Source organism: Acanthochromis polyacanthus, chromosome 10 (genome assembly GCF_021347895.1).
Source record: "Acanthochromis polyacanthus isolate Apoly-LR-REF ecotype Palm Island chromosome 10, KAUST_Apoly_ChrSc, whole genome shotgun sequence".
Taxonomy (NCBI): domain Eukaryota; kingdom Metazoa; phylum Chordata; class Actinopteri; family Pomacentridae; genus Acanthochromis; species Acanthochromis polyacanthus.
In genome coordinates, this window is record NC_067122.1 from 1,516,237 (window position 1) to 1,588,325 (window position 72,089).

The window sequence follows — 72,089 nt, forward strand, 5'->3', positions numbered from 1 at the left end:
ACTGCTGCTTTGGACTGAATGCAGTCAAATGTAGAAATTACAGCACGTTTATTTGTCTTGTATGGCTTCATGATCTAATTAAGCAAGTAAACGAGCACATCAGTGGAATTCAGAGAGCTGTAATATTTATAACATTAATAACATCCTTTTTTTCTCCTAAACCACGTTCCTACATTACTCTTCACTGATGCAGATAAATGAGCTAACAGTCATTTCAAGTAAAGAAATGAATGAAAGTACAAATATACTACCACACTGATCAAAGTTTGAGACAGGTTCTAATGTTATTTGAATGAGAAAATGTCTCAAAACTTTTTGACAGAGGGGTGTACATGTTCATAGAGATCTCAGGTCGAAAAAGGGCTGTGAAGATCAGTGTTCTAAATGAAAACAGAGACAGGTTAGTAACTTGTGCTTGGACCTGATGGTGGCAGTGTTTCCTCACTGTTCCAATAACTGAACACAGTGATACAGAAGTTTGTCTGCTGGCAACGGACAGTTTGACCTCTTCATGTTCAGCTCAGCCCTGATGCTTTAAACACACAAGTGTTTTTCCAGGACAAATCCCCAACTTGTGAAACTGAAAATCTGGGGGAAAAAATCAGTTAATCCATACAAAACGAAGGGAGTAATCACATCATCGACATGATCAGTGAATTTGAGACTTTAAATGATCTCATTCCTCCCTGTCTAGACGACTTGCTCCAGTTCCTTGTATATCCATAAGTCTTTATTATGTTTCAGTCTGGTATATTTAGTTTTGGAGTAGTCTATGAAGTGTCTGCAGTAGAATTTAAACTCTTTGTTTTGCGGGTTTGAACAGGACTTGGATGTTTGCAGCAACAGGCCCACCAGCTGCTAATTGGTAACACTGTGGACTGCTTTGTTGAAGATGTTCCTGGAACCATTGGTATCCATTCATTTCTGTAACTTCACTGTGAGCTTCTTTCCCACCGTCTTCTCTTCACTGTGAGGTTACCTGGTTTGGCATCATTGGTACAAACCAAAGCCTTATTCAACCCATAGACAACATGAACCGTTGTTAGTTAAGAGCACATAACCACAAACAGTTGATTTCATCTTTGACAGGAGTTTGAACCTTTCAGTCCTTTTAGATGATGGGTTTAAGTCTGACTCAGGGTACTTTTAGACATGTGGTGATTAAACTGTGGATGAGCCAGCAGCATACGTCGCTTAAAAACACGGTACAGTGATGAATTTAGCAGCCAGTTCAGACAGCACAATATCACAGTGAAAATAGCCTGAGGATGTAGACAGTTGATGATTTTTATTGCTTTTTACTGACAACCAGCGCTGCTTCTCTGATCCTTCATGACATCCTCACCTCTTGAACTGTCTAATTCAATTTTCTATTTAATTCATTTTTATTTACACCACTGTTCAAAAGTTTGGGGTCATCCAGACAATTCCATATTTTCCTCTTTTATCCATGTGCTAACATAACTGAACAAGGGTTTTCTAACCATCAATGAGCCTTTCAGCACCATTAGCTAACACAATGTAGCATTAGAACACAGGAAATGTTCCTCTGTACCCCTATGGAGATATTCCATTAAAAACAGCTGTTTACAGCTACAATAGTCATTTACCACATTAACTATGTCTACACTGGATTTAGCATTCATTTTATGTGATCTACACTGACTAAAATAAAGACATTTCTAAGTGATCCCAGACTTTTAAATGGTAGTGCAATAAAACAGTAAAATATAGAAAAAATATATAGCAACATATAGAAAAAATAGAGTGAAAATACAGTACAAATATGGAAAAAAGTATTGTAAAAAATGCAGTACAAATATAGTAGAAATGCAGTAAAAATATAGAAAAATATATTTTTAAAAATCTCATAAAAACAGTAAAAATTCAGTAAAAATGTGTAAAACAATGTAAAAATCTCGTAAAAATCTCGTAAAAAGTCTCAGAAAAATATAGTAAAAACACAGTAAATATAATAGTAAAATTTGGTAAAAAACACTAAAAATGTACACTATTGTTGAAAAGTTTGAGGTGACCCAACTCCCACTTTTATCCATGTGCTAACATAACTGAACAAGGGTTTTTAACCATCAATGAGCCTTTCAGCACCATTAGCTAACACAATGTAGCATTAGAACACAGGAAATGTTCCTCTGTACCCCTATGGAGATATTCCATTAAACATTTCCACATAGAATAGTCATTTATGTCTACACTGGATTTATCATCTATTTCATGTTATCTACACTGAAAAAAATGCTTTTCTTTCAAAAATAAGGACATTTCTAAGTGACCCCAAACTTTTCTCAATATGTCATCTCACATAGTGATGTAAAGATTATGAATTTTATACAGAGAACAGAGAATTGGAGAATCCAAAGGTGTTGCTGATTCCCTTCAAGCAAGCAGTCGGTGATGGCAGGATGGAATCAAAAAAAGGGAGGAAAACAAAACTCCAGCAGACCCAGGCTGAGGGAGGGCAGCCGTCTGCCTCAACCAGTTGGGGTGAGAGCGGGGTTTAGGTAGGGGGTAGTAGGGTAGCAGATGCCGTCCAGCTGTTTGTCAGCTCAAACAAAACAATGAACATCATGTGTGGAACCTGCTTCCTGATGAAAAAAGCTCTGACTGGTCTGCAATCATTTAATCTGTCATTTAGGAGAATTTATGACTCTGCAGTTGCCTGATTTAACACAGCATCCATCCAGTCAGACACAAAGCACCTTCAGTTCATGCTTTTTGAATGCAAAGAAAAAAGTCCTCCCAAATAGAGGGAGTAACGTCACACTGTTGCTGGTAAAGAAATGGAATTTAACAACAGTTCAAAAGCATCACAGGTTAAAAAATGCAGTAATTCCAAAGAATAAGAGGTATTCATTCTGTTGCTTTTTGAGAAGTCTGGAGCAGATCTTAGCCTTTAAAATGTCGAGGAACTCCACGAGAGGCGCAGTGTTCTCGCTATGCCTAATGTAGCAGCGTCTTCAGGCGGTATGAGTTAGTCTTTTATGATTCTGTTGTGGTCTTATGTGCAAATGAAATGAGAGTGATGCTACAGTGGTTTAACAGGTGGAGCCCCTGCAGCCCTCCAAATGACCCCGCTTTGTAATCCACTGCTTCACGGAGACAAAATAACTCTGAACGCCGCATGTGGGAGGAAGGAGCCCATTATTGGAATATGTCACAATCCCCTCAGATCTGCCTCCTTTCATAGTTTACGCCTCATTCTTGTCACCCGATGCGACATAAATCACTGCAAAGCCCCACGTATTACTGTGGGAATATTAAGTGAGTAATTCTGTGATATTCCTTTGGAGATTTGGAGAAAGGCAGCATCGGTACATACATTAAACTAAATCAAGTCTAATCAACACTACATTCACAGCACGACTGCACCGCACCTGGATAGCATTAAAATTAATAAGACACAGCGGTCGACAGAGTAAAAGCTATTTTTGCACATTTGTCACACTTAAATGCCCCAAATCATCAAATTCATATTTATATTTATTAAATATTAGACAGAGATAACCCACAAAACACCAAATGCAGTTTTTAGATGGTTGAAAACCTGTATCACCCCTGTGAAAAAGTATTTGCCCCCTAAACCTAATAACTGGTTGGTCTGTTGGCAGCGACAACTGCAGTTAAATGTTTGTTCCAGCTTGTGATCAGTCTTTTCCATCACCATGGAGGAATTCTGCTCCACTCTTCTCTGCAGAATAGTTTGAATTTGGTCTCATTAGATGGTCTTAGATCATGAACTGAACTTTTAAGGTCTTCTCACAGCATCTCAGTTGGATTCAAGTCCAGACTTTGACTCCAGAACCTTCATTGAGTTCTTTCTGAGCCCCTCAGAGGGGACTTCTTGTGGTCTTTGGGTCTTTGTCTTGCTGCAGAACCCATTAGTGTTGAGCTTCAGGTCCTGAACTGATGGTGGATGTTCTCCAGGAGGATTTTCTGATGGAGAGCAGAATTCATGGCTCCATCAGTGATGACAATCGTCCAGGTCCTCCAACCATCACACTACCACCACCATGTTCCACTGCTGCTATCATGCTCTTCTTGTGGAATGCAGTATTAGCTTTACACCACATGGAACGGACCCATGTCTTCCAGAAAGTTCCACCTTTGACTCATCAGTCCACAGGATGTTATCCCAAAAGTCTTGGAGCTCATCCACATATTTTTTTTTTAAATTCCAGATGAACCTTTATGTTCTTTTTGGTCAGCAGTGCTTTGATCCTTCCAACTCTCCCATGGATCCATTTCCTCCCAGAGTCTTCCTTATTGTGGAATCATGTAGACGGACCTTAACTGAGACCAGTGAGGTCTGCAGATCTTTAGATGTTCGTCTGGGTTCTTCTGTGACTCCTGGATTAGATGTTGATGTTCTTGGAGAAATGTTGGTGGTTGGTCCACTCCTGGGAAGGTTCTCCACGGTTCCATGTTCCTCCATTTGTGGATAATGTCTCTCACTGTGGTTCTCTGGAGTCCCAGAGCCTCATCAATGTCTTTGGAACCCTCCAGACTGATGGATGTCAATGACTTTGTTCCTCATCTGTTCTTGAATCTCTTCAGAACGTGGCATCATGTGCTGCTTTTTCAGACCCTTCAGCTCCTTCACAATGAAGACAGGTTCTATTTAGTGATGTTTAGATCCAACAAGCCTGGCAGTGATCATATGTGAGTGTGGACGGAGAAACTGAACCCAACTGATGAATGAGTTTGGTCATTTGGTAGATTGGTAGCTAAGGGGGCAGTTACTTTTTCACATAGAGTAAGATGGACTGGACAGAATCTTCCTTCAAAAAATAAAATCATCAACTGTAAACTGCATTTTGTGTTCTTTTGGGTTATCTTTGTCTCATATTAAAGTTAGTTTTATGATCTGAAAGTATTTAGTGTGACAAAGATGCTAAAATAGAACCTAATGTTTCTGTGTTACTGTACATCTACATTCAGCAGTGAAATCATTAATAAATTACACTTCTACTGTGGATGCCACGACCAAAGCACCTCCATGCTGCTGTCAGATTAGGTGCCAAACTCCAGCAGCTCACTTTGATATCTCTCTGGTAGATCTGTGCTGGTTTTTGAAGCTGAGCTCGCTTCTTCTCAGGCTTGGTCAATTTTTAAAAATTTTTTCATCCTGACAGACAGCTCCAACGTAATCTGAACTCTCAAAGGACGTATTTCCCACAAAGTTCCTTCTATGCTAATATAAAGCAGCTCCAATTTAAGCTGAGATTTTGCTGTTATTTTGGCGCTGTGGGTCAGATGGTTCTGATCCTGGAATAATGCTGCAGCTTCATTCAGTTTATCCTCAAACATTCATGGTGCATCTAAATGTCAGAACTCATTGATGAGGAAATGTATGCATTTGGGGATCTGCAAGTACACTGACGTGAACACGGTTTTCCACCCAAATCTCCACCACAGATTTATTCATCATAACTGGTTCAATGCAGAGAAAGTTCTCAGGGAGTTGAGACACTCGATTGTTTTTACGTTTTGCAAAAGTTTCTTTGAGCCTGATGCTGATGCGGGAAAAGAAGAGCTGTGTGGCTTTTCTTGTTCTGTCGGGGTGTAGAAGAGTACAAACACACTCTGGAAAGATCAGAAGCTTCACGTTGTTGGGAAAAATCTGTGTCATCTTTAGTTATTTGTTTTTCATTAGTCTCTACCTACAACTGTGTGCAGCTCCGTGTGTAGAAAGTGAAGATGAATGTCGCTCCAGGAGAAACAATGAATGCACAAAATTAAAGATAAAAAGCAGCTTATGATTTCACCTGTCCGCTCTAATGACCTTAAAGGACGATTGTCATCCCACTGTCCCTAAAGGTGATGATGAGGATGTGAGGGGGAGGAGGAGGAAGAGGAGGAGGAGGGATATCACCAGTTAATAACCTCAGCCTCCTCTGCCCGTCAGCATCATGATCGCAGAATGCACCGGGACCCTTCAGCAGCGGAGCCGCGTCGTGATGACTGTCCGCGGGCACAGCTGCAGCCCGGTGACGCCTGACTTCTCCTGCGTCCAGTAGCTGCTCGGTGGGAGCAGCGCGGTGTGGAAGCCGGAGCTTTGGCACCGAGGCTGTCAGCGGGCTGCCTCTCCGGGCGTACTTCGCTCCGACACATTCCTCCGAGGCTTCTTCTCCCGGCTGGGAAGTGGAAACTTGAGGGACTTTACCGTCGCAGGCGGAGAACAAAAGGCGGACGCACGGATCGGGTCTGCGCGGCGAGCTGGGTGTCTTTCTGCGGGGCGCACAGCGGTGCTGCTGGACCGGCCGAGGACGCACCGAGTCCCGTCCCACATCCCCCACCGGGTGTCCCGAACGCGGCAAACATGATCCTCCCCGGGATTGTCCTCGTTCTGTTCTGCTCAGGTACGTCCGCTGCTCTGGTTCTTAGAAATGTGTGAGAACGCGAAGTGAACGCCACAGTCTTTGTCTCCACGGTGCTCAACTTAGATGGAGATGAGGATGGAGAGAGAAAAGTCACACTTCATTAGTGGCCTCACAGTTTGCCTCAGAGTAAAGAGAGATGTTTCTGCCTCCTTTTATTATCTGCTTCCATTCCTCCGAGGTGCTGCGTTTTTGGCTCGTTTGGTCAATTTCACGCTTTTGGAGCCTTGGGGATGGAAAGGTTTTTTTTCTCCTCTCAACTTTTCAGCAGAGTGTTAAAAAAGGAAAAAGGAGAAAAAAGACTGCTTAATCCTCAGAAATGATTTTTTGTTTCAGAAACTCGGTCCTGCTCCTGCTTTAATCCCAGACAGCAGATGTGTGGCTTCGCTCTGCGTCCGGAGCGCCGCTAGGCTACGCCCTTCCAGCTCCAAACCCTCAAACTTTACCGTGATGACTGGAGCAGAAACACAGCATAATGGTGTTTTATAGTTCAGGTCCCAGCAGTACAGCAAGGGATTTATTTAGAGATGTAGAGGCTCAGAGAAATTTAGATTTGGTATTTTTTTTTAAAAAGCACAAAAATAAATGTTTTTATTTCTGGAATCTTTTAAAGTTTTTATTAAAATCCATAGAGGTTGTGATCTGCATAAACCAAGCACAATTAAGGATTTAAAAGAGGAGGATTTTTAAGATTTATCTTTAAACCCAGTGTTTAACAGGAACACACGGCTGGAATAAATAACTTGAAATGAAAAATCCTGGGAGGATGTGATTCTCCAGAGACCAAAGCTCTAATTGCATCTCCTCACTTTAATGATTCGGGTGTTTTTAAGCATCTTCTGCAATCTCCAGAAAAGATTCAGCAATAAGAAAGTGATTTTCAGGCTCCGACTCAATGAGAATGGAGGAGTTTTGAATTTAAATCCACGTTCTGTACATCTGTGCAGCACTTCACGGTAAATGTGAGCGTAGACTTGGTGTAGGAGCCACAGTGGACCTTCCTGGTGATTTCCTCGACACCCATTTGTTTTAGCACCGTGAGTGTGGCCTGGGCAGAGCGGGAAAATAAGCCTGAACCCACGAACACTTGCATGAACTCTGACACAGAACACTTCTCGGACCTCGGACTGTTCAAACCCCTTTTTTTTCCAGTGTTTGCAGGTTTGTGCAGTCATCATGTCGCTGATCGATCCGTAACAAACGAACCAACAGCCGGACCGTGACCTCGTTAAGTTTATTCCCTCATTATGTGTCTAAACGCTGGTGAATGGAAAAAAGGCAGGAAATAAAAGGTTTCTTAGCAGCATCATCGTCTTTATGGCACTGTAGTGGGTTGCGGTCGAGGCTAAAATAACCAGTTTGTGATATTTCACAGCAGGTTTCTGTCTGTGTCAAGTGAAAATGCTGAGATTCACAGAGATCTAAAGGGGAGACTAAGCCAAGGTCAGAATGTCTCCTTATTATTTATCACAAACTGCCTAATGCTTGTTCCTGAAAACCACGAACGCGGAGGAAACATTAGTGTGAAGAACCCAGTTCAGTGGGCCAAAAGCTTTTCTTGTCGCTGCGATAAAAGGGTTAGGCAAATCATTGGAAGGCCTGCAGATTAGATAAGGCAGCGGTTTGACACTCTGTGAGTAAATACGGAGTTTTAGTGGAGTCAGAAGGAGGCTGTGGAATCCAGGTTGGAAATAAAGCGAGCAGGAGGGGAGGTTTCAGTGAACAGTCTGGATTTCCTGCTGCGGCTCTTTGGGTGCTGTTTGTTTCAGGGAATGTGAACAACATCTGGCTGTTAGAGCCGCGTACGTTTCACCGCTTAAGGCCCAAGACATAAGCATCAGGACGCCACCTGACTGCACTTTAAAGGTAAAGGAATCGGTTTCATCCGGACTCTGCATCCGTTCATGAAGTTAGATCAGTATGTGGACCAATGAAGAGCTCAAACCTTTTTAGCTTCGTTCACGTATTCCACCTCAATGGTTAATTTGGGATGCATCGATTCTATACTATTCCATACAAACACACACTGCCGTTCAAAAGCAGCCAGTTTCCCACTTTTATCCATGTGCTAACATAACTGCACAATGGTTTTCTAACCATCAATGAGCCAAAACCAGAGCTCAACCACACGTTACAGCCTGTTTATGTAAACTGTTGTTCGTTACGGAATAGTTCCAGCACATAACCACAAATAGTTAACTTCACATTTGACAGGAGTTTGAACCTTTCAGTCCTTTTAGATGATGGGTTTAAGTCTGACTCAGGGTACTTTTAGACATGTGGTGATTAAACTGTGGATGAGCCAGCAGCATACGTCGCTTAAAAACACGGTACAGTGATGAATTTAGAGCAAATAGCAGCCAGTTCAGACAGCACAATATCACAGTGAAAATAGCCTGAGCCTAGAAAAGCAGAGAGTAGACAGTCGATGATTTTAATCCTGTCTGTTGTCTCATCGAGGCTGACAACCAGCGCTGCATCTCTGATCCTTCATGACGTCCTCACCTCTTCAACATTCTAATTCAATTTTATTGCAGCAGTTTGGGGTCATCCATGTTTTCCACTTTATCCATGTGCTAGCATAACTGCACAAGGGTTTTCTAATCATCAATGAGCCTTTCAGCACATTAGCTAACACAATGTAGCATTAGAACACAGGAAATGTTCCTCTGTACCCCTATGGAGATATTCCATTAAACATTTCCAGCTAGAATAATCATTTAGCACATTAACTGTGTCTACACTGGATTTATCATTCATTTAGTGTTATCTTCTCTGAAAAAAATGCTTTTCTTTAAAAAAATGAGGACATTTCTGAGTGACCCCAAACTTTTGAACGGTAGTGTGAATCAAGATTAAAGATTTTTATTCACCATTTGTGCGCAAACAGACAGTCTGGGCTCGTAAAATAAAATATAATTAACACCAATAAAAATAGGAAATACAAAACAAGACACTCTACACGAATAATAAAAGATAAAATATGATTAATAATTGAAGATTCAAGACTTTTATTGATCACAAACACAATCGTACACAGTATAATGTGCAGTGAAGTGCATTACTTACCTGTTCCAGACCGAAACAAGGAGAAGAATAAGAATAAAGAATAAAAACACGCAAGAAATAAATATATTTATTTGAATTTATACATATACAGATAGAAATAAGCAAAATAAATGAAATAAAAGTGTCAAATAAAGTAAAACATCAATATACAAGGCAAAATGTAAACAGTATAGTGGATAATTTTTAATTTATCGTTTTTCAAATTGTGAATGCTACAAGGAGTTGTAATATTAACAGTCGTCCAGCAATATGTGGGGAATGTAGAGGTGGAGTGACGCAGTGACAGATTGTTGCACACGCTGTTCATGTGTTTGATTTTGCCGTCAATATCCACTTATATAACACGTAAGCATATGTGTGTTTGTGTGCAATCAAGTCAGCATTTCTACTTTTTCCCACTTCCCAGTCCTTCCAGGTTGATCGGTGGGTTCTAGCAGCGCTGCAGCAGGACTGATGTGCTTTGTTTGTGTGTCCTGAGCTGCAGCACGGCCCGCTGTCTTCATTAGCCGTGTTCCTGATTGTCCGGCTTGTAGTGACGCTGTAACGTTGAGTGACAGCCTCATATATCCCGCTGTCTCTCCGCCTCAGGTTCACCCGTCCTCCCTCCTCACCCCGCCTCCGTTCCCTCCCTTCAAGGCTTTCAGGTCGTGTCTGATTTTTCTTTTTTTTTTTTTTCAATCTCAATCTAAATTCCCCCGGATTCGGCTCCGCGTCAGAATAAATTGTTCGAGTCGTTCAATGAGGAAGTGCAGTCAACCGACACCGGTGTGCAAACACATTTGGAGCGGCGGTGGTTGACGTCTTATCGGTGCGCAGGCAGGTGTGCGTGTTTGTGTGTGTTTTTAGGGGTGGGAGGGTGTGTGACGGAGCTCGTTTTGCATAGACGCCACTTGTGGGTTTTTGAAGACCAATACTGATACTGATACTCTGGGAGCCCAGCGGGGAAATATTTGGATAATTTTTAACCTTTTGCTGTGCTGTTTTTCCTGTTTTAGTTCCTCTTATTGACCCTGCCTCACACTCAGATATTTTCACCTTGATTTTTCCCATTTCTTGCCAAAGTTAAAATACAGACTTGACACATTTTTCTCGACTGACTTAAGTTTCTAAATTCTCCCATGCTACAACTTCTATGATTTAATTTAGCTTTTATCAACACCTGAGAGTAGACACGACACAAGCAAGGATCTAGTCAGGAGAAAACAGCCTGGATGAGGACCATAAACAAGTCTGATAGCGGGCAAATTAAAGGAAAAACATAAGCCTTTGATGCCGACACTGAGCGGATCCAGTGGCTCCGTTATGTTGTGAGGTTTATTCGACCCTCGACCTTTTGGCTGAAAGCTCACTGCAAATCAATGCAAAGTTGTTCTGGGTGATTACCTTTATCCCGTAATGTCCTGACGGGTCCTGAGTGGTTTGATGAGTAAATGGTGAAAAGAAGAAAAGCACTCAGAGCGCAGTCCTCCTCCAAGGCTGCTCATTCCCGCATATGTCAGAAAAGCAGCATTTGTTTATTAGTTATTGATGATCAGAAATCACAGCAATCATAGAATGTGTCCATTTAATTTAGATGTAGCCACAAACATATGACCTTGCTCTGAGCACAGGCGTGTGTCCTGCGTGTGTATGTAATGTACGGATACCGGATCACGTGACCTAAATATGTAGCCGGTGGCGGGAATCAATGGGAAACACCCCCACAGTTTAATCAGCTGTTCCTTGGATCATTTCTGATGGATAAGTCCTGATAAGTCCTCAGAGGTGGATTTGTAGTAGGATCACAATCAGCTGATGTAGTGCTCACTGGTTGTCATGGTTACAGTGACGCCGTGCTGCTATCTGCAATGATACAGATATTTTTAACTAATCCATGGATCCAGACTATGAGCCGCATCACTGCTAAAATCTGATCATTTGGTCCTTGTGTCATTTCTGAGCTTCCCTGAAAAGTTCAATCCAAATCCGTTGGTCTGTTTTTGAAATAATGTCGCTAACAGACAGAACAACAGACGGACAGACAAACGTATGCTGATTGTCACATAGCTCTGCTACGTTCCTTGAAATAATGATGTCATATCTGAGTACGATGAAACATCTATGGAAGCGCTCTGCACCTGCAACATCAGAACATGAAATGAGGAAAGAATGGGGTTCCATCTTTGGAGAATCGATGCCAAAACGCCCTGAAGCTCACCTGGTGGCCCAACAACTCACTGAGTCACGTCCTGTGGGTTTTTCCTTTCATTTGTCATCCGTCTGTGTGTTACTCTCTAATCAATTTTTTATGGCTGTGCCATTTTAGCAAATAGAAATATTCCACGCCTTTCTGAGACGGAAACACCAAGTTTCCATGTCCCCATGTTTCCATCCATGCCAACAGCTTCTGGACAGCCTTGTAGGACTTCATCCATGATCTAAAAGTCTGGTGGAACACTGGACACCAGTTTGGTTTGGCCACTGCTGCTGAAGCTCCTGTGATGTCACTCTGTGGTTTTCCTGCACATTACGGATCAAGATGAGGTCATTTCTTGCTGAAGAAACCTTTGGATGCCCAGTCTCGTTTGTCTTCCAGCTGTTGGTTGGTCTGTATTTCTGCAAAGTGAATCCAGCTGCTGAAGGATCTGCACTTTCTGGTTGAGAATCTGGATCTACAGGTGTGTTTCCTGCATTAGGTTCCTTGTTTTAGTCATTTTTGTCTCTGAAGAACTTTCAAATGACCTTCATTAGTGGATCACTGATGCCAAAATGACCCAATACTCAGAATATGTTTGTATTTTTCATGGCTGTAATGGCTTTTTTTAGGATGTGTGTCGTGTTTTGTTGTGACCGTACTAAAATAAATTACACTTGGGCTGTCCAGAAACTTTTTCCACCGCTGTAGCCCTGTGATAGACCTGTTACCTGTCTTCAGCCTAAGTCAGCTTCCTTGTGACCCTAATGAGGATTAAGCGCGTATAGATAATGGATGGATGGCCTAACGTTAGACAATACTCCATCTGAACGTAGCGCCTTCACTCGGAGCACGTACAACAGACACACAGGTGTCAGGTGTTTTTCAGCGTCTCACTGTGCTAACACAACCATTACTGATGATTCCACAGCTCTGCGGGAGTTTGTGCTTTGACCACAGGAGTCCTTCCAGCAGGTCGGGCGAGAGAGAGACGGAGAGAGAGAGAGAATGTCTTATCAGTATTGATCTCCAGTGACAGACGGTGACGTCTATGGAGAGCAATGAGGCCAGGGAAATGAGCATCATAAACCTGCTTTGATGATGAGTGTGAAAAAAAAAAGCTGCCTGGAGTAGGAAGGAGAGGCGATCATCTCAGGCCAGAGGAGGGAGAGGGAGGAGTGGGGGCTGCTGGAGATGAAGAGGATTAGGAGTGTGTGAGGTGAATGAACTTGGTGAAAGAAGTGAGGAAATCCATCTTCCTTCTTCCGTCGCATTTAATGAAAAATGAGCAACTTACCTGGCCTCCATCCACCTGGTTCCATCTGATCTGGGAGCAGGGGTGTGTGTGTGTGTGTGTGTGTGTGCACGTGTGAGAGTGGTGTGCGTGTGCATTCTTCTCAAAGGGAATGGTGTATCCAAGGGGGTAGTTTGGAGGTCTTCTGTGTGTTTTGTTGATAACTGGGATTGGAACTCAAACACAGGGGCGGCAGATGGTGTGTTGGCTTCTGCTTCCTTGGCTGTGTGTGTGTGTGTGTGTGTGTGTGTGTGTGTGTGTGTGTGTAAAGCGTGTGAACAAGCGGTGGATTGAGTGCTGTGTGTGTGTCTGTATACATCATGTGTGTGTCGGTGTCGGACACGGCTCAGCGGTCCCCTGAGAGGCCGCCGCCTCTCCGTGGTCGGAGCCCGGGCGATCCCAGGTCGGCCACGTCCTGACCCCAGGCCCATCTGCTGTCATGATGACAGATGTGTCAGAGGCTGGCTTCAGATCTGTGGCTGCACCCACAAATCCCACAAAGTCAGACTGCCCATCCTGCTGGCAGAAGGACTCCTGCCAGACATTTAGTTTGGTTCTTTCAATCCGGATTACGTCTGGAAACTCTCTTTCAAGACATATTATTATTATTGTCTCCATTTGTTGGCTTAATAAGGAGTTAAAAACCACTTGTCAAGATATCTCCAATCGGAACGAAAGCTGTTAAATCTGAAGTTTACTGCATTGGAGAATGATCCAGCTTCATTTAGCTAGCATTGTGGTGAAGGGGAAAATGCTCTGGCTCTTGTCTTTATTTCAACCAATCACAATCAGCCCAGGATGCAGTGACGGTGCCCCTCAAAATTGCTGCCAGGATGAATTATTAGGAGGTGAAGAGGCGTACACTGTCAATAAAATGTGTAACTCACTAAAAATAAAACATGTTATTTGTGTTCCTGCTTGTTTCCCTCACTGAAGGGCCATTATAAATCATTTTACAGGTTTTTAATTTTTAAATATTACAACACTAAAGTGGAGCAACATGCTAGCCTTAGCGCGTTGAAAGGTTTATAACTCATTATTCTGCCTCAAAGTAGGAGAAGAGCACTTATGAACCAGCTGTCTTCAAAAATGGTACCTTATTGTCACTGAGAAAGTTTAAATGATGAGATATATAAAGCAGTGAACAAAAATATCAATCCGCTTCAGCCCTGTACTGCTGTTGTCTAATAAAGGCACAAAAAGTAGAGCTGGACCCAAATATCCCAATATTTGGCCGTGACGGTGGTATCTGAATATTAATTTTGAGATCCGAATATGTCGCCAGAACGGTGTCACCCGTGGATTTGGGCAACGTGTCCCTCCATCAGACGTTACCATAGATGCTAATATTCACCTCTGTGAGTACTTCTGTATTAAATGGACACATTCTATGTTGCTTGTTTCTAGGGCTGGCCCTAATACTGTTTCTGGTCTCGGATATTTTGGGCCCTATTAAAGACGAATATCCGATATTCGTTCGCCCCCGTAACGTCCTACAAATATTCGATCCGTTCGTCTGGTCTCCCGGGTCCAAATTTCGCCTTCGTTTTGTCTTCAGTTAAACTGAAGAATTCCCAAACAGCGGAGGTCTTCAGCATCTTGTCTTGTGTTTATGCAACGAAGTGAAGCGTGACGTCAGAGTCGGCAGCAACCCGGCCATTCTGGTGGTGGTAAGAAACAGGAATGGATGAGACGAGATGAGCCGAACACGACGGGATGAGCCGAAGTGGGCCGAAGGCGAAGGGAAGAGACGAGCTCCAAATATTTTCGTCTGGGGGGAGGAGGGGGTGATCACATAGACATATGTGTATATGTTTATGTGATCACACGACGAGATGAACCGATGTGGGCCGAAGGCGGAGGAACGACGAATATTCTTTCCGCCCGGTAATGTCCGACCGGGGAGGGGGGCAAATATTCGGATACCAAAATTAATATCCAGATACCGCCGTAGCGAACGAATATTCGGATATTCGGGATATTCGGGTCCAGTCCTAGTGATTTCTGATCATCAATAACTAAATGTTGAGGAATTAATTCCAGGCTTCTTCATGGAACAGGTGAAACCACCGCATCTTCATGAGGAACTTCATCAGCATAGACCACCAAATGACAAGTACCAGGTTCCCGGTTCTCACAAAATACTTCACTTCCACACATCCTTCAGAATAAAAGCATGGCTCAAAACAATGAGTAAGGGCATATAAATTTCATGTTGCTTAACGCTAATAAAAACATGCTGCATTTGTGACGATGCCGTATGGGGGAAGTGAACAGCCTTGGAGAAGTCCTGCATTCTTTGAGTGCTTTTCTAGCTTTTAAATGCATTTATGTAACTGAGTGTTGCAGAGAACAAGTCAGAGATGCTGTTTTACAGGAAATCCAAAGTTGTGAGATTGTTTTTGTCTCCTTTGTGTCAGAAGACATTTGACTCTGTCTCAGCTTTCCCGTGTTGCACCCCTCGCTGCCTCTCGAGTCTCTGAGCAGTGGTGGTTATTGTCAGCATGCTTTCCGAGGTTCAATTCACAATGATTGGGCATCCTGTCGTGTCTCCTCTGTATGGCTGTGAATGTGTGAACGGAGCGTTACCGTCTCTCTTAAAGCCTGACATCACAACCCCCCAGCAATTATCCCGTGGGCCTCAAGTGACTCGCTGTTTCCGGCCCCCCCTTTTCTTGTGAAAACCGCAGACTGTCGACAATCTCACTTTGCCAAAACACCAGGGCTGGAGCAGCAGCTCCTGCGTTACACAAACCGCACAGCGGGTTTGCTTTGCAGTATGTAAAGAAAATGGGGCATTCATCACTGTCCAGGACCTTTACAACCATTCAGACGTTATCCATTCTTCTGCTCTTTGATCACAATTACACTAATTACGGCTGCTCTATTACTGCAGTTTTTCATAAACAAGGAGGCGAGGGAAATGAGAGTGTTGAGGCTTCGTGATTCAGACTCTCTGAGTGTCTGTGAAATGTGATTAGAAATTTGCAGGTGACACACTGACTTCTGTACGGAATTATTCTGGTTAATTTAGGAAGGAGAGGTGCCGGGTTACGAGCGTAAATTGCAGCGAGGGAACCAAAACCTCCGCTCATATTGTTGACTTTCTGCAAATTGCTCCACATGCTCTTGCTCCCCACATTTTATTTTTAGAATTGTTATTAGATTGGTTGACCCAGCATGGTACTGCAGAACTAATTTGAGCGATATGATGAAGTTTTTTGCTCTGTTAAAAGGTCACTCAGACTCCAAATGGCTCTCAGCTTAAGCTCTCACTGAGAAGGCAGAGAACGTGGAGCTAAAGTCCATGCAGCGATCCTCAGACGTCCTTTATCGCAGCCTGCAAACACTCGGTCCATCTCCGCTCTGTTCCACTCTGTCTGCTCAGATTCAGCCACAAGTCGACCCGTTTTTTTTCCCAAGTGAAAAATTGCCGTCTTTCGTCAAGCTTTTGTCAAACTCATGGAATGCAACAATAAGATGTATATCCAGGCTGTAATATAGTGAAGAATGGTCGGGCTGGTCTTTGTGAGCTCCTCTTCTATCAGCTTAGAAGGTTATGCTAATTGTGCACGCATGCACAATTACATAGACATCAATGAAAGCAATAACACCAAAAACGGAAGTTTAGATTTCATTTTAAGTTTTATTTGAGACTCGGTATTGGTCATCAGAAGGAAGGACAAGGAAAAATAGCATTTTAAGATGAAGTTTTTTAAAAATATTTGGTCTCAGGCTACGAACATTTAGACAACTACTGCATGTTTCAGTATTTTCTGCATTGATTATTTGAAATTGATGACGGGGCGTAAAATGTCCTCCTGTTCTGTAATATCTGATCTTAGAAACAATTCTTACCTGTTTTATAGGAGCTCCAGAAACAGCTTCTTTAAAAAAATCTGCTTGAAAAGTCAACCTTTTTCTAGGGCTGGACCCGAATATCCGAATCCCGATATTCGTCGCTACGGAATTAGTTTTGATATTGAATATTTGCCCCCCCCCCTCCCCCCGGTCTACGTTACCGGGCGGAAAGAATATGTGGCGTTACTGTCTTCCCTCCGCCTTCAGCTCATATCGCTCATCTTGTCCTGTGATCACATAAACATATACACATATGTCTATGTGATCACCCCCTCCTCCCCCAGACGAAAATATTCGGAGCTCGTCTTTCCCTCTGCCTTCGGCCCACATCAGCTCATCCCGTCGTGTTCTTCGCTCATCTCGGCTCCTCCATTCCTGTTTCTTACCACCACCAGAATGTCCGGGTTGCTGCAGACTCTGACGTCACGCTTCACTTCATGCATTAAACACAAGACAAGATGCTGAAGACCTCCGCTGTTTGGGAATTCTTCAGTTTAACTGAAGACAAATCGAAGGCAAAATTTGGACCCGAGAGACCAGACGAACGGATCCGAATATTCGGGCCGTCTGCGCCACAAGCCGCCCCCCCCCCAATCGTACGTTACGGGGCGGAACGAATATTCGAATATTTGTCTTTAATAGGGCCCGAATATTCAGAGGCCAGAAACCAGTATTGGGGCCAGCCCTACCCTTTTCCCTGTCCTCATCACCAGGCCAGAGTGAGACGTGAATAAGACTAAAATGTCCATAAAACTGTAAACAGTGAGTCAGTGATAATGATGTAGCTGAGCCTCAAATGCAACCAGAACCGCAGCAGCAGCAGCGTTCCACCCTGGTGGTACTCAGCAGCCTCTCCACTGGTTGTGAAGTCTGGGTCTGGTCCAGGGACCTCCAGGGTAGAAGGGGTTAAGATGATTCTCTAACCATTATGCAACGCAGCCCATATAGCCTTATCCAGAAATACACTGAGAAAATTGATGCCGTTCTGTTTATGTGCAAAGCCTCTACTGCCTCGCTCAAGTGACAGCTTCAGATTTACTGGTTTAGCAGCGTTACAGTACTGAAGCTGCATTTAGACCAACACAACCTGAATTCATCAATAATGCTGAGTCCTGTTGTTGTTCTGACACGGTTTGGTGTCTCGGTTCTGCTGGTGTCTTCCATTTTTTTGTGAATGAAAATGATCAGTGGTCTAAGAAGTTGGGGTTATTATTCTGTTAAATTGGTAGCTTTGTTTAGAACTGCAACCCCTTAATCTGCTGACTCACTTGAGTCAGATTTGTTGTACTAACCGTTGAACCGACTCCATCTGCTGCTGAAGATCATGGAGTTCTTCAAGAAAAGGCTGAGAAGCTGTTGGGTTTGCTCTGTCAAACAGGACAAAAAGTGGTCTGATCTCAACAATCGTAATGTGTCGAGGCTGAAAGGTTTGGAAAAGGTCTCGTAGTTGAAGCAGGATTGTTCTGTAGGAATCTGCAGTTTGAGTTTGGATGCAGTGTTGTGTCGGTGTAGAAAGTCGAAGGCAGGAGGTCCAGCTTTAGAAATCCATTTCAGCGTTATAGTCGACTAAATTGTTCCGACACATTTGAAGTAGCGTAGTAGGCTCACTGATGATTATAAAACCCTTGTGCAGTTATGGATAAAAGTGAGTTTTTATAGAAAACAGGAAATTGCCTGGGTGACCCCAAACTTTAGAATGGTGGTGTTTTGTGGCTGATTTTGTTGTTTTTTTATCCTTTTTGTTGTTGTTTGGTAACTCATTTTTGTCATTTTTTAAAATCCTTTTTTCATTTGTTTTTTTATTTATTTTTTTGTCAATTGTCGGCTGATTTCTTTTGTCTTTTTTGTCATTTGGTGGCTTTTTCATTTTTTGTCATTTTGTGTCTGATTTTTGTCATTTTTTTTTTTTTTGTCATTTCGTGCCTCTTTTGTCACTTGAAATGTCCTTATTTTGAAAGAAAAGCATTTTTTATCAATGAAGACAACATGAAGTGAATGATAAATCCAGTGTAGACATAGTTAATGTAGTAAATGACTGTTATACCTGTAAATGTCTGATTTTTAATGGAATATCTCCATAGGGGTACAGAGGAACATTTCCTGTGTTCTAATGCTACATTGTGTTAGCTAATGGTGCTGAAAGGCTCATTGATGATTAGAAAACCCTTGTACAGTTATGTTAGCACATGGATAAAAGTTGAAAACATGGAATTGTCTGGTTGACCCCAAACTTTTGAACTGTGGTGCATTTAAGAGAGAATTCTTGAGATTCTGTGTTTATTTTGATGCAAAGCCCTCTTATATTTTCTTGCTTCATACGGCTCTATTTCAACACTGTGTCAATAGCGAGACATCTTCTCCCTGAGTTTTTTCTTGGACGTTGCGTTTAAAGTGTTTTTTATGGACGGCTGTCCTCTCTTGTCCTGTCCATTCGGCCGTGGTCGCTCTCATTCCAAACCAACCACTTACTCCTCTCTTTGTTCCAAACAAACCCGAATGTGAAATGCATCACTTCCACTTCTATCACAGTGGTGGGAATACTTTCACCCAGAGAAAACACTTTTCCCCTTCCTGTTCTCACCACCGTCTTTGTGTGCCAAGAATGAGGAAAGATATTTGTAGAGCGAGAAGGAATGGAGCTGATAGCAGCTGGTGTACGGTCTAATCTGACCAGGTGAGTCAGTGGCACTGTGCGCTTGTAATGATGTGGACACAGCTTGTGCTTTAAACTAATCGAGCAGCTTTCACATTAAACCCAGCCCTGTGGCTCATGATGTAAAATAGAGTGTAAAGGCCAGAGCAGCTGTCACTGTTTGTTCATTAATTATATTAGCACCTCTGAATTAATGCGCTAATGATTTATTGACGCTGAAGTCCATCAGTAGTGAAGGCTGAGCTGATACCTGTGACACGTGAAGAACCCTCAGTGATTTATCCCACTTCTGCCACAGTCATCGATTTGTTCACGCGTGTATCTGTTCATCAGCACATCGTTACCAGAACGCCCAAAGAATCACAATGAACGGCAAGAAAATAACACCCTGAGGCACTTCTGGACAAATCAACAATTCTGCGGCTCAAGCGTTAAAATTTAAAAATAATCAGGCAACATTTGTTTCATAGCAAATGTTCGGGCTGCATCGGTATGCAGTACAGGAGGTCCTCGATTTACGGCGTCCTCGACTTACGGCGTTCCATCGTTGCGTAAGAACTGGTTACGTGGAGCTACTTGTCGAGCAGAGCGGATGAATACGTCGTCTCGCGGCGCTGTAAGACGGCTTTGTTTCCATTCTCTGGTTGCACTCCACCTTGGATTGTGCTGCATTCTGTAACTTTTTGCCCTTCATTCAGGCTTCCAAGCATTCGTCGGACTCTTCTGATTGCAGAAAACGAAGCCGTCTCCATGGAAGTGAAATTAGATCGAATAAAATGCTCAAGTTGTAAAGACAGTGTGACATATTCTGTTATCTTCATGTAGAATGACTCATACATGCATGAAACTCATTGGTATTCATGACTTTTCTGATGGACGTAGCGGCTTTGTTTACGTTTTGCCGGTGTTTAGACGTACGGCGAAAACCAACAGAACCCCCTGTACTTAATCTGATGATCCAGATGGCGTGCTGTGGACATCGCATATTGACTTTTAAAATGAGAACGAAGGTGAGGTTTGTTTCTGATGACCTTTAATGCTGGTCTGACTCACTGGATGGAGGCTGCAGGTGCAAACCTCCCACTGACCGCTCATTTCAGGTGGCTTTCTCCCCTCTTTCTGTTTTTTTTTTTTTTAACTTGCAACGAGAAACACGGAAACCTACACACAGAAAATGGCAAGTAGAAGACTAAGTGATCTCACAGCACTTAACATGAAAAGATGAAGACCTTATGAATAGAAAACAGAGAGCAGAGAAAACCCAACAGTCCAGTGTAGCCTTTGGAGTTCCTTTGGGAACCTCCGGCCGTCTGCCTCGACCGTTTGGGGTGAGAGTGAGAGGGTTAAATCGCGACAAACACCTTCACAGATCTCAGAACAGCATCGGCTTGTTGCTGGAAACCGGCAGTAGAATATTTTAGTTGACTGCCTGAACTTTCTTTCTTTCGGACAACATTTACCGTAATAAATGGAATGTGATGATTATTGAAAGGTTTTCTTCTTTTTTGTGCGATAAGAGCAAAGTTTGTATTGTGTGCAGTGGAAGCAGTGGAAGATTTAACCTTTGTGGTGGTTGGCAAGGAAATCTGAAGGATTCTGGTTGAACCGCTGTATACTGTCGCTAGGTAGCAACAAGAAAAAAACTTATTTCAAGGAACTTTTATCTTAAAATAAGTGAAAAATCTGCCAGTAGAACAAGTGAAAAACGGCTTGGTAAGATTTCTTGAAATAAGACATGATATTCAGATCTTAAAATTAGCTGGGAAAATTTATTTGAAGCTATATTTTACCAGGATTGTTAAGATACCGAAGCTTGACCCTCCTGTTGTCCTCATTTACGGCACCAAAAAATATTGTTTCCTTGTCCGAAAAAAATCTAAAAATTCAGCAAAATATTCCCCAAGTCTATCAAAATCTGCAAAATCTTCTGGAAGAAAATTCCTCAAGTTTCCGTCAAGTTTTATTTTTCAAAAAAAAAAATCCTCAAATTTGGCAAGAAATAAAAAATTAAATAAGAAAATTGTAAATATTTTTAAAAAATGAAGAAAAATCTTTCAAAAAATACTAAATATATAAAGTAATTACATATTTATCAGTAAAACTTCTATTTTCTTTAAGAACATTTGAAAAAAATTCATCAAAATCAAGCAAATTTTGCAGGATTTTGGTAAGAAAAACAAAATTACGAGTGATCTCAAAGAAACATTTTTTCTTCTTCTTTATTTCCATCAAAAAATGGTCAAAAATTTCCCAAAAATGTGGAAGTTTTCACTGGGAATTTTTTCTCGACATTTTCAAACTTTAAAACGAGGCTTTTTTTTTTTTGCAGAGCCTTTTTTTTTATTGCAAAAAAATAAACGTACAAACTCTCGATGAGGACTATATACAAGCAAAACACTAGGGGGCGTCAGAGAACTAAAACGAGTCAATTTGACCCGCAGGACGACACGAGGGTTATTCACTGCAAAAACTTAAAATCTCACCAAGTCTATTTGTCTTATTTTTAGTCTAAATGCCTCATCTCACACGATTTAAGATAAATTCTCTGAACAAGTGACATTCCAGCAGATGGAGGGACGTGTTTTAAGACAATGCATCTTAAATATCTTCAGTCAAACTATCTTGAAATTATCTTGTTTTAATCCTCGTGTCGTGCCGCGGGTCAAATTGACCCATTTTAAAGTTTAAAAATGTGGAAAAATATATATATTTTTACAGTGAAAACTTCCACATTTGCAAAATTTTTGGGAAATTTTTGAACATTTTTTGGTGGAAAAAGAATGCTATAAAAGTTTTTAAGAAGAAATCCAGTAAAGTTCACTGAATTTTGGTTGATTTTTTTTTCCTGAATGTTCTTAAAGAAAATATTAGATGTTTTACTGATAAATATGTATTCACTTTAGATATTTTTAGGATTTTTTTGGGAAGATTTTTATTCATTTTTGAGAATATTTATTATTTTATTTTATTTTTTAAATTTTATTTTTTGACAAATTTGGGTATTTTATTTTTAATAAAATTTTTAAGGGAAATTTTTAAGGAATTTTCTTCCTGAAGATTTTACTAATTTTTATAAATTTGGGGAATTTTTTTGCTGAATTTTTGGATTTTTTTTCAGACAAGGCAACAATCCTTTATGGTGCCTGTAAATGAGGACAACAGGAGGGTTAAGACACCTAAGCTTGACAGTCCTGGTAAAATAAGGCTTTAAATGTTTTCACAGCTAATTTTAACTCCATATTCTAAACATCAATCTTATTTTGAGAACTCCTACCAAACCATTTATCGCTTGTTCTACTGGCAGATTTTTTCGCTTATTTCAAGGTAAAAGGTCTTTGAAATAAGTTTTTTTTCCTGTTTCGAGAGGAGCATTTTTCCAGTGTAGCAAGATAATTTCAAAACTGTTTGACTTAACGAGATTTTTAAGATGCGTCGTCTTAAAACACGTCCCTCCATCTGCTGGAATGTCACCTGTTAAGGTAATTCATCTTAAATCAAGTGGGATGAGACATTTAGAAAAAAATAAGACAAACACACTTGGTAAGATGTGGAGTTTTTGCAGGTAGTGATGAAGACGGTAACTTTTAAAAGCCTGCACACATTTCCTTTAGCATGACGTCACCTGTCTGCCTCACAGACCCCCTGGGCGGTGATGGAGGTCGTGTGATTTATTTTGTGTGTGCGTAGCTTCGGTTCAAAAATGGAGAGAACACTTTCTGTGAACCTATGTGGCTCTGAAGTCTTTCTCTGCCCCTGTGGCCAGTAAGTCTGTTTAAATGACAGCGTGTGCTCCAACATGCAGGTCTGTGGGGGGGAAACCGAAGCTCTGCTCCAAACCTGGACGCTTTGTGGGAAACGTAGCCTCTGCTGCTGGATGGAGTGAATGTTAAACAAGCGTGCTCAGTCTGAATGAGGCCTTTCTAGAAGCAGCTCTCCAGACTCCTGTGTGTGCTCACGCAGCACTGGTGTGCAGCAGATGGCGTGCTGGATGCTCATTGTTGTCGATGGGAAAACAATCTTAAACTCCACCGGCCGCCTGCTGACACAGTATGGCAACAAAACTTTAATCCTCCCTTCTGCTGTCTGAGGATGACAAACAGGTTTTGGAAATTTTTATCAAAACTGAGGCACGCACATTTATTTATCAACATGTACTTCGTGTTCTTTTCCAGTGAAGATTAATTAGCTAAAGATTACTGCCAGTTAGATTTACTAAACAGTTTCCTTTATCGGCCTCCTCTGCAGTCAGCATCACACACCGTGGTTTGGGCTTCCTAGTGGACCAGGAAACTTTTACATTTCAATGGGACTTCCTCTGGATCGGTGTGACGGTGGAGTCATGCAACACAAAGGCCGGCTGTGACCGTTTGAACTGCGCTGGCCAGAATCAGAATCAGCTTTAATGGAAAAAACGAACAAAACATACGAGGGATCTGGATTCAGCTGGTGGTGCCACTGTAGGACTAAAGAACAGAGAAAAATAAAGTAACTGAAGACAGAAAAATATATTTACACATGTAGAAAGGAATATATATACACGGTACTGCAAAGCAACAATATATATATATCTATTGCTGTGACTTAGATGAAGATCAGAACACATTTTAAGACCGACTTATGCAGGAATCCAAAGTATTCCTGAAGGGTTCACGTGCTTTTTCTTTCAACTGTTTGTACACTGCTGTTCAGAAGTTTGGGGTCATCCAGACAGTTTCATGTTTTCCATGAAAACTCGCGCTTTTCTTTGTTATTTGCATCCCAGAATGGCTCATTCCAGCAAACATACCAAAACTACTACATCCATCATGTGCTCTTAGTGTCAAATGACTCGTATGAAGTTACTTTAAACATTCTGCACATAATAACAGAATTTATTGAAGATTTATTGAATGAATGAATGAATGAATGAATGAATTTATTCTGGTCAGACACTTCAACACAACATTATATTCTCAGTTTCATCATCATAACCAAAATGGGATGGGCATGAAGCAGGTGCTTTTTTTCCAGCCCACCCTGAACATTTTCCAGGACAGCTTAACATTTGTCATGAAGTACAAGTCAAAGTAATAATTACATTTCCTCACGTAAAAATCAATAATACATAATCTTAATGAGAAATGGTCATTCTGTATCCATTAATTATTTCAGCTTTTATAGTTTTTTAAACTTTGACAGAGAACTCGTCAACTTAAGTTGATCACTAAGATCATTCCATAGTTTAACCCCTAAAAAAGAAATACATCTTCGCTTTTGACTAGAATTAGCTTTACATAAGGTAAATCGGTGCAGACCTCTTAAATTATAATGTTCGGGTCTTGAATTAAATAAAGATTGAACACCCCATGGAAGGCTCTTTCTTGAAGCACAGTACAAGGTTTCCAAAGTCTTAAGCTTCACTAGGTCTCCAAATTTTAAAATTTTCAATTTTATGAAAAGCGGATTTATTGAGTCACGAAAGCCTGCTTTATTAATTATTCTTATTGCCCTTTTTTGTAGTTTAACCAATGGATCAAGGTATGTTTTACAGGCATTTCCCCAAATTTCTGAACAATAGGATAAATACGGTAACACAAGAGATGAATATAAAATATGAAGACACTTTGTATTCAAAACAAATTTTGTTTTACAGAGTATACCAATGGTTTTTGACAAAACCTGTGAAAAAGTATTTGCCCCCCTAAACCTAGTAACTGGTTGGTCTGTTGGCAGCAACAGTTAAATGTTAGTTCCAGCTTGTGATCAGTCTTTTCCATCACCATGGAGGAATTCTGCTCCACTCTTCTCTGCAGAATAGTTTGAATTTGGTCTCATTAGATGGTTTTAGATCATGAACTGAACTTTTAAAGTCTTCTCACAGCATCTCAGTTGGATTCAAGTCCAGACTTTGACTGCAGAACCTTCATTTGGTTCTTTCTGAGCCTTTCAGAAATATCTGCATAACATCTAATTGTAATTTTTCAAACAGATATTACAGAATATTTGAAGCTTTAATTCGGTATTTCTTGTGTAATAGATTAACACCAACTGCTGAAACATGAAAACTTAAGGGTATAAATGGGTTCAGATGTTTATTTGTTGATTAAACAATTATGACAAAAGCTTTGACTGTGTTGAGTTCAATAAATTAAGTCATAAAAATGCAAAAGAAAATAATTCCAAAAGGTCATATTATGCCCTTCATGACTCAGTAGCAGCAGCTAAGTGCTGAACTTTCTGCAATCAAGTTTAATAAGTAATGATGATAATCATAATAAAACACAACCTTTGGCTCAGACGTGCTGCAGAATGTGTACACCCCGTCAAAAGTTTGAGGACACTTTCTCATTCAAATAACTGAGAACCTGTCCTAAAACTTTTGACAGGGGGTGTACTCTAAATAGCAGCTCACATTGTTTAAAAGGTTTGGTTTGAAAATGATTCATTGCTCGATCACTAGGGTGGAAAAGGTTACCAATGCCAGTAAAGCTGAGCAGCATGCCTCAGCAGCTCAGCTTTAGCTGCAGTTGTGCACAAATGTGTTCCCCATCACCTGTAATGAGCAGGACTTCTGGGACTTATTGCAGCAAAAGTAGAAGTGTGATCCGCCTCATTAATGAAACTCTACACTGCTTTTCTCTACCGTACATGGTGTCCTCTTCTACCTTTTACACTTTATTACATAATCTATTTTTGTAGCCTGCAGCCTCTTCTGGTCATATTTGAATCGAAATGTATTTTCTTTTTTGCGTTGCATTGAATCAGACGCCTGTGTTTAGATACAGCGGTATAGTAAACGCTGACATCCGCGTTTACGATGGATCACGGACGTCCGCGCTGCATCATGTGTACATAATACATGCACGATGCTGCGCCAACGTCCGTCCGTGTTCCGCTCCGGTCGGACGGTGATTTCTGTTGCATTGCGCGCTCACTTCCGCTTTTGATGACGTATCGTGCTCAGACGATTCGTTGACGCGTCGTTAGTTGCAGCCCTACATTGAGTTGCTTTGTTGTGTTAGTGAGCTCCAGAAGTGGTGGTAGACGTTAGGTCCTTTAGGACAGGGGCAGGTTAGCTGTCTCCTCTTGTTTCTAGGCTACAGGCTAAGCTAAGCTAACGACTGCTAGCTGTAGCTCCGTGGTTTTTGCTCTGATATCAGGGTAATATTGATCTTGTGGTCTAAATCTGTGCGGTATGTCTGCTCCTCATCTTTGCTGAAGGCTGCAGTGACGTGCACGGCTCACCAGAACCTCCTGTCACAGATCAATGTATTAGATACGTATTTATTTTATTTTGATGATCAGGCCCTTTAGTCACAGTGTTCGCCTGCATCAACCATTCCTCTGTCACTACTTTGCAGGATCCTGGGATTAGCAGCACCTGAGATGGTTGTGATGGCTTTAAAAACAAACAAACCAAAGATGGTGCCAGCTCATGGATTCAAACTGCCTAATTTAAAGACTATATACGAGCTTGTTGCAGGTGGAGGTTTTTGCTCATCTTGTTCAGTGCTGGTGTTTGAGGAAAATACTTATTGAACTACAGAGGATTTTTTCTCTCACTGTAATACCATTAATAACCACAGGGAAATGGAGAAGACAAAAACGACAAAAATCAGCCATAAAAAAGACAATAAAATGACAAAAATGAGGCACAAATTGACAAAGAGGACAAAAAAAATTACAAAATTAGCCACAAAACAACCAAAATCATTCACAAAATGACAAAAAAAAAAAAGACAAATCAGGCACAAAACGATAACATTTCTGATTCCTTCAATGTTATTTTCATTATAAAAACTGCTTTTCTTTCAAAATAAGGACATTTTTAAGTGACAAATGATTCACAAAATGACAAAAAGGACAAATAACCCCAAAAATCAGCCAGAAAATGATAAAAAAGACAATAAAATGACAAAAATGAGGCACAAATCGACAAAAAATGACAAAAAAAATACAAAAATTAGCCACAAAACAACCAAAATCATTCACAAAATGCCAAAAAAAACCAAAATGACAAATCAGGCACAGAACGACAAATGATTCACAAAATGACAAAAAGGACAAAAAATAACAAAAATCATCCAGAAAATGACAAAAAAGACAAAAAAAGAAAGAAATGAGGCACAAATCGACAAAAAGGACAGAAGTGACAAAAATCAGCCACAGAATGATAAAAAAAAAAACAAAATGACAAATCAGGTACAAAACGACGAAATTTCTGATTCATTTGATTTTATTTTTATTGAAAAAATGCTTTTCTTTCAAAATAAGGACATTTTTAAGTGACAAATGATTCACAAAATGACAAAAAAAAATCAGCCAGAAAATGACAAAAAAGACAATAAAATGACAAAAATGAGGCACAAATTGAAAAAAAGGACAAAAAATACAGAAATTAGCCACAAAACAACCAAAATCATTCACGAAATGACAAAACGACAATAAAATGGCAAAAATGAGGCACAAATGGACAAAAAACGACCAAAAATTTGCCACGAAACAACCAAAATCACCCACAAAAAAACCCAAAAATGACAAATCAGGCGCAAAACGATAACATTTCTGATTGATTTAATGTTATTTTCATTGAAAAAAATACTTTTCTTTCAAAATAATGACACTCCTAAGTGACCCTGAACTTTGGTGTGTCTCTGACATGTCGCTGTGCTGCAGAGCCTCTCCGGTGTTCTGGACCTGAACATGACTTGAGCGGTTTGGAGGGAAGATGAGATGGAAAAGAGCGAGTGTTTGTCTAAGCGTTGTGATGTGATGCTGACAGGAGAGAGGCAGCCTGTGGCCGGAGAGCCGCTCAGGATCCAGTCTGATGTGTGGACAAAGTGTTGGGATGCGGCGCTCCACAAAGGCTGTTTGTTCAGCCTACAATGTTTTATGTATGTGGTTAGTCTTTCATCAGCACACTCAGGATTCAATTTACATACTGTCTACTGATCCGGCACTGAATGTTGAGCTGTTTATGCTCTCTCAGCCACTTTATTCTGTCACCGCGGTGTGTGTGTGTGTGTGTGGGTGTGTGTCTTGGACAGATTGCTTTGCCCCCTCCACCCCCTCCCCTGTGGCTGTGCAGTATTGTGTTCTGGTAATAATGATGGGTTCTGTGCCTCCCAGTCTCCTTCCCAGCAGGACGCACACATAAAAGGGTCCTTCTCGGGGCAGCCATGCATGCGCGCGTCTCCGTGTTGTTTTTCCCGCCACGCCGCGTGTGTGTCTGTGCGTGCACGCGTGTGCGATCGTAGGAACATCATTTTCGGCGGTGCATGCTGATTGTGCGTCACACTGTGCGCGTGTCCAACCCATCAAGGTCCACATTGGTGCGCTCTCTCTCCCACCTCTCCCTGTTTCCATCTATCTTTCCGTTCCCCTATTTCTCCTCCCCGTATGACATTTCTGCTGTCCTCAGACCACTTCTCTGCACTTCCCTCGTGCATATCAGCTATTGGATTTTACCAGGGGAGCCTCTGCTTTCTGTGCTGCTGCAAATCGAAGCAGCCTCACTTCAGAAAACAACAGTTCCTCTTGGAGAAACTTTGGGCTGCTCACAATCCATATGCTGCCTGTAAAAAAAAAAAAAAAAAGTATATAAATGAAAACTAGCTGAGAATGTCATCCAGTGCCTGTTAGCTGAGGACATCCTGACCGCTGCTGCAGTGGACCGGGAACAAAACGGGGAAGAGGTGGAGTGTTGGAGAGACGGTGGAACTGAACATAAGATGAGTGGAAGCAACCTGTGATGCCTCATCCGTGACGCCTGGCATGAAGCCGGAGCCCCTGATGTGGGCCAAACAACCGCACAGAACATTCTTGAAAAGAAGCGTCTCGGCCTGCTCCACGTCTCACTCCAACTTGTTCTGTTTGTGGTGTCAAATCAAGGCAGGCACATTTTTATGATGGTGCAATTTCAGGTTGAATTCAAAAGCTGAACCGCGATTAAATGACACAGCGGTCCTAGGAGCTCTCCAGGTCTATTTAGGTCTAAAACTGTGCGTTAAACACCAACGTTCATCCTCATGCTTCCTGTTTGTCTCTGATCCCGGCATACAGTATGCGGTCTAGTTGTCTAATAACTGTCCTAATTAACTGTTTCTCTGTTTCTTCCTGTCAGCACCAGAGATGGTAAAGAAATGAGAGCTGCATGTTATGCAGCTTTCCACCGTCGCTCTGTTCCACGCAGCATGCAGACGGGGGGTAAAAAGCTCAACCTCCCTGCAGCTTCCCTGCAAAAAAACTCTGATTTTTACATGAATAATTAGTAAGTTTATTTTAAAGTTTGAACAAAAGCAAACACGTCACAAACACGATCAGCCTTCTGAAGCTGCTGGAGCTCCTCGTTTACCCCGATTCTCTGCGAACCAATCGAGAGTGCAAGAGCCACAGGAAATCCACAGATATGGAGCAGAAACACTGAAAGCCTGATCATGTCAGGGTAAAAGGTGACATTCAGCAACAGTCTGAAGGTATTTAACAGCATTTCTGCTTTGAAACTGCAGCATTCAGACTGTGAGGAACTGCACTGCAGGGCTCTCTGTGTTATTCTTTCTCCTCTTCAGAAGACGTCTGGGAACTTTACACTGTGTAGAGTAGAGCAGTTTTACAGTTGGAGCAGATCTGTAGGTGAGCTGGAGTGCTGAGCTGCAGTGAATAGGGAGCAGTGAGTGGAGACGGAGCTGGCAAGTTTGTAGATCTGCACGTTCTAGAGGAAGTAACAGTGTAGCGTTTCGTCTGAGGCAGAAAGGATCATTTTCATGGAGGAAAACATGTAAATATGTACCTTTGATCAACAGTTAGGAGATATCCTTGCCCCTTATGTTTTGGTTGAACTTGGCTTCAAGGTCCAGCAAAGGAGAAGTGGGAGAGTTGAACCAGATGTCATTACAGATCTCTAGTTTGCAGATGACAATGCTCTAATCATGGAGGAAATTACTCAAGCACAGGAGTTGTTTAACAGCGCTGAAAGTTTGGGTGCAAATATTGGTTTGCATGTAAAATCCAAAAAGACTGAGGCTCCATCATTCACAGACAAACAACTGACAGCGAGAAAAGGAGAACTGATGTCATGCTTTGAGGCCTTCCAGTACCTGGAACCATAGATGAGCTCTTAAAAGCCAGACATCAAGGTCAGAAAAGCATTAGCATGGAAAGCATGCCATGAGTTACAAAACATCTGGAACAATGGAATCAGTTATCACAGGAGCTTCAGTAGAAATCAACCGGACTTCTCCTGTAGGTTCTTGAAGACGTTTCACCTTCATGGAAGAAGCTTCTTCAGAACTAACTGACTAATGGGAGAGCCAGCTCCTCAGCACCAGACTCAGCATCCATCTGAAGGACAAAGGACATTCCCTTGAGGACAGCAATGTCCACGTTTTGGACAGAGAAGGCAGATGGTCTGAGAGAGGAATAAAGGAAGATGTCTGTGTCAAACTGGAACAGAGGACAGGGTTTGGAACATCACTTGTCAGGCACTCTTAAAACATTGTCTGTCCGTCTTTCTTTCTTTCTTTCTTTCTTTCTTTCTTTCTTTCTTTCTTTCTTTCTTTCTTTCTTTCTTTCTTTCTGTCATCTCCTTTCTCCAAAACTTCAAATCCTCTTGTTTTCAAAATAAAAGCCTGCACAATTGGACGTTTCGGGAGTTTCTGCACTTTGATGGAAGACAAACTCTCATCTTCTGCTTTTTGAATGTCCGTCCGTCCGTCCGTCTGTCTGTCCTCAGCAATGAAACCCCCTCATGTCTAGTTTCATAAAACAAAATAACATAAAGCTGTAAAAAGCACACCTGAACTGTAGAAACACCTGAGTGACTGAAAGTAAAGGCTCGTCGGATGGAGCTGTTGACTTGTGCGTACTTCAGGTGACCTTGTTGTTCTGCTGCTTCGTTAGCATGTAGTTATGTGGCAGAGATTCCCTCGAAACTAATTGCATAATTTGAATTTGCATATAATCGAGTAGTGCTCATCATCTTAGGAATACTATGAATATTATGCTAAAGTGTTCAGCGCAGTGAGACCGAAACCACCAGTCAGACGGTAAACGTTCTTCTGTAGTTTCCCTTTGAAGAAGCTCCAGAGGTTAAAACGAGAAAGAAAACACGTTTAGGAGCAGATCAAACAGGATGATATGCACATTCACTCTGCCTGGGCTTGCTCACACACACTCACACACACTTTAGAGTTTATTGAAGGTATCTAGTTGACATCCTGAACTTTTTATTGATTGTTTTATTAGTGCTTGCTGGAGCTTCTCTCTGCTTTGTGATGAAATGCTGAAGCGGTGCTTTAATAGTACTTCCCGTTCTGTAATGACTGTTGATGCTTAATGGTTGTAGAGCTGCTGTTGTTACCATAGACAGCCAGCAGGGGGCGACTCCTCTGGTCACAATAAGACGTCAGATTGTATAGAAGTCTGTAAAGTCTCTTCTGAGCTGTTTTCTGCTTTCACAATGCTACTGGATGAGGACTGTCTTCATTAACTTGCTGTTGGTTAAAGCTGTTAATGGCTTTTAACATTTGAAGTAGTTTCCCATAGATCGATCGGTGTGCCATTAGCAGGAACTTATTCATTAAGCTTATCTATGAAACACAAACTTAGCTCTTTAACATTTTACAGCAGAACAACCGACACCAATAACTCCATGTCTGTCTTCTTGTGTACAGTTTCTGAATAAGAAGAAGCACCAATACGAATTGAGAATTGAATAAAAATGTCCAGAAAAGCATCCCCATAAATGTGACCGCATATAGCAGCACATCCTGGCGTTATTGGTATAAACTATGAAATAGGACATAATTTAACCACCTTTGTTCATCATATTTATAAATATACTCCAGCAGACAGGGGTGAGGAAGCTGCTACATGTACAGTGTAGTGAAAAAGTATTTGCCCCCCAACAGAAAGCTTCTACTTTTGCACGTTTGTCACACTTAAATGTTTCAGATAATTAAACTAATTTTAGTATAAGACAAAGGTAACCCAACAAAACACAAAATTTTAATTGATGATTTCGTTTACTAAAGGAAAAATCCTGTCCAGTCCATCTTACTCTATGTGAAAAAGTAATTGCCCCCTTAGCTACCAATCTACCAAATGACCAAACTCATTCATCAGTTGGGTTCAGTTTCTCCGTCCACACTCACATATGATCACTGCCAGGCTTGTTGGATCTAAACATCACTAAATAGAACCTGTCTTCATTGTGAAGGAGCTGAAGGGTCTGAAAAGCAGCACATGATGCCACGTTCTGAAGAGATTCAAGAACAGATGAGGAACAAAGTCATTGACATCCATCAGCCTGGAGGGTTCCAAAGACATTGCTGAGGCTCACAGGAAATATTGAACTAAAACTTTAAAAAATCCATAAGATATGTTTGAAAAATTGCAATTAGACGTCATGCAGATATTTCTGAGTGGCTCAACATGAACTAAATGAAGGTTTGGACTTGAATCCAACTGAGATGCTGTGAGAAGACCTTAAAGGTTCAGTTCATGATCTAAAACCATCTAATGAGACCAAATTCAAACTATTCTGCAGAGAAGAGTGGAGCAGAATTCCTCCATGGTGATGGAAAAGACTGATCACAAACTGGAACTAACATTTAACTGCAGTTGTTGCTGCCAACAGACCAAGCAGTTACAAGGTTTAGGGGGGCAAATACTTTGTCACAGGGGTGATACAGGTTTTTAATAATTCGTCATTTGAAAGCAGCATTTGGTGTTTTGTGGGTGATTTCTGTCTAATATTCAATAAACATAGATATTATTTGATGATCTGGAACATTTAAATGTGAGAAATATGCAAAAGTAGAAGATTTCTGTAGGGGGCAAATACTTTTTCATAGCAAAAAGTTTGGACACACGCATTCAATGCTTTTATTTATACGTACTATTTTCTACATTTTAGATTAACATTTTTTGTTTACAGCATAATTCCATTCTTTTATAGCTTTGATGTCTTCAGTATTAATCTACAATGTATAAAATAATTAGATAAAAACCGTTAAATGATGTCCAAACTGTGGACTGGTGGTGTATGTGTTTATACACTAACATGCTGGGCTTTGCCGCTGCACATTCTGCACTAAATGCGTGTTCACACCAGCGTCTCAACCGGTTGGATTTCACAGCTAATTCAATTCATTCCCGTGGAAGTGGGGCAGCTGGCATCGGTTTCAGGGGCAAAGTAAATTTGTGCCATTTACTGATGGCAAGCCGTCCTGACAGCGCTGACCTTTGAGGAGCACAGAGCCCACCGGAGAGTCCAGGATGGAGGAGGCTGCTGTCGCTTATTAGCAGCGCTGCTCCTACGGTTTGTATGCAACCCGCTCTGATGGAATAAAGCGCTTCAGGAGCAAACAGAACAATAGAAGGAAACTGGTTAGTAGTGAGCAAACCAACACACCACCAAACGTTTTTAAAGGTGCATGTTTTACTTTCTGTCTAAGGCTGTCTGGTCTTCTGCTGTGAGCTCATACAGAGGTAATGTGATGTTCCATCCTTTACACTCCTGTCGCTGCACAGTCTGTAACTTCTCTGAAATCACTTCTGGAAACACGCTTTTATAGACTGACTTTCATGTGAAGTTTGCTTTCAGCTGTAATTTTAGCGTTTTGTTCTGGATTATGTCCTGTTTACTAGTTATGTGATGACCGGTCTTGGTTTGTCTGTCAGCAGCATTACTTAAAAACAGTCTAATTAATTTGGATGAAATTTCCAATGAAGGTCAGAAAAGACTGAACGACCAAGTGATTAGATTCTGGCAGTGATGCAGCTTATAGTCTGGATCCATGGATTTGTTAAAGATTTCTGTATCATTGCCAGATAGCAGCACGGTGTCACTGTAACCGTGACAACCAGTGAACACTACATCAGCTGATTGTGATCCTACTACAAATCCACCTCTGAGGACTTATCAGGACTTATCCATCAGAAATGATCCAATGAACAACTGATTAAACTGTGGGGGTGTTTCTGAGCCGCCCGCTACATATTTAGGTCATGTGATTCGGTATCCGTACATACGTACACACGCAGAACACACGCAGAACACACGCCTGTACTCAGAGGAAGGTCATGTTTTATTAAAGATTTCATGCATTGGAAATGATACAAAGACTGAGCGGCTCTGAGTGCTTTTCTTATTTAACACATTATCATTTTTTGCTATTTATTTTAATCAACTGCTCTGCCTTGTCTCCTTACGTCTTGTTTGACTGTCTGTGTTTGACTGTCAATGCAGTTTGTGAGCACTGTTCTTAAGGTGGTAGTCTACCCGAATTTATTAAACAACTTATTTTGTTATAATTTCTAAACAATGCAACCAATGAACACAAAACTTGGCACAAAGAAAGATAGATTTAGTAGAAGCATTTTACATTTAGCTAAAGTCTGCCACATTTTATAGTTTCCATAGCAACAGATTAGACGAGATGTTTTAAGTAGACAACTTTTCCTATTTTTCTATACTTGAATGATAATCATGAAAAGAGTCCTTTTTTTCTATTTGAGCAGAAATATTACCTGAAGTAAGAATCTGTCTACTTAAAACATAAATAATAATAGCTATTTTCCTTCTGAAGATTTTTGTTCCACAAGATTTTTTGTATCTCGCCAAATCTGTTGTTACCATGGAAACTATAAAATGTGGCAGACTTTAGCTAAATGTAAAATGCTTCTACTAAATCTATCTTTCTTTGTGCCAAGTTTTGTGTTGATTGGTTGCATTGTTTAGAAATTATAACATAATAAGTTGTTTAATAAATTAGGGTAGACTACCACCTTAAAGATACGATATAGATCAAGTTATTATATTATTATTCCTTAACTCTTCTATGCTCCCTTTCACCCCGTTGACTCGTCTCCACCTGTCTCGTCTTCTCCTAGGTGTGTTGCCATCTTCAGCGCCCGTCTTCCCCTTCTCTCCCCCCCACACTGACTGTGTCGAGGCCCACCGTGTGTGCTCCGCCGACCCGCCCTGCAAGGCGCTGTACCGCGGCCTGGAGCTGTGCGCGGCCGACGCGGCGGTGTCTCCGCTCGGGGAGCAGGCGGCGTCCGAGTGCCTGGAGAGACGGGACGCTCTGCTGGCCAAACACCCGTCTCTGTGGGCCTGCAAGTGCCAGCGGGGCTTCCGCAAAGAGGAGCAGTGCCTGCGCATTTACTGGGGGGTCCGCCTGCTGCCAGGTGAGCCGGGCCTCCGCGGGGGCCGGAGTGTAGCGGGGGATGGGAAACGTTCAGGAGACACGAAAGTCTGACGAGGCCCTTCAAATAAAGAATATACAGCGCCCTCCGTAGTTATTGGTGTTAAAAGCCTTAAAATAAATTCAGTTTTTATTGCAGAATCATACTCGCACACTGAAAATTGTTGAAAATATATTATAGGAGAAGATTAAATGCTGTGTTGTTGGCAAAAGGGGGTTGTACAAAGCCTTAACATCAGGGGTGCTAATAATTGTGGCACACATGATTTGATGTAAAAGAATTAATTCTTAATGTGTGATTTTTTCCCCACTGAATAAATAAGCATCATGTGCTGAAACCCTTTAACTAACATTTAGGAGACACAAATGGAAAAAGCTCAATAAAAACATAGAAATATCTGAGGAGTCCAGAATTAATCAGCTGCACAATTTAATCCAAGTTAGTCATGTTTGCTCCCCATCATTCTCCACTTTTTTATTTATTGAGCAGAAGATCATATTAATTATAATATTCATCATATAATAAATGAACTGAATCGTAGCAGTGAAAGCCTGCTGACAGGTTTCCAACACAGCGTTTAAAGCTTCACCAAACAGTATTCATCAAACACAAAGGCTGAAACCTGTAAAATACTGTCAACACCACAGAGCACTGTCACCAACTCTGTACTTCTACAGAGCCTTTTAATGGCTTTACAGTTGAAAGATTTGTTTTTAAAGCCCGTAAATTTACAGTTTTGGCCTCACCAATAGCGCTAGTGTAAACCGTTTGCTAACACTGGAGCCTTAACAGTTTCACAGAGCTGCACTAAGGAAAAGGATGTGAAAAATATATTAATTATAAATGTAAAAAATATGACGCAGCTTTAAAGGAAAGTTCCATTTTCTTTGTTAGCTGTGGCCCCAGGAGCCTCAAGTGTATTTTTCTTATTGACAACATCAACAATAATAATCTCAATAGTTTCCAACGTAAAACTCGTCAGGTTTAAAAGCACAATATTTAGATGACTTCATATTAATTCATTGTAGTAAGGGAAAGTAGAGAATTGATTGAAAAATGCTTTTTGTGGTAGATTAAAATTTGGTGCTCTCGTATTAGCAAGGCAGTGCATGTGGACTGAATTTAACAAAAAGAAAGCGTGTGTGTTTTTAATAACAGTTTTTAATAGTTTTAGGACTACAGTGGAGATCTGCGATGCACAGACAAAAGATGCACTTTGAATACCAGCCAGGAAGACACATTTACTGTTGGTTTTGTGCTTTTTATGGAGTTAACTTCCCTGTAAACTCTGCAGGATGTTTAAAGTAATTTGATATGAGTCATTTGACACTAACTGCACATGTTGGGTGTCGTAGTTTTGGTATGTTTGTTGGAATGTGCCACTCTGGGATGCAAATGTGATTTTATGGCTGCTGTAAAAACGGAACATGTTTTACCAACTAATCATATGCTTTGCTTGTAAAAAAGTAGCAGTTACAGCTGTCAGATAACAGCAGTGAAAAGCAATGTTAATGTTAAGTAAATGCCAACATGTACACGTGTTTCTGCTAAATATTTACACTTTTAATCAAATCTGAATCTTCTAGTTTAACCATAAACATCTTAAACATATGTCTCAATCCCAAACCTGAGACTGTTAGAATAATGATCCTTTCATCGTCTACAACTTGTTCTGACCAGCCACCTATCACATATGCTGATGTGAGCCTTGAAAGATTACCCAGAATGCACTTTTTGCACTAAACTTGTCCAGAATGACTCAAAAATTGTGCAAAGTGAGCCAAAAAGACGTCCAAAATGTCCCCAAAATGATCAGAAACATCTCCTAAATGACTCAATTTTTGCCCCAAATGACAAAAACTTCACCAAAATGACCCAAAATTGTCAAAAATGATCAGAATGTAAATTTAAAAAACGATCCTTCCATTGTCAAACGTGTACAAGTGACGTCCAGCCAAAAACGTCTGATTCCAAACCCACAAACACACGCAAAAAACTTTTGACAGGGGGGTGTATGTCTCAATCCCAAACCTGAGACTGTTAGAATAATGATCCTTTCATCGTCTACAACTTGTTCTGACCAGCCACCTATCACATATGCTGATGTGAGCCTTGAAAGATTACCCAGAATGCACTTTTTGCACTAAACTTGTCCAGAATGACTCAAAATTGTGCAAAGTGAGCCAAAAAGACGTCCAAAATATCCCCAAAATGATCAGAAACGTCTTCTAAGTGACTCAATATTTGCCCCAAATCACCAAACTTCTCCAAAATGACCCAAAAAGACGTCCAAAATGTCCCCAAAATGATCAGAAACGTCTTTTAAGTGACTCAATGTTTGCCCCAAATGACAAAAACTTCTCCAAAATGATTAAAATGTAGGTTAAAAAAACGATCCTTCCATTGTCAAACGTGCACAAGTGACGTCCAGCCAAAAACGTCTGATTCCAAACCCACAAACACACATAAACGAAGTTGCAGAAGCATTTCCGAGTGCTGGTGAGATGTGTGCATCGGTAAGTGAGCTCTCACTAGCCAGCGGACTCCTCCTCCCCTGTGGCCTATTAGTCAGTGGAGCATTAGTGTAATTACACACTCTTCAGTTCCCAACGCTGCTAGGCTGCTCTAGCGTGTCATTACCATAAATATATAGCCTGGAATAGGATTTACATACATAAACACTTTACATGCTATTACATTCTTGATTGAGTTTGTACTTTGGAGTGTGCTTAAATAATTTGCAGGAACAAACAGCTTGTCCACTGGTCAATCAAGGCGCTGCTAATGGGTTTCACAATTGGACAAAAGCTGCCTTTAACAGCATGAGCTCATGGGGACTTTGGATTTGGCCTCCTATCAGTCTGAGCCTTCATTTTGTCCACGTTGATGAGATTCAAATGACACAGGCGTGTGCTCCTGGTTGATAACGGTTGTTTTTGTGGTGTTACATGCATATAAATTCCTCAGTCTAAATGCATTTTCCAGATGTATTCTCTTTTTTCATAACCTTCCTGTGAGGTGAGCAGGTTATTAATATTTGGACATAGTAGGCTTAAAAATACCCCATTATCTACTGCACCATCAAGACGTGAAATGCCTCACAGTAAATCCATGTTTGAAAGCTTCTTGTAACTTTGTAAAAGAGTTGCAAAGTTAACAGGACCAACAGACACATTTATCCAAAGCTACGTACGTCTGAGAGTAGATACAACACAAGCAAGGGTCTAATCAGGAGAAGACAACCTGGAGAAGTGCCATAAAACAAGTTAAAGGGACTCTTTAACAGTAAATGTTAGGTAAATTAAAGATTTATCCTCTTTCTGCAGCACCCGTGGATATGTAGACCTCAGCCTACTGTATGTTCTTCCGTTGGTGACAGAACCCTTCTAATAAAACAAAAGTCTAATGTTCATTCATTCTCAGCAATAAAGCATCTGTGCATTCCAGAATATGCAGAAATTTACAGGTCTCAGGTCGGATACTACACACCCAAAGCTTCAAAATCCGTGTGCAGCCCAGACGTTTGTTTGGTCCGTCCTCACTGAAAAAACACAAACTACCTGGTAAACAAACGGTGCTAAAAACCAAATGTCTGTCATGAGGAGAAAATCTGAAAGAAGAGTCGTCTGTAATTATTCAGTTAAGGAGTTAATTGAAAGTTGAATTGAATCAGTCGCTGCTGCACTCGCCTTCAGGCCATAAAGCCACAAATGCCAATGACTTTAGCGTTTACATGGATGCCAGCACTGCTTTACCTGAGCACATGCTGGATTTATATCTACCTGAAGGAGGTGTGGTGCCACTACACATGTAAGTTAAATGTACATCCTCAAAACATAGCTGAGGGTATGAAAGCTGTTGCTGACATTAGGGCTGGACCCGAATATTCCAAATATCCGAATATTCGTTCACTACGGCGGTATCCGGATAGTAATTTTGGTATCCGAATATTCGGGCGGAACAAATATGCGGTGTTACTGTCTTCCTTCGGCCCACATCGGCTCATGTCAGCTCATCCTGTCATGTGATCACATAAACATATACACATATGTCTTTGTGATCAACCCCTCCTCCCCCCAGACGAAAATATTCGGAGCTCGTCTCTCTCTCAGCTCCTCCATTTGTGTTTCTTACCACCACCGGGTTGCTGCCGACTCTGACGTCACGCTTCACTTCGTTGCATAAACACAAGACAAGATGCCGAAGACCTCCGCTGTTTGGGAATTCTTCAGTTTAACTGAAGACAAAACAAAGGCAGTGTGCAAAATTTGCATCCGGGAGACCAGACGAATGGATCAAATTTGGGCCGTCTCCGCCACATCCCCCTCCCCCCGTCGGACGTTACGGGGCGGAACGAATATTCGGATATTCGTCTTCAATAGGGCCCGAATATCCGTAGACCAGAAACCAGTATTAGGGCCAGCCCTAGTTGACATGTTAAGATTCCAAGAGCAGATGCTGGTGCAGATGGGTGATACTACGGACGACATCAAGCAAAAAAACATCAGCAGTTTTTAAAGATACTGCAAAATTACTCCTCACTGTGATCAAATTAATGTGGAGTGAATGCTAAAATGTGAATGTGATGATTGCATGGCTGAGTTCCTCTCTTCAGTAATAACCAAATTAAAGCAGCAAGCAGCGTTGAGCAGGTCCTCGCATCCTTGCAGCTCAGCTATCCCCACCCATGTCCACCAGGGGGCGATACGACTGGGAATGGTTGTCGGTTGTCGGGATGTCATCAGGGCAGGACTCTGATCACACATGTGAAGTTTGAGGCAGATTGGAGCTTGCAGAGGCGAGCTAGACGGCACTTCCTGTTTCATGCCAACACATCAAAGTTTTAGAGGCCACCACAGCCACGCCCACAACCACAGTGACAGCCATGCCCTTCGACTTTTGAGGAATATTTTATTGCGCTTTGATCATTAATGCTTTTTGTATATGCAGGCTAAATTTGTGATGTGTTGGACTTGGCCACAAGGAGGAATTGACTCTTGAAAATTTGAAGAAATGACCCAAAATCGCCAAAAATCTCACACTTGATTCAAAATGGCCGACTTCCTGTTGGGTTTTGGGTATGTGCGCACGAGGCTTTTTTCTTGCGCCCTGACGTGCTACGTATGCCGAACAAATTTGGTAAGTCTAGGTGAAACGTGCTGCAGGGGCCCAATTTTACAAATATTGCAGGGGGCGCTATTGAGCAGTTTCCCTAAAATATCAAATGTTTCGCTGGTTTGGATGTGCGTGCCAAATTGGACGTGTTTTTGAGTGTGCTTAGGAGTTAAAAAATGTGACTGCTTTGTTGGGAGAAAGTACAGTAATAATTCCTTGCATTCAGGTTATTTTGTGTATTTGTAGCTGTGTTGTTGTCAGACAGTGAGATTTAAAGCTAAAATATGAGTTGAAATCTGCACAGTGTCTTCCGTTTATTCACATAGGTGGTAGACGGTGGAGGACTGTGTGTGTGTGGGTGCTAAATTCTGAAGGGAAAGTCCGAGAAAGAAGTGAGGAAGTTGAAGTTTTCGAACGTGCACACGACTGTCTTTACTTCAGGGACCTCTCTGCAGTGCAGGAGATGCAGGGGAGGCCTTTTGTTCTCCTAATTAGCTTTTGGGAAGTAAATGTCAGTTCGGTACAGTGAACTGTCGGGAAGCACACAATCCAATTTAATTTAGAGATGGAACTGAACAGATCACAGAATCATTCACTTTGCACACAGAGCAGGTTGTGGTGAGGCCAAGTGAAGCATGTTTGAGGTGATGTCGGTGATTTGAGACAGAGTTATGTTTCTGGGCGATCTGCTAGTTGATATTCGACATGACTCACGTTGACACCGATGTTCTCATAGTGACTGCCGGATTTTCCACCGCTGTCATAAGTCTTTTTACGTACCATTGTCTGTGACTCAGCGCTTACTGACGGCTCTGTGAAGTCTCATCTTGACTCTTATGCGGTGACACGACCACCAAGGATCACGTCGTCATCTGGGACCAAACTGGGACCAATGTTTTGAAATTGTTTTAAAAAGTTGTTATATGTTTGCTGAAATCTGTGTGAATGTACAACATGAACTTTTATGATTTTTACTGACGTATATCCCCTCATTTTTGTAATGTGGCTGATGCTGATTTATCAGACAAAAAGGAAGTATGTTTTCTGTTTACTTTCTGCATTAATTAGTGCACATTCCTCAGAAAATACTCTTTATACCAATACTATTGCCCCTTTTTGAAACGTATATATGTACACTACTTTTGGAAAGTTTGGGGTCACTTACATATTTCAATGAAGATAACATTAAATCAATGATAAGTTCAGTGTAGACATTGTTTTTTTGTTGTTTTGTAACTCTTTTTTGTCATTAAAATTTTTTTTTTGTCATTTTGTCGCTGATTTTCATCATTTCGTGCCTGTTTTTTGTCTTTTTGTTGTTTTGTGACTGATTTTTTTCATTTCTTTCTTTTTGTCAATTGTCGGCTGATTTTTTTTGTCTTTTTTTTTGCCATGTGTTGGCTTTTTTCCTTTTTTTTCCTTTTTTGTCATTTTGTGTCTGATTTGTCACTTGAAAATGTCCTTATTTTTGAAAAAAAAGCATTTTTTTCCAATGAAGATAACATTAAATGAATGATAAATCCAGTGTAGACATAGTTAATGTGGTAAATGACTATTCTATCTGGAAACAGCTGGTTTTGAATGGAATATCTCCATAGGGGTACAGAGGAACATTTCCAGCAACCATCACTCCTGTGTTCTAATGCTACATTGTGTTAGCTAATGGTGCTGAAATTGCAAGAGGTTCTTCAAATAAATGTTTTTTATGAGGAGACGCTGCGAAAAGAAACTCTCGGTCACGCACTCCTTTATTGTTAATCATTAAAAGAGAAATTAGTCATTGCTGGACTTGCTTCCAGATCCAAAGAGCTCAAGTTAGAACAGCTGATGTTTGTCAGAAACAAACATATTTGTGTGTTCAGTACAGCAAAACAGAACCTTTGTGTCCGTTTAGAGGTTTAATTCTGTGTTAGTTTATGTTTATCCAGCTTTTCCCTGAGAAGTTAAAGTGGAAATAGTTCTTGTGGTGCAACCCAAGACTCAGTCCTACGTAGGTCTTTTTTTCTGTTTCGAGGAGACTTTTAGCTGTTTTCCAGATATTCTGGACTAAGGACTCTCCAACAGTCTGTCAGTGTAGTAATAGTTTGGTTAGTATGTTGTTGTATTTCATTTTTAAATTGAATGCATACTTCCATTGTGGGAAAACATAAAGCCTTGAAGACATGATTCAGATCTCAGATCGGGGGTGGAGGTTCTGCTGGGGATCGGGTGTTAATTGGTGATGCTTTTCCATTTCTGTTCTATTGTTTGTCTTTAGAGTCGTTCCAGTCAGCCTCACTGGTTTGCCAATGTTGTCTGTTTCTTTTTCCTCAGGGGACGATGAGCTGGAAACGTCTCCCTATGATGACACACTAGTGGATACTCGCATGGCTTCCTTAGTGTCAGGTAAAACACACCAACACACAAACACGCACGTATGCATTGTTTGCAGTGATGAGGCTGGTTGAGTCTTCCCATCACTGTCACACGTGTAATGGTAGACAGCTCTATAGGTCTGTCATAGAAATAACATGCAGGAGAAGCAGATCAATGAATCACTAAGACTCCAACATGTTTTAATCTGAAACTTAAAAGTAGTGAGGGTGTCTGCCTCCCAAACCCAAAGTAGGAGCTGATAACTGAAGGCTTTACCTCCCATTCTGCTTCTGGAAACTCTGGGAACCACAAGTAAACCTGCAGTCTGACAGCGAAGGGCTCTGTTTGGATATTAAGGTACAATAAGGCCTTTAAGATATGATGGAGTTGGTCATGAAGAGTTTTATATGTTAAAAGTAGGATTTTAAAGTCTATCCTGGATTTTACAGGGAGCCAATGAAGAGAAGCTGATACAGGAACTCTCTAACTGGTTCCTGTCACAACTCTGGCTGCAGCATTTTGTATTAGTCTGAAGTAAACTGGGCTGTTAAAAGCACTGGAGAGGCTTGTTACAGGAGTCATTAATGTTTACCTTCTTTTATTTGTAGTATCTTCTTGTATAGCATGCTGCCAGCACGTATTCCATGTGTTTCTATTTGTTTTGTCTGACATTATTGTTGTCACGTTCTTCCCCAGTTTCCTCTTTCATGCAGCTGGATGGTGAGAACCAATGCCTGAAGGCGGCACAGGACTGTGGCCTCTATGAGAAGTGTGGGTCGCTGCGGTCAGAGTACGTCCTGGCCTGCACCAAGCGGGTTCCCGGGACCAACCGATGCAACCAGCACAAGTGCCACCGAGCCCTGCGGCGCTTCCTGGAGCGGGTGCCTGAGGAGTACAGCTTGGGCGTCTTGTTCTGCCCCTGCACCAACACCCTGTGTGGAGAGAGGAGGAGGAAAACCATTGTGCCCTCCTGCTCCTACCAGGACATGGAGGGTCTGCAACATAACTGCCTCCATCAGCAGAGCTTCTGCCGTCGAGAAGACATCTGCAGGTTAGAAGTGAAGGCCAGAAATGGTGCATGGGCTGATTCTGACAGCTGGTGTTTAAAACGGCTTTAATGTTGTATGATTGTACATTTATTGTAGAGCTGCTATTAATATTATGGCTGTGTGAATGTATATTTCATCATTGTCCCCACATCCATTAACCTCATTGCAGCTCATCAGTTTTGAACTATAAATTGTGTTGACGGTGAAAATATAAGGGTTTTAGAGAGCTGGAATGCTTATTTTGCTGTGGATATTGGTATTACAAGCACACATAGTTCAGCATGTAACTGGGATGTTATGGTTCACATTTATTAATGACAGTATAGATTTTCTGACATAGTACCTCCACCCTTTCTGTTATTCTCTGTGAGGCTTCAGATTCTTTAAGCACGGTGCTCATGTGACGTGATTGTTGCTGCCAAACATGCCAAATTTCTACCAAATATGTTTACACAGCAATGCATAGGATGTAAGATAGGATAGAAATGACTTTCTGACCACCAATATTAAGGCTACAAACAGTATCACTGTGTAAATGACTGGAACGGTAGGAAAAGGTCAATACTCTGATAATGATGGTGATTATTGAAATAGATTTTTGTGTTCTGTGATAGTTTAACTGTCATTTCAGATGCTTTTCCTCCTCTAATGTTTAGTAGAAGCTGGTACAGACAGTGACATATGCGTAGAACTACCTCAGGAACCAAAGTCAAAGAATGAAGAGAAAAACAATAATGAAAGGACAGATAAAAGACCGACTATAGAAGAACAAAAATGTGCCAATGCTTTTATATATTTTAGAAAAGCATTTGGTGTTAGACTTAAAACATCTGAACCTAAATTTTCGTGCACACACAGAAACCCCAGCATACACACCCACTGTAATTTCTTGCCTCCTCCTCGTGTTTGATGTTGAGTTGTTGTCTGTGTTGTTGCCAGGTCCAGACTGGCTGATTTCCTTAATAACTGCCAGCCATCTCATCTGACGGCCAGCGGCTGTCTGAAAGACTCACCAGGCCTCTGCCTCCGAGCCTACGCTGGACTCATAGGTACAGAACACAAGGAGAAAGAGGGAGGCGGGGTAGCTGAGTTACATAAAAGAGAAGCTGCATTGTGCCTCCACCGAGACTTAGCTTCCAGGAGAGGATGTTTTGGCGCATTGTGTTGAGTTTGTCTGAAGGGTGTTCTAAAAACTCTGTTACAGATACCTCCAAAAGAGATGGAGGCTTTGGGAAATGTTGCTGTGGATCACACATGGGCAGTGATTTTGACCAAAATCTAACAATATTAATCTACTCGTTGAAATTGTGAAGAAAAAACTATTGCGGCATATGTTGTCTGCAGCTGTATGAAACTTCATTAAACTACTGAGCGGACAGAAAGGAAACAAAACTAAAATAACTCATCTAAAAGCCAACGACAGGTAAAGCACAGAGGAGGCGTAAGATAAACGTCTTTATGACCTCAGCATCTTAGTCTGTAAGAAGTCTGTGTAGGTTCTCATTCATCCAGGTCATGGTTGTCCAAAGTAGTTTAAATCAATCCACTGGACTTTAAGAAAGTTCCTTGAAGACATTTCACCTCTCATCTTCAGTTCTGGTGGTGGTTGGTGTTGCCTCAGCTTTTAAACCTCTGTGAGGTGTTTCCAGGGCTATTATTCCAACGACCGATACCAAAACTCATCTGACTACTCAACGATGGTCGTTGTGAGTATCAGTGGGGGTCGTTGAAATACACAGATGTCACTGAGCCCTCATGTGCTAATGGTGGTCATTAGGCTTCATGAAACCATCCATGTCAAAGTAGAGAAACCATCTCTGAAGAGGGGGGGTGGTCTGCGACATCATCTTTCGCCAATTTACAGTCAGGTCCTTTCTAAACTCCCCAAAAGAACTACTCAGCAGACTCATGCTAATGACCACCATTAGCACACGAGGGCTCAGTGACATCTGTGCATTTCAACGACCCCCACCGATACAACGACCATCAATGAGTAGTCAGACTTAGTCTGTAAGGTTACTGTATATATTCTCTTAACTTGTGCTTGAGCTCAATTATTCAACTAATTTTGCTCAGTGCTAACGATGTGTTTCATTTTAGATCCCTGTCAGTGGCATCAAATCCCTTTAAAACTATCTGAGACCACTGACGGTAAACTCTGGGTATGGAGCGCAGTAGCCAGAAGATGCTAACGAACTACCTGTCCTGTTTGTTTTGTTTTGTTTTTTTGGGTTAGTTTTCTTTTCAGCTCTGTTGTTTGTCTTCCTCACTCCAGATCAGTGTTCAGCTTCCAGTCTGTAACCTCTAAATCAATCCTGGTTCATCATCACAAAGGACATCTGGGAGGAGGGAGGGACTAAGGCACGAGGAGAGGAGTTATATGTAGATAACAATTTAGAGACAACACGTTTTCAGGGGTTAAAAAACATACATCATACATCAGTAAATAGGAAAACATTACGTACATTAGGGTTATCGATAAAGACTGTGTGCTTCAGTGGTTAAAACTAAACGTTTCCGCACTTTTTCCAGCTTTAAACGCTAATAAATTTCCATACATGGAAATCCACACCATCAACATGAGCATGAACAGATAGAGAAGACAGGAAGCTGGGAAACGGTCAATAGATCAATCCGAAACTGTTAAATAGAGCTAATAAAGCGCATAACAGCCTGAATCCAGCGAGCGGATGGGTGAAGGCATCGAGGTCGGAACAAGAGAGAGAGCGTAAATGGAGGGATCAGACAGAACGGAAGTGAAGGAGAAGAAGCAGCAGGATAGAGCGTGAGGTTTCATGACAGCTGACAACAGATGTGGACAGAGTGGTGTTGAGTGGCTTTCTGTTCGCTCTGACAGTGATGGATGACTTTTGTATGAGGCTCAGAGCTTTTTTAAAGGCACACCAAGGTAGCCTGCCGCAGATAAACCACTGTACAGTGTTTTCCTGGAAAAAGAAACAGGAAAACAAGAAAACGAATTAAGACATTAAAACAAACAAACCATTTTTCAGATTTCAGTCTGTGCAGATTGAGCCTGGACAGCTGTTTTCTGCTTTAACTATCAGAAAGAGTGTTTATTAAAATGATTGTGTCTCCTTAAAGTGCTTCTTCGGGACTTCGTAGTGTTTTGTGTCGCAGTCGGATGTTGTGTTTGCTAACTCAGCTCAATTCAGGCACCATTTCAAAATTTGGATTTCCTGGCTCTGAAAATTGCCAAAATGGCATCAAACAGAAAACTGTCTTCTCCAAGCTTTGATAAATCTCTTCAGTCCCTCCAGGGAAGGTCGTAGAGTCTGCATCATGTTGTTCTGCAGGCAACGGTTTAGCTTGAAAAGAACAGAAACCATTTGTGTTTTTGGCCCTGGAGCAATTTCCCACCAAATTGCTCTGAGTACAATGCACTGTAGAGGCTTTATCATCATCAGAATGAAATATGTAGACCCTCTGACCTGTCCAAAGCCAGGAATGTGTCAGAAACCTTTGACTCTTCCGTGCACAGGTACTATCATGACGCCCAACTACATCAGCAACAGCTCTGCGGACGTGTCGCTGTGGTGCAACTGTGAAGGCAGCGGAAACCAGTGGCAGGACTGTCAGCGGCTGCAGCGCCTCTTCACTCACAACGCCTGCCTGCGTGAGTCCACACCGTCTTCACATACAGGCTTCATGTGCTGCTCTCAGTGCTGCGTCTGATTTGTTTCTTTGCAGTGTCTTTGCATGTGTTATAAATGAACTCCAATCGGACATTTTGATCAGACTGCACTGGGAGTTGCAGTGTATTTTTTATTCTCAGTGTGTGTTTTGTAGGGCTGGACCCGAACGTCCCGAATATCCGAATATTCGTTCTCTACGGCGGTATCCGGATATTAATTTTGGTATCCGAATATTCGGGCCGTCTCCGCCACACACACACACACACACACACACACACACACACACACACACACACACACACACCCCGCCGGACGTTACGGGGCGGAACGAATATTCGGATATTCGTCTTTAATGGGGCCCGAATATCCAGAGACCAGAAACCACTATTCAGGCCAGCCCTAGTGTTTTGCAGCTGAAAACTGACTGTTCTTCATATTTAATGTAAACTTGTGTGGGTATTTTGGGTATGTGTGCAAGAGGCTTTTTTGTGCGCCCTGACGTGCTACAGGTGGTAGGTTTAGGTGAAATGTGCTGCAGAGACCCAGCTTTACAAATCTTGCAGGGGGCGCTATCAAGCTCTTTTTCCTCACATGTGCAGTTTCAATAAAATATCAAATTCTTCGCCGGTTTGAATGTGCATGCCAGTTTGGACGCATTTTCAAGTATGTTTAGGCCGTTTTGTTAGTTTTTTGTCTTTTGTTTCGTAGACAGCTGTCCAGACTTAGCCGCTAGCCGTTAGCCGTTAGCGTAGCCTTAGCCACTGTAAGAGGAGCTAATTTCCTGGTTTGTGTCGTTGTTCAGTTTTTGCTGCTTCAGAGGCATTTCTGGGACATCAGACCTGATGTAGAGCATCAGTAATCGACCAATAAAAATACAAAAACAGATAACTGGTACAATGCCAAATAATCGATAACCGGTTAATCCCTAATAGCTGTGTTTACATTTCTGTGCTGGTTTACTTGTCTTATTCACAAAAAGGCAGCAAATAATCACATTTCCAGATTGTCAGACTGTTCTTTTGAAGTGGTATGCTTCGTTTTTACTGCTAAAGTTATTTGTGTGTCCAACCAATTTTTCAAATAAAATATTAAGAACATCATTTCTTACGATATTTGTTTCCGCCCAAACGATGTTTCAGATATTTTTACTCCAAAGTTTTTAGATTTGTGACCAAAGACATGCATAGTAGGTTAATTGTTGACTCTTAATTGGCTGTAGATGTGCTTTTATTTAGAAACATCTGCCCCAATGCTTTCTGGGAGCGGTTCCGATCCAGCAATCCTCTCTGGGATAAAGACGTAGTAATGGTTTGAATACAGGTAGCCATCTTTAAAAATAAACTAGCCATGCATATTGATGTAGTGTTTTAATAAAATCTGTTTTAAATGATGTATCTGAGGAGCAGAATTGAGAAAACAGCATTAGTGTATCACCATGAAAGATACAGCGAGGAGCAGCTCAAAGGGAATTAATGGAAAAAGTGACTTTGACGCCATGTCTGCTGGATCTGTCTGGGTGGCGGCGTCCTGCAGCGATGCTCGCAGCATGAGCTGCTCTCTGCTTTGTGTGTCCGCTACATGCTACAGCGTTAGGATTCTCACAGCGGGGGCGTGCATGTGAGGCCTTGGACAGGTGTGAAGAGGGGAGCTGTGGGGTAATAGCCCTCCAGCCGTCACTCAATCACAGCAGCTGTCAATAAGGCCGTCGATACACGCTGAGCCCGTATGTCCAAACACTAAAGCCCAGATCGATGCGTCGATGCACTTCCCATAAAGCTCGGAGATTTATCATGCGGCCGACAGCCTTCACAATAAAGCTGCCAGACAGATATTTTGGTTCACGCCCACTCAGTTGCACACACACTCAGAGGCAGTGATGCGGCTGTGTCTCCATGCAGGTAACTCCATTAGCTGGATGGGGAACCCCGGCTCCCTGCCTGCAGACATCACCCAGCCTCCAGCTCCCAGACCTCCCCGCTGGTCCAGGAGGACGAGCTGCTGAGCAACAACCACCTGCCTGAACACAACATCATCGTGAGTATGCTCCAGCTCGTCACGTGCACTGCCCTCACGTTCTAAATTACCTTCTAGACTTTCATCCCAAGGCCTTCTCCGTCATCTCTGCTTCATCACTCTCACGCTGCATGTTGTTTATTTGTCTTTTTATAACTCTTTTATTTTTGCTGCTGTTTTGTTCTTGCAGCCTTAAAACTTCGAGCAAACAAATAATGCAGCCAAATCTTCTAATTTACCAGCCATCGTGTGACTCACTGTTTTACCTCGGATATGAGCGACATTTTTGAGAATCGACCAAGATCCATTAGTGGAGAAGGTTTGAAGATTTTCAACAGACGTTATGACTTTATTGTTCCGTTACAGGATGCAAACTGTAACAGATGATACAAGGCACTCATCACTTTTTTAGGTTTTCTTCAGCCTCAAAGTAATTCAGTGATAGTTGTCTTCATAAACAGGAACCACTAATGCTCAGCCCAGTGTGCTTTAAACGGCCCCGTTTTACAAGATGTAACAAATATGGTCTAAAAACAGAGCTGCAAAGAGGCTTGCAGTACATTCATGGCTTCCTCCTTTTTCACACAAAAGCTGAATTTGACAAGAAGAAAGAGGATGTTCCTGTCGGAAAAAACCCACAAAGATCCACTTTAAAGTGTGGCGATGCAGCTCCTGACAGGCTTTAAATTACAGGATGAGAAAAACAGGAAGTAGGCTAATTTCGGCTGTGATTATTACCGGGAAGGTTGCAACAAACTGCTAACATACACTCTGAACTGTATATCAATTCAGCGCAATACAATTTAGTTTTGTTTATGTCATGCTAAGTCACAACGTACACCCCCTGTCAAAAGTTTTAGGACGCTTTCTCATTCAAATGAATAAGAAAGTGTCCTAAAACTTTTGACAGGTGGTGTATGTCATCTCATGGGACTTCACGTAGCAACGCTGAGACCTTACAGTGTTCATGCAAAGAAAACGTCCCTTTTCTTTGCATGAATTTAGCAACTTTTGATCACTAATACCCGTTGTATATGCAGGCCAAACTTGAGGTGTGTCGGACACGACCCAAAATGGCAAAAAATCTGACACTTAATTCAAAATGGCCGACTTCCTGTTGAGTTACATGTGCGAAAAGCTTTTCTTGTATCAATCAATCAATCAAATTTTATTTTAAAAGCGCCTTCCAACAGCCAAAAGGAGCACAAGGCACTTAACAGAGTAAAGTAAAATAAATAAGTAAAAGCATTTTAAGAAACACACAGTTCTAAAAGGAGCTAAGCGTCAAACGCTACACGGAACAAGTGCATTTTCAGACGACATTTATGTCGGTTTTAACCCATGTATGCCCTGATGTGTTAAATATGCCCACCAAGTTTGATAAATCTAGGTAAAACGTGCTGCGGCGGCCCAATTTTACGAATCGTAGGGGGCGCTATACAGCCATTTTTCCACACATATGTGCAATTTCCCAAAAATATCAAATTTTTCACTCGTTTGGGGGTGCATGCCAGTTTGGGCGTGTTTTTGAATATGCTTAAGGCTTCAAAAATGACTTTGTAGGTAAGAAAGTATAACAATAATTCGCTGGTGCTTGGACCCTGATAATTAGTTTACTCATATTTTTATTTGTAGAAAGACGTCTGCTGTTTCAGTCGCTACATGTTACTTGAATGCATAATATCAACTCAAGGTTTCAAGTAAATGCCACTGGAAGGTTTTTACTGAGAGATGTAATTAATTCCCCATTAATTCAAGCGTTACTCATTCCCATATGATGACGAGTGGAAGCGGTATTTGAGAATTCATTTCAGTAACGCCTCTGATCAGATAGACTGTGACTGACAGTTGTCATTCTCAGGAGAAGGTCAAAGCTCTCTAGTTGAACACAATAGTGAGTCAGCATTTGATTTGAAGATCAGAGGAGTAGCTCCGGGGCAGGAGTTATCAAAGCACGTTGGCAGGTCTTCAAAAGACTCCACAGACTGAGGATGATTCAACAAGAGACAGACTTCATCAGAGCAGTCTGAGTCATTCACAAAGATGGAAGATGTTAGGCTGTACGATGTTCTCATGACAAGTGAGTGCAGACGTTTTAACAGCCGAGGATTGTAAAATAAGCATAATAATACATCACGTTGCATAATTAATACCTGAGCATCATAAAGCAAAGAGGCTAGCATCTCACTGCAGCAGCTTACTGAAGTGGAACAAGTTTTAACCCTCAAAGATGTTAACATCTTTTATCCTTGGAGTCAGTTTGACTCCAGCAATTTAAACCTCCAGAAAATGATTAGAATTAGAATTGATCCCCAAGTCTGCTGACTACCTAAATATCCCTTTAAATATAACAAACCCCCCCCCCCCACTCCACTCGAACTTCCACAACACCTGGTACGTGACCATGGAGAAAGTCACAATAAAATCTCTCACTGACTGATCTGAAATTGGAAAGAGATGTCTGTTTGGTGTTTTAATGCTGTGTATTATTAACCATAAAAAAACAAGGAAAAACAAGCACAATTGCAGAAAGTTTAGGGCCCTTAAACTTTGTGTGCACTGCAGCAGCCTTGGTGGTTAGCATCGTAGCCTTGCAGCTAGAAGATCTCTGGTTAACGTTCTCACCTTCCTGGGATCTTCTGCATGGAGTTTGCATGTTCTCCCTGTGCATGCGTGGCTTTTCTGTGGGTATCCCAGCTTCCTCCCACAGTCCAAAAACGTGCTGAGGTTAATTGATTATTCTAAATTGCCCGTAGGTGTGAATGTGTCTTTAAATGTAGCTCTGTGACAGACTCTACCTTTACCCTAATTCAACTGGAATAGACTTCAGCCCCCCACGACCCTACTGAGGATTAATCGGATGGATAATGGAATACATTACGTTACATAATTAATACTTGAGTATTAAAAAACAAAGAGGCTAACATGTCACTGCTGCAGCTTTTGAAGTGGACCAAGTCTTGAGCACTTTGGGCTCATAATCAAAGTGCTCCTCTAAGTCTTAATCAGCCTACTGTCCCTCCATGTGGCGTTCATCAGGTGGGCAGCGACAGGACCGGACCTCGACTATGAGCAAACAAAAGCCCAAACTGTGACGACTGCGTCCGTTTAATTTGTCTCACCCAACCAATCAAGCTTCACACAGTCTGTGGCAAGCGGACAAGTCTTGGCCCTGAAGTGTTTTGATTTCAGTCCTGTTGGATGACGTCTGAGTGTGCCAGCCTGCACGCACACACACACCAACACGCTGCAATGTGGTGAGAACACATATGTTCTGAGAGCCACGGCTCCTGGCTGCCCTTGTCCGGCGCTGACCGTTAAACGTGGTCCAATCCAATCGTGGTCCTGGCCACCGTAACCTTGGCCAGACCACAATCTGCTGTGGCTCCCCGACTCCCAGCATGCCTCGCTGCCAGAGATAATCTGGGCCGGCAGACAAGAGGGGATTCCAACTCTCTCTCCTCCTAAGTTGCCCTCCTCCACTCGCTCGCTCTCTCCTCCTGTCTGTGTCCGCCTGCCTCTCTCTACCAGTGAGCGGATTAGATGAGGTGTTGGTTGGAAGCAAAGCATCAGTCAGGCTTCATTAGTATGAATTTATTCATGCCCATATGTCTCCCCCCATCTTTCTCTTTCCTCCACCAAATCCCTCTCTTCCCTCCTTCCTTCCATCCTTTCCTCCTTTCCTCCTTTACATCCTTTAACTCGTCCACTCTTCCATCCTTACCTGCTCCACATCTCCTCGTCCGTCTGTCACTCAGCTGCTCGTCCCGTCTCTCCGTGGAGCTTTTGCTTGTTTCTCTAAAGTGATTTTTTTCCAGAATTTGAAAGGTTTCACTTCAAAAAGCTCAGTATCCGCTTCGGCAGCGGGGGAAAAAAGAAAAAAAGTCAAATTTAGAAGCACAGATGAATGGTCTTTGTTTTAAATGTTATGTTCTCACAGAGGATGTGTGGCGAGGCGGGATTTTAATGTCATTTAGAATAGCGGTGGCCTGTTCTTTTTCTGACAGTTATCCACACAGTCAGAAACACTTTGGAAAAATACACAATTAATGCTTTGTTTTTGTTGTTGCTATTGATTACAAATTAAAGCGCATTCCATACACCGACAACATCTAATTCATGTAGGATTGTACTGATTAGATGTGGGCTATGATTTCAACGATGTGTGTCAATCTTCAACTTTATTCATAATAACATCTTCATATTCAGCCGGCAGCAGCTCCACCACTGTGAGGTCCACCTGAACCACAGTCAGGACAGCAGAGATGAATAAACAAAGGAAAACATCCAACGTAGAAGCATGAAAGAAACAGGAACACATAGCATGGAATGAATCAGATATGGACCCGAATATCCCCAATATCAGAATATTCGTTCACTAAGGCAGTATCCGAATATATTAATTTTGGTATCCGAATATTCGCCCAAGGTCGGACGTTACCGGGTGGAACGAATATTCGGCGTTACTGTCTTCCTTCCACCTTCAGCTCATATCGGTTCATCTCGTCATGTGATCACATAAACATATACACATATGTCTATGTGATCAACCCCTCCTCCCCCCAGACAAAGATAGGAATATTCGGAGCTCGTTTCTTCTCTTCGCCTTCGACCCACTTCGGCTCATCCCGTCGTGTTCGGCTCATCTCGGCTCCTCCATTCCTGTTTCTTACCACCACCCTAATGGCCGGGTGGCTGCCGACTCTGACGTCATGCTTCACTTCGTTGCATAAACAGAAGACAAGATGCTGAAGACCTCTGCTGTTTGGGAATTCTTCAGTTTAACTGAAGACAAAACGAAGGCAAAAATTTGGACCCAGGAGACCAGACGATTGGATTCGAATATTTGGGCTGTCTCCGCTACAAACCCCCCACCCCACCGCCTCTCATCTCCTTCCACCAAAACACTCACACCCCCGTCATGGCGGACAGAACAGCAGACGAAGAGTTGGTCGCGAGAAAAGGGCCTCATGTTACATCGATTATATGGAAGTGGTTCGGCTTTGACAAGACTGACACAGAGCAAACTACAGTCATGTGCAAGGTTTGCAAAAGTACTGTGAAAACAAAGAGTAGCAGCACAACTAACCTCTTTCAGCTCCTCCAGCAGAGGCATCCTAAAGAATGGGAAGAGTGCTGCAGCTACGGGAGTGCGGCATGGCTAGCACTAGCCATAGCAAACAGACCGCAAAGAAACAACAAAAATCCATTAAAATTGTAATCGTCCAAGATGACTAAAAAAAATCAAGATTTTATTTTTTGGCCATATCGCCCAGTCCTAGACCCATCTCTCCATCACTTGGACACCATCTTTTCAAGAAGCATTCATTGATTCGTTCAGTTTGTCATCTGTGTGAAGCAGTTTTACATGTTTGGCTTAGACGAGACTGGAAGACGCTTTGACTAAAATAATCAAACATTCTCCAACTTAGAACAGCACTGAGCTGTGAGGTGATTTTGACATAGCGACCACAATCAGTACTTCACGACCATTTCCTTTTTCTTTTGCATGTTGAGGTGTTAAACGTAGACTTCTGATATGCAGCTTGAGATAACTACAGGCGGTTGACTTGTGTGACTTTCTAACGTCTTGGTTGGATTATTATTTTTTTCCTGGTCTGATCATAAAAAGAACCATTTTTTCACTTCAATTATCTTCAAAGAAATCTTCAGAAAGTTCTTCAGGCTTTTTCTGTCCCTCACCAATAAGTTATAAAAGCAGCAGATCAAAGGAAAGGTCACAGAACTCCAAGAATAGCTGTGTGGACTGGAGAAAAGTTCAAGCTCAGAAAGACGGTGTTCTCTCAGCTGGTCAGGATTAATGTTATTAACTTTATAGCAGCGGGAAGAACCAAAACAAAGATCCACGAGTGCAGCCCGAGGCCGACAGCCCTGTTTACACCTGCTGCAGCTGTCAGACGAGATGATGGAAAGTTAAAAGTGAGTCAAGCGACGCCAGTCAAAAAAATGTAAACTGCACAGAACAGGAAGGCATTAGAGGCAATGAAATGATAGAGCGGCATATTATTATCAGTGGAACAACAATAAGCCGGCGTGCGCCCTGGGCTGCTCCAGATGTTGATGCATATCATCGGGGAGGAACAGCTGGGCGTCCTCAGCACCACCCGTAACACTGCACCGACTCATATCATCAGCACTCAGATCAGAAGAAGTCAGAACCACAAGCACATTTGAGATAAATGGTTTGAGGATAACCTCACACAGCGGTCGTTATTCTTCAGAGCGGGGGTGTCAAACGTACGGCCCGCGGGGCAAAACCGGCCCGCCAGAGGGTCCAATCCAGCCTTTGTGAAGTGTAACAATTCCAGAGAAGAAAATGAATATTTACTGTGGAAATATTGTGCAAAATGATGTCAGTCAGCAGCTTCAGAACTAAAGAGTTTGATTTCATGGAACCAAGTTGTTGGTTCCACAACTTTTATGTGTTTTTTAATCAAGGCAGGGGATTGTTTTTTTCATTAACAGTTCCCACTTTAATCTTACATGATGTGCTGATCAGTATTACTACACAGATGTGGAACTGAATGTAAAATTAAACTCACTTCTCGATCTTGACAACATGTTTCGATCATAAAGGAAAACACTGTGTTGTTGAGAATCTGATTCCTGTGACTGAACAGGTTTCTGCTGTCTGACAGGTGATGGAGAGCGAGGAAGAGGAGGTGCTGACGCAGACGGAGGAGGAGGAGGAGGAGGAGGAGGGAAACGAAGGCGGCCAGTTCGACGTCATCCCGCTCTACTCTGAGAGGGCCACCGTCTCCAACCTGGGCTCCTCCGGCACCGGCGGGGCCCCTGCCGTCACCTCGGGCCCCGCCAAGCCCTTACTACTGCTGCTCCTGCTGCTATCCGCCTCCCTCAGCTGGGGCTAGAACAGAGGACACAGAGAAGACACACACACACACACATGCACACTCACATGCACACACTCGCACATCATGGACCTGCCAACAATCCTGGACTGATCGCTGTAAAATTCTAAGAAACATCGTGAAGAAATGGACTTCACCTTTTGTCGGTAGCATCCCTTTGACTCCTGTCGTCTGTCCTTGCTGTCATCGGTTTTTTTTGGTGGTCTGACTGGAGCTGCAGTGGGGTGGAGCTGGTCGGGTGTTCACATGCTGCCGTCAACCAGTGAGGATGATGCGGCTCTTCCTGGCTTATTTAATTGTGCGCAAACAGTTAGCAGTGGGTTTGTTGGACTCCTCGCTGTAATTATGAATATCTAAATTCCTCACTACTTGTATGAGCGCCCCCCAAATGAAACCAAATCCACCAAAATGGATTCAAAACAAACAGAACACAACATTAAGAATGAACTAAATGCAAACATGAATTAAAGCTGCTAGCAGTGTTGATCGGGCCCGCAGATGTCCCCACATGTCCACCAGGTGGCGCTATGACTGTGAATGGTCATCAGGGCCAGACTCTGATCGAACATGTAAAGTCTGAGGCACATTGGAGCATGTTCAGGCTAGTTAGGCAGCACTTCCTGTTCCATGGCGACACATCTAAATTCTGGGGGCCACCATGGCCACGCCTACAGCCACGCCCCTTTTACTTATGAGGAAGATTTTTGTAACATTTAAGCACTACAGGCCAAATTTGAGGTGTGCTGGACGTAGCCCCGAGGAGGAGGTCACTCTTAAAAATGTCTGAAATTGACCAAAATCGCCAAGAATGTTAATTCAAAATGGCCGACTTCCTGTTGGGTTTCTTTGTGCACCCTGACGTGCTACATATTACTACCAAATTTGATAGGTCTAGGTGAAATGTGCCCTATTTCTTTATTCCATCATTTCTGTCATATTTTATGGTCTAGATTTCGTGTAAAAATGGTCTAACCCACAACTTAAACATAGCGTTACAGTGGTGTTTCAGATGTTCTTGAAAACACAAAGCTTTGAACCCATTTATCTCCAAAGCTACATAAAGTGTGTTCAACCGCTCTGCTTCCAGACCCTTCATATTTATCTCATCATTGGTAATTCAGTTATCGTCAGACTTTTCAGTGTTTACAGATCCATACTAAACTAGGCTGGTAGTTACTTGAGCAGCTCTACGTTTGCTATAAATTCATTTATTAACTTTGTTTATTAGCGGGTTAGCATGCATTATTCATCGCCTGCTGCGCCGTCCAATCTCGCCTGAATGACAAATGCTGCGTGGCTCTCCCTGTCGCTGTGGTGGATCCGTCTGAATAATATATCATTTAATGTGACCTAGGTCTGCGTGACAGAATGCTGTCACTTCACAGATTGATTTAGCAGCGATGTTACACATTCCATGTAGGAAAAGGATTGTTCCAGAACTGGAGGACATTTGGGCTTCAGAAGTTTTGAAAAATATACCTTCTCTTTACAATTTTCTGCTCCATATTCATCAGTAATAGGTAATAAACTATTAAAGGCTTGATCGGTTCATCTTCCACATCAATGGTAGCATTTTAATTCCATGTTTCTGTGTTGTTGCTAACCCTACTCTAATCCATGCTAATGTGATCTTTCTCTCAGCAGTAGAAGCTAGATATTTAGCTAGCTGTTACTGCTGACCACTGATGGAAAACAGTCCAAAGAATGAGTCTGATCCTGATAATATGAGGTAGAGTGAGACATCCAATCAAGGCTGCCAATGGATGGAAATGTGACAAATAGAAGAGAGGACATAGCTTTGATCTGCCCATTCTTTAGGAACACTGTTGGACGATGGAAACGCAGAACACAAGACAGAAAATGACAGAAATGAGACAGATGTCGACAAAAACTAGACACAAAACGACTGAAACGAAACAGAAAACGACAGAAACGAGACAGAAAATGACAAAAATAAGACACAAAGTGAAAAAGCTAGACATAAAATGACAAAAAAACGTCATCAAAAGGTTATGCTAACATGTTGTGGGACGCACATTCCGTGAATTATAATTATTATTTAAAATATTATATTCATTTAGAAAAATTTTCCCACAATTACAAGAGACATCAATAAAAAAAACATTCTTGTCTCCTTGGTTTTTTTAGATTTGGTCTCAGGACAAGAACATCTACAGAACTACTGCATGCTTTAGTGTGTTCTACATTATTTGAAATTTGATGGGTGGGACGTACACTGGAAAAAATGCCCCTCTCAAAACTAGAAAAAGAACTTATTTCAAAGAACTTCTGCCTTGAAATAAGTGAAAAATCTGCCAATAGAAGAAGTGAAAAATGTCTTGGTAAGACTTCTTAAAATAAGATGTGATATTTAGAATACTGAGATCTTAAAAATATCTGGAAAACTTATTTTAAGCGACATTTTACCAGGACTGTCAAGCTTAGGTGTCTTATAATAAGCCAGACATGCTAAAAAATAGATTTTCGCTTTCATGTAACCTCCTAATTTGAGCTGTATTAACCCTCCTGTTGTCCTCAATTACAGGCACCAAAAAATATTGTTTCCTTGTCTGAAAAAAAAAAATCCAAAAATGCTTTAAAAAAAAATTCTCCAAATTTATGAAAATGTACAAAATCTTCGGGAAGAAAATTTCTCGAAAGTTTTATTTTAAAAAAATCCCCAATTTTGGCAAAAATAAAAATTTAAAAAATCTAAAAACTCTAAATATTTTCAGAAATGAATAAAAATCTTCCAAAAAAATCCTAAAAATATCTAAAGTGATGCCATATTTTTCAGTAAGAGTTCTACTATTTTCTTTAAGAACATCCACATAAAAATCAACCAAAATCCAGTGAAATTCGCTGGATTTTGGTTGATTTTTATGTGGATGTTCTTAAAGAAATATTTTTTACATTTCTTTTTTCCACCAAAAAATGTTCACATGTTTTCACAGTGAAAATATCTATATTTTCCACATTTTTAATCTTTAAAACGGGTCAATTTGACCCACAGGATGACACAAGGGTTAAAACAAGATAATTTGAAAATTGTTCGACTTAACGAGATATTTAAGATGCGTCGCCTTAAAACACGTCCCTCCATCTGCTGGAATGTCTCTTGTTAAGTAAATTTATCTTAAATCAAGTGTGATGAGACATTTAGACCAAAAATAAGGCAAACAGACTTGGTAAGACTTGGAGTTTTTGCAGTGTAAAATGTCCTCCAGTTCTGGGATGACCCAAACAGGCTCAAGTTCTGCTGGAAATAACATTTTAGGGGAACAAAAACCTGTGAACAAACGTAGCGTGATGTAGAAATTAGAAACGTGGAGGAAAACATGACTTCTGTTGTTATTCATGCCTCTGAGCAGATTCATCGTGTTGATTGTAATTTTCAAACCTGGAAAGCAAAGGCAGAACTTGTGTGAAAACAGAAAAAAACGGTGCTTGGACGTGAACCCCCACATATGCAGAAACACCCCACGGCCTCAGTCACAGCTTGTTCTTTGATTTTGACCCGCTGATGGATGACGATCGGTGCGTCGGTTGCTCACCTGTGCACGGGTCGTCCTATCGGCGGCTGACGGGGGGGAAGGGGCGTTGATGTACGGCGCCGGAGTCAGGCTTTATCACGGTGATGAATGGAGCGATCCTCGTCTCCCCTCCACAGCCACGGTGAATGATAAATTACACACTTGTCTCCCGCCGTTTGATGAACGTCGGGCGGCGGGCGTGCCGTGTGTGCGCTCGTGCACGGGCGCGGAGATTGCAAAGAAAATTGGGCGAAGCTTTTTGTTATAATTTGCACTTCCCGCCCACGTCAGCACGGCCTCACATGCAGACGCACACATCCATCCACACTGGAAAAATGCCCCTCTCAAAACAAGAAAAAAATAACTTATTTCAAGGAACTTTTACCTTGAAATAAGTGGAAAAAATCTGCCAACAGAACAAGTGACAAATGGCTTAAGATTTCTTAAAATAAGATGTGATATTTAGAATCTTGAGATCTTAATTCTAGCTGTGAAGACTTATTTTCAGCTCTGTTTTACCAGGATTGTCACGCTCAGGCGTCCTCATTTACGGCACCAAAAAATATTTTGCCTTGCCTGACAAAAATTCAGCAAACAAGTCCCCAAATATATAAAAAATTTGCAAAATCTTCAGGAAGAAAATTCCTTAAAAGTTTCCCTTTTATTTAAAAAAAATCCCCAAATTTGTCAAGAAATAAAAATTTAATAAATACATAAATAAAATTGTGAATAGTTTCAAAAAATAAATAAAAATCTTCAAAAAAAATCCTAACAATATCTAAAGTGATTACACATCTATCCGTGAGGCTTTATTATTTTCTTTAAGAACATTCGGGGAAAAAATCAACCAAAATCCAGCCCGAATGTTCTTAAAGAAACATTTTTTTTATGTTTCTTTATTTCCATCAAAAAATGTTCAAAAATTTCCCAAAAAATGTTGAAAATGTAAAAGTGTTCACTGTGAAAATATATTTTTCCCCCACATTTTGAAATTTAAAAATTTGACTCGTAGGACGACACGAAGGTTAAAACAAGATAATTTGAAAATTGTTCGACTTAACGAGACATTTAAGATGCGTCGCCTTAAAACAAGTCCCTCCATCTGCTGGAATGTCTCTTGTTAATTGAATTTATCCTAAATCAAGTGAGATGAGACATTTAGACTAAAAATAAGACAAACACACTTGGTAAGACTTGGAGTTTTTGCAGCTCTTTCCCGCTTTATTGCCCCGTCTCCCTCCCCGGTGACTCGGGACCGGGGACCCGCTCTGCCACGGGCGGCGATACGAATAAAGCCGTCATAATAAAAACAACACACCAGAAACAATATGAGCTCTAAAATAGCAGAACAAATCAAATAGCTCCCCAGCAGGCGAAAGAAACAGACTTCTGACACCAGCACAGACGAAACGAAGAGGAGAGAGAGGAGAAATTAAGGGAAAAAACAAGGCCGAGTCCCTGTGTGGTCTTTGTGCGTTTGATGTTTTACTTGTTTTTAGTTGGGAGGCTGATAATCAGTCCCTGACAACATCTCTTTATCATCTGACAGGCTCCTGGGAGGGGGGGAGGTGTATGAATGTGTGTGTGTTGGGGAGGCAGCGATGGAAATAGTGCGCTATAGCGAGAACAGAACGGACCCTGGAGCACAAACAGAGCAGAGAGAATCGCCAGCTCTTGATTTTCTATGTCTTATAAATCTTTTGCTGACACTAATTTTTTTTCTTCTCTTTCCTATTTCTGGGGAACGTGTAAAATTAAGTCCCATCTGCAGCGATGGTGGAGGGCAAGGAAGGAGGCGGAGAGGAGAGAAAGGAAGAAGGGAATAGGAAAGGAAAAGAGGAAGCATGGAAGAGAAGAGGAGCAAAGAAGAGGAGGGGTGAATTAGAAGAAGCTGGAAGGAAAGAAGGAAAGGGACAAAAAATTAGATGAAAAGAAGAAAGTAAGAAGGGATGAGGAAAGGAAAAGAGGAGGAGGAAAATTAGAAGAAGACAAGGAGGAAGCATAGGAGATGAAAGAGGAGGAATGTGGACTGAAAACGAAAGCAAAAGGATGGAGGGAGACGGAAATTAAAAGGTAGAGAAGGAAGCCAAAAAATGACATAAATGAAGGAGGAAGAAAAACAGATAAACGGGGGATGAAAAGCAATAAAGAGGAAAGAAAATGTGGGGTAGAAGAGCAAAAAGAAGAAAGTAAAAGAGGAGGAAGGAAAGATGACGCAAATAGAAGAGAAAAGAGACAATAAAGGAGGGATGGGAAAGAGGAGGAAGAAGACAAAGAGGAAGAAGGAGGAAGATAGATGGAATGTGGACTGAAAACAAACCAGAAAGAAGGAGGCAGATGGAAATAAAAAAAAGGTAGAAAACAGAATGATGATTAAAAAAAATGACAAATCGGTAATGGAGAGCAGAAAAGAAATGCAGTGTAGAAAAGCAACAAGAAGAAAGTGTAAAAGAGAGGAGGAAGGAAAGACGACAAAAAAGAGATGAATGGAGAAGAGGGTGAAAAAGAAGCAAAGAGGAGAAAGGAAGAGGCGAGAGAAAAGAAAGATGAAAATGAGAAGGGATGGGAAAAGGAAGAAAGAGGAGGAAAGGAAAACTGTTAGAAGACAAGGAGGAAGCATTTGAGATTAAAAGAAGAGAGAGGTGGAATGAGGAAAGAAAACGAAACCAAAAGGATGGAGAGAGACGAAAATAAAAAGGTGGGAAGGCAAAAAGTGACAAACAGGTAATGGAGAGCAGAAAAGAAATATAGAGGGAAGAAAATGAGGCGTAGAAGAGCAACAGGAAGAAAGTAGAAGACAGGAGAGGAGGGGGAGGAGGAGGAGGAGGCTGGCTTTGTGAAGCCGCTGAGGAAACACTACAAAGGGAATGAAAGGATGAGGGCAGAGATAGACGGAGAGGTGACAGGTCTGCAGTGTACTTTAACCTCGCTTTCTCTTTCCTCAGGCGCCGCTGGTAGCTGCAACTGCTGACACACACACACACACACACACAGACACACACACACACACACACACACACACACACACACACACACTCTCTCTCAAAGGCCTTTCTGTCTGAACACACCCCTCAGACAAAGCGTCTGTCAATCAGTGAAGCTGCGATAAGAGTCGCAGTGAAGCTCTGTCGGCTGCCCTGATCTTTAAACACCGAGCGGCTGCACAGAGAACACCGGCGTTCGGTTTGTTCAGGTTTAAACTGGGGCTCATAAACAGCAATCAGTAATCTGAGAGAGGACGCTGATTACAATGAAACATTCATCCACCGTAGCGACTGTGAATGTTTCCTCGAGGCGTCGGAGAGGTCGAGGTCAAACTAACGACAACTTGTGACTTAGAACAACTAATCCTGCATATCGTCAACAGATCCTTTAAAAAGACCCAAACCGACCTGGTGTCCTGCTAACGGGTACTGTGTCTGAGTTCCTCTTCACCGCAGATCTCTAAAGACTATCATTAACCCGTCAGTTAGAGGAAGTTTGTCCTGCACGCAGCGACCAACACACACATCACAAACATCCACTGATGAGTCATGAGGACAACCTCCACCCTGAAGAGTCGCAGTACCAGCACCAGGTTTATCTATTAATAAAGTGGAATGCTGGTGAGGATACAGAGACTTTTATAGATTTCAAAGTTCTTCCAATCTCAAGATTGTTCAATTTGGCCTTGCTCATCTACTGATTTTATCTTTTTCACTGAGAATTCTCAAAAGAACAGCGCAGGAACTATCGAAGAAAAACTTTAATTCAATACCATTTACGATGCAGAGAATACAGAGATCGTTCAGATTCTCAAAGGAGAAGAACAACTGTGACAGCTTTTCTAGTAAACAGACCAGTAGAAATTCCTTTTCATTTACATAGATGTGAGTGTGACTCCATTTTTATCCCCCGCCTCCACAAAGTGGAAAAGGGGGATATAGGTTTGGCCTCCGTCCGTCCGTCCGTCCGTCCGTCCGACATGAAGGGGGCAGCTTTTCTCGGAAACTATTACAGCTAGGATTATGAAATTAATGTGTAGCTTCACACCATGGACACCTTGATCAAGTTCGAAAATGAGACCTGTGCGATAATATTTAACAGAGTTATGACCCTTGATCACTATTTTGGATATAGACTCATAGACATCACGTGTGGCGGGGGATATTGATGACCATGTCGTCTTGTTAGCTCTATATCCTATAAGAACAAGAGTCCTCCTTCCCAAACCCTTTTTAGGAATGTGGAAACCTCTTCAATCGTTGGCCTCAGACCTATAGACCCACCAGAAGGCTCTTTTAACAAACACAGTTCCACAGCAAAGACACGTGAACATAGAATGGACGCGTGTAAAGTAAATTATAGTCAGAGAGGTGGTGATACATTACATTAAGAGATTCAATGTTTTAGTACCTACAGGGACCAAAAACAAAAAGAATCTAAGGAGCTTTGTCACGGAAGCAACCAGCAGCGTTGATCAGGTCCTCAGCTATCCCCTTCCATGTCCACCAGGTGGCGCTATGACTATGATTGGTTATCTGCCTTGGGATGTCATCAGGCTCAGACTTTGATCAAACATGTGAAGTTTGAGGCAGATTGGAGCATGTATGGACGAGTTAGACAGCACTTCCTGTTTCATCGCGACACACGGCCACGCTCTTTGACTTTAGCAGAAAATTTAAATAAATTCTGATCACTAATGCCTGTTGTACATGTAAGCCAAATTCGAGGTGTGTTGGACTTAGGAGGTTCCTCGGAGGAATTTGATCTTGAAAATTTAAAAAAATTACCCAAAATCGCCAAAAATCTGAATTCAAAATGGCTGACTTCCTGTTGGGTTTTGGGTATGTGTGTGAGAGGCTTTCTTGTGCACTCACATGTGCCTACCAAATTTCATACGTCTAGAAGAAATGGCCCAGTTTTACAAATATTACAGGGGGCGCTATTGAGCCATTTTTCCTCACGTGCAATTCCCCCAAAAATATCAAATTTTTCACTGGTTCGGAGGTTCCTGCCACATTGGGTGTGTTTTCTAGTATGTTTAGAGCTTCGCAAATACCAATACTTTGTTGGGAGAGAGCATATAACTGTTGATGCTCGGACCCTCATTATGACTGTTGATAGGCGCTGATACATTACTTGCAACAGTAATGTGATTACTTTCTTCAGGACCAAGCAGTGCAGGGATTACAAAGTTAAATTCAGTACCGACAAAGCACTTTCCAGTTCCAGTGATGCTCAGTTACTTTGACATTTTGTCGACTTGTTCTCTGTGTGTTTCTGTGTCAGGAGGAAAATGTTTGTTTCTGCCAAAAGAGATTATTCCAGAGTCGTCTTATTTAAATGCTGTGTTGTTTGCTGCCTTGCTACTTTTCTTTAGAGCTGAATAAGGTTTGAGGCTGCAGCTGAGTTTGGGACATCCAGAGGGCTGTGTTCAGACCTCGAGGCCAAGCAAAGTGCTGCTCAAAGAGTGTAATGATGACTGTTTTCAAGTGACATGGCCAACACTGATTTATGGTGGTGTTGTGACTCGGTCTGCCTGCTAAAGGCCAGTGATGATCAAGCAGCTTTGTCAAACATGTAGTCAAACAATCACTTCTGGGTCAAACGTTGGAGTCTTCAGAAAAGTTTCAGAGAAAGAGCCTTTAAGCAGTCTTCAGATGTGACTAATGTTCATTCAGTACAGAGGCTGTAAGAACAAACATGAGCAAAATGTTTAACTGACGACACAAAGCGTCTTACACACCGATCAGCCACAGCATCATGACCACTGACAGGTGAAGTGGAAACCATGGATCTTATTGGTACTATGTGGAGTTCTGCTGGTAAACCTTGGATTTTAGACTCAGACACCCAACTAAACCCAGAGCAAGCACACTCCTTCATGCAAATGGAAATCCCAAATGTCACCACATCACAAAAACATCAATCAGGAACATGCTGAGGAACATGACAGTCGCCCAAGATGTTGATTTGACCTCCAAGCACCAACAGGATCCCGTGGAACAAGTTTGATTCCCAGACGCCCAGAACCAGAGCACCCAAAGGATCCACTGCCAACATCCTGGTCCAGACCCAATGGTTCAGAGCATTTTGGACCACATAAGGGGGACCAACACAATATTAGACAGGTGGTCATAATGTTGTACCTGATCAGTGTATACTTGTGCAAACTTTTTCTAAACCACAACCCATCCTTCTTAAGAACCAATCAGGATATCCTGAGTGTGTGATGTAATCGAGTCAGAAGTTTAACCACCTCATTACAACAAATCACCCCCTCCTCTCCTTCCACAGCTATCCCCAGATTCATATTCCTGCTTTGGTCAGCGTGTCCTTATTTTCACTAAGAGAGAGCTTGTTCTTCCGGTTTTGTCGTCCTGTATGGGTTTCCATTGGGTTACAGTTTACACGTCACGTTTTCCAGTTTTATCATTGCTTGTACTTGAGTCTGATTTCACATCCTATTTTCCTAGTTTTGACATTTGTTTGGTCTCAAAATCCCACATCAGTGTTGGTTAGCTCGTCTGCTGTGGTAGTTTGCCGTCTTTCCGTTGTGTCTGTTTCCTCCTGTTTCACCAGAATCTATGGATGAACTCTCCTCTTTGTGCTGTGAGCTGAATCTGGACTGTTCCCAACACAAGTTGGTTCACGTAGAAAACAGGCGACCGGAGAGTTGCTTCACATTCTTTGGTTCTGAACACACAAAGGACACTCTGTCTTCCTGAAAGCTGAAGTCCTCTGCAGCAGAAATCCATCACAGCCTTCTGACTGCGGTGATGCACTTAAGCTGTCAGTGTTTCACCTGAAGGCTAGCTCCCTGCACTGCTCTGGATGCTGTAGAGATCAGCAGCGGCTTGTTTGATTGCACCGGCGGCAAACTTGACAAAAGTGAGTAGGGCTGCAACTAAGGAATCGTCGAGTAATCCTCTGAGCACGATACGTCATCAAAAGCTGCATCGTGCATGTATTATGTATGCACGATGCAGCGCGGACATCTGCGATCTATCGTAAACACGGATGTCAGCGTTTACTATACAGCTGTATCTAAACGCGGACACCCACGCTGCATCGTGCATACATAATATATGCATGATGCAGCGCTGACGTCCGTCCGTGTTCCACGCTGCGGTCGGAAGGTGATTTCTGTGGCATTGCACGCTCACTTCTGCTTTTGATGACGTATCGTGCTCAGACGATTAGTCGATGCTTCGTTAGTTGCAGCCCTAAAAGTGAGCATATGGTTTAGAGTAAATCACCTCAAAATGCGATGAGCAGTTTCCCCTGACCTCACAATCTCCATCCTCCTCGGCATTACACAGACTGAGATAGCCAGGTCACCCCCTCCCTCCCACCACCCAGTAGCAGGGGTTAATTGAGATCAGCAGGGGAGGTCATGGTCTGATTGACGTGGCCGCTGGGGGCCGGAGCGACGGCCCCGTTGTTCGTTTTAATTGTTGCCTCGGCCGTTTGTCGCGAGGTCCGACGACCGGTGGCAGGACGACGAGAGGGATGGAAGGGGGGAGGAAGGGGGAGGCGAGTGGACACCAGTGATTTACATTAATATGTACTGAAATAAACAAGCTGAGAAGCCATGCGTTAAATCAAGTCGGAGAGCGAGCGAGATAGAGACAGAAAGAAAGCCTCCGGGGTGAGAGAGGAACAGAGGAGGAGGAAGTGTGTGCCGAAGGAAGCGCTCCTTTTTTTATTGTTCTATTACCGTGTAGTAGATTTACATGCACAGAACGCACGCACACACACACACACACACACACACACACACACACACACACACACACACACACACACACACACACACACAGCATGTCAGATTTGAGCGTCTAGTGTGTCTGCTTTCTCTCTCCAGTATTTTAGTATTCTAATCCATCATTGGCCTGACATGGGGATGCTGTCTCTCTCCGTCTACGTCTCTCTCTCCGTGCTGCTGCACATACACAGCATCCAAACGAAAGATAAAGGCAGAGCAGGGGGAAAAACAAACTCCGCAGCAGGGAGAGCTTTATCCAGAGAGATAAAGTGGCGACGGGGAGATGCAGAGCAAAGTGGAAGAGATGGGAAGAGAGGGGAAGCAGAAAGGAGAGGAAAGAGGAAAGAGGGGAAAAGGGAAGTGGGAAAAGCAGGAAAGGAGAGGAAAATGAAGACTGAGGAGGGGAAGTGGGATGGGTGAGAGAATGGGAGATAGAGAGAGTGGGAAATGTGTGTGTGTGTGTGCGTGTGCATGTGTGTGTGTTGCAGTGTGTCGCCTGAACCTCCCTGCTCCATTTCACACTCTGTAGGTCCTGACGCATCGCCACTCACATAGACACACACTGGGCCTGTCCTTCTTTTCCCGTTTCTAAGTCACACACACATGCACACACATGTACACACATGCACACACATGCACACACATGCACACACACATGCACACACGCCACCTTTTCTCAGCCGTGCACGCAGACAGACAAAGATGCACAAACACTCAGCCGCTAAACTGAAATTCTTGCATTTTTTTGCCCTTCGTCTGTTACACAGGGTTCAAGAAATATTAAAGGAAGAATCCCCTTTAAAACATTTACATTTTTTATTTTTTCAAAGCAGCTCTTCCCCCCCACAGCTGTTTCTTTGCATCAGTGACCGACCGTTATAAAGCGAGGGGATCCGTCAGAGAGGCATAGCAGACAAAAAGCTAATTACGACGCATCAGAATATTAAAGAACGTACCGAAGATAACGCGGTGATGGCACGCTGAACGACGAGAAAAGTCAAGGCGGCATTATTTGTCCTGATTCTGAGATGTTTTTCTGCGATTCCTGCATTTATTCCAACACAAAAGGGGTAAAGGGAATTCTCAGTGTGGCATTATGTGGCAAAAATAACCTGTTTTTTTTGTATTTTTTAAAATGAATTTATCATCATCATGTCAGATAATTTGATGACCGGTAAAAGTTTACATGCTATGACGGAACTGTTGACATTTTAACACGTGCACATTGTTTTGCAAATGTGAGGAAATTGTGTTTAGCTGAGCCGAGGATGACAGACTGGAGGCTGGAGCTTGCAAACGAAGGCAACTTTGATTAAATCCATAACTGCACTATGTGACAAGGAAACATTGTGATTTTATTCATGGTTAGCATTTGAGCTAAGTTCCCTCTTTCCCCTGCTTCCGCTCTTTGTGTTCTGCTTGGCCAAACACTCCAGGACCTGCTGCATCTCCAGGTGCACTCAAACGGTGACAGACTTGCTTCCTTTCACTAAAGACGCCATGACTCTTTGAAGACAAGCAACAATAGGTCGTTTTTCCAGACAGGCGCTTGATGGCTTGAGCATTTCCTGGAACAGCCGCAAAATCCGCTCTTCTTGACTTTCTGTTCATATTTTGGAGTAAGTTCCAACAGCTTCCATGCCAAAACAATGACAAATAGTAGATAGTGGACATCACTCCAGTCTCATGAACATGTCAGGCTTTCTTCTCCCCAGAAAACGACCCTGAACGAGGCTGTTTATCAGGGGTGTCAAACTGATTCTAGTTCAGGGGCCACATTCAGCCCGATTCGATCCCAAATGAGCAGTAAAATCTTTGCATAATAACCTGTAAATAACAACAACTCCAATTTTTTCTCCTTTGTTTTAGAGCAACAAAGTATGTTCTGAAAATGTTCACATTTAAGGAGCTATCGTTTTACAAAACATTATGAACAACCTGAAATTTCTTCAGTTTGCTTCAGTTTATCTTTCCCACATCACAACTTACAGATCAGAGCATCGACGGAGACACAAAACATTTAGTCACAGCTATCTGGAACTGAATGATCTAGTGTTTAACTTTATGGTCAAAGCAACTTATCAGGATCTAGAAGTTATTTTAACCCCTTGACGCCAATTGTCGTGAATTCCCAACACACCACTTTCATCCAGACAGCAGCAGAGGCAGCGTTTCCATTCCCCCAATGCCGGTTTGTGCAGATTCAATATTATATTTGTTATTATATATTTTTATTTCATTGTGAATAAATTTGGGCGTAAAGGGGTTAAACGTAGTTTGCAGTTAATGCCTTCGCTGTAATTTTTTCCTTCGCATAGTCATCCCATGGGCCGCACTGGACCCTCTAGTGGCCTGGTTTTGGCACACGGACCGCATGTTTGACACCTCTGCTCTACAGGGACGGTTCTTATGAGGGGAACCTTAAAATGGCTTTTAAAGATACCACAGCTAACGCTACAGGAGAGCTTTCTGCCAACCAGCAGTGATCTGTTGAATGTAGTGAATGATTTGGGGCACAGCTGTAGTTTAAAAGTAGAACAAGTAATGCTGAGTCATGAAAGCTAATTCTGAAGTTTGCTAACACGAGCTAACTAACCACCATTAGGCCACACTTTATTTCTCATGCTTTAAATCCTCTTGAATGTAGCAGAATCTCATCCATGCAATCAAAAAATTCAACCCCTCAACAAGCACAAACCTCTGATTTCTTTTTGGTTGAGTTTGAAGCTGCACTGTTTAAAAACCAGATGTGCACGTTTGCGTGTTAACTGTGTGCAGTAAGGGGACTGTGTCGGCTCATTTGACACTTCATTAGCATTGTTTTGTGTGATTCCAGTGAGTTCTGTCACCCGTTCATTGAAGCTGCTGATTGAGTTGTGTAAGTGTCTCATCGGGATCATCTTAGACATCTTGGACTTCCTGGACCCCCCACATGGACTCCTGGGGAACCTCCTGGACTCTCAGAGAACTGCTTCCCTGCAGCACATGGATCAGATGTGTCTCTGCAGTGTTTTAGTCTCTGAATGTTGTGTTTTGTTCCCCCCCCCCAGCCGGCACAGATGCACAATCTCGTCGCCGTCGGCAATGCGTTGCCATGGTTACCCCAGGCTCACCCAGGTTGCTGCACCCTGGGTGATCCCGAAAGGTAAATGGAGCTGAATGATCTTCGGAAGTCTTTTCAATACGCCGACACCTGGAGAGGGCGCGGCGGCCGTTTTGATGCTGTTTTTTTCCTCTCCTGCTTGACTGACTGGCTGAGCGCCCCACTCCTCCTCCTCACCCTCCCCCCCAACCCACACCTCTTATCCCGGCAGGTGCCTGGCTGAATGGGACATCATCGCCATGGAGATTGAGGCGATGACACGCGCACACACACACGCACACACACACTGGTGAGCGAGCGGCTAGCACAGTCTGACTCGATGAGAAGTCGTCTCGCCAAAGGGAAGACAGCCGTGTGGATTGAGCTGTCACTCGAAGGGAACTGTGTGAAAATAAACGGATCTCTCTTTCTCTTTCATTCTGTCAAAATGTAAACATTTTCTTCTGGGTGATCCCTGGGTCCAGAAGACGAGCGGGTGCCGCGTTTAAAGGACTCGGACTGAGGCTGAAACCTCCTCCCCGCCCTCTGCTTCCTGTCTAAAGCATGTCAGTGTACGGAGTGATGGAGGCGCTGGGCTTCCCCCACTCTGTCCCATCTTATCGTGTGATCCATCCCGATGCTCCTTTGGTCCTGTGCTTTCTGCCTGTTGGTGACTGTTTCGTAGGCACATGATCTCCGAGCGGGCTCTCTTCTCGCACACAAGTAAAAAGAAGTAAATAAATAGAAGTAAACATTAAGTCCAGTCAATAGAGACCGGTGGCTGATCGGTTCTAAGCTGTGTTGGTTTAAAAAAATAAAAACTATGTATCTCCTGGGGGCATATATGTGGCCCCGCATGAAATATTTCTATTTCTGATCATTCGGTGACATTTTGCCCTGCTGAATGTGCCCCCGAGGGGATATGAAACACTCCATGCCTCTGCTGTGTTCACCTGTGAATAATAAAATAAATGTACAAGCTGACATTTCCTTACCTTGACTCCAGTGTGTCT

At 42.1% G+C, this 72,089-nt stretch overlaps 1 protein-coding gene across 1 annotated transcript; it reads left to right on the plus strand.

The window, feature by feature from the left end:
- Positions 1 to 5,377: 5,377 nt before the first annotated feature.
- Positions 5,378 to 58,269, plus strand: LOC110965793 (GDNF family receptor alpha-4-like). Its single transcript, XM_051954823.1, is given in 9 exon segments — positions 5,378 to 6,380; positions 35,322 to 35,618; positions 43,065 to 43,136; positions 43,803 to 44,157; positions 45,095 to 45,204; positions 47,655 to 47,789; positions 49,707 to 49,778; positions 49,781 to 49,842; positions 56,481 to 58,269. Coding segments are annotated over 9 exon segments (1,374 nt in total). The 5' UTR covers positions 5,378 to 6,340; the 3' UTR covers positions 56,712 to 58,269.
- The last annotated feature ends 13,820 nt before the right edge of the window (positions 58,270 to 72,089 follow it).